The sequence below is a fragment of the Gastrolobium bilobum genome, unplaced genomic scaffold (assembly GCF_033153095.1).
Source record: "Gastrolobium bilobum isolate Gb01-03AN ecotype WA unplaced genomic scaffold, APGP_CSIRO_Gbil_v1 utg22866, whole genome shotgun sequence".
NCBI lineage: Eukaryota > Viridiplantae > Streptophyta > Magnoliopsida > Fabales > Fabaceae > Gastrolobium > Gastrolobium bilobum.
The window spans coordinates 20,429-82,710 of NW_026895434.1; the positions used below are offsets into that span (position 1 = coordinate 20,429).

Genomic DNA, 62,282 nt, shown 5'->3' on the forward strand with positions numbered 1-62,282 from the left:
CATTACAAAGACTCAAAAAAGGTTCAAAGGTTACGTTGCGTTGCATTTTGAGTTCTAACTTTTAGATTCGTTAGATTACGATTACGATTTTATTGAGTTTAATATAAATATTTGGGATATATTATTTTTTTTTGCAAAATTGATGGGTATTACAAGTTTAGCTTTATTTTTTTTGTTAAATTATGAATACTAAATATAATATACACTACATAAATTAAAAATATTATATAATATCAAAACGTGTCCTGATGTGTCGAAATTTAACATTTTTTAGAATTAACGTGTCGGAATGTCGTGTCGTATCCCGTGTCTCGTGTCAGTATCAGTGCAACATAGCCAGGGTCAATACCTTAGCCTTTTTAGTTAAATGGTCGGAGAGACCTTAACTCAGAAACCACACATCAACTGCTGCATACCAGTCCAGATGATTTTTGCCATTTAGTTTCTCAGAAGTTATGGAACGGGATCCTGAAAAACCAAATGAGGTAAGACCCTTTTAGGAAGGACCAGATGATACTTTGGAAGCCATGAGGATGAATTTAGAGGTTGTTGAAAGTTCAGAGTCCTATTCAAGCAAAAACAGAGGCTAGACGAGCATAACAGACAAAGAAACAAGGGCTGAAAACACAACCACTTTCCAAACAAGGAGATATGGAGCGGATGACCACTCAAACAGAACCATGATGAGCTGACAAATTGAAACCAGGTTGCAGCGACTTGTTCCGGGGACAACAAGGCGGTGTGTGAACTCTATGCTGATGGGGATGGTTGGTGGAAGTTTGGACTGAAGTCCAGCCTTGACAGTGGCTGAACTATGTGACAGAACTGGATATTTCAGACCTAGAAGCAGAAGTGGGTTTAAACCCACTCTGATATCATCTTTAAAATATTAAGAGACTTGGAGGATTTGTGAAATTGCATTAGTGAATTGCAATAAGCATACTTCAGATTACATACACATCAAAGAATCAATTCCAATGTGATTTTTTCAAGAATAATAAATAGGAAGAAAACATTTCGTTAGAATAATAAGGTTCCAATGCTACTTGAAGCTAGTTATAACTAATTCAGTACTACGCAAATTCCAACAGTAACCAACAAACCAATGGAAGCTATAGCAGAAGCAATGCAAATATTTTTCTTCTTGCTTTTGCTGAAAGCTAAACCAACTCATTTACTTGACCAAACCCAAGTAGAGTACTTTTTGCCATAAATATATATTTTTATATAAAAAAATTTAGCCACAATTTTAACCATGCTTCTATGTTTGTTGAATTTCATTACACTGTATTCCTTTCTTTCCTTTTTTTATTAGGGTTCTAAAGTGTATATGGAACCAGTTTTAATGCTTAAGTTTACCTTTCACCTGTCAATGGTGTAGACAATATGTCCAAAGGGAAATGATTTTTATCCCATTTTATCGAAGCAAGTCTGTGATATGGGGTCTCAAAGTCAAGTTTATTACTTGATAGTTGATACTACTTTAGAATTATATATTGTACGTTACGCCACCATATTTTGTTTTAACTACGATGTGTTTGACTTCTTACAGCAATATATGGCGCACCTCCTTTCTCTTGGACAACTTGATGGGAGTGGTTAACCTGGCTTATGACAAAGTGGAAATTTTTTTGCAGTATATGAAGACGTATAAAGCCAAATAAGAAAACTTGAGGTTTGAGTACTTGTCGAGTTTTGAACTGCTTTGTATTCTATTCTATGACCTTAATTTTTATGAGATAGGAACACAGTATATGGAGCATTTTCTTTTTCTTGTAGGGTGACAACAAATGTTTAGCTTTATCCCTATCCTCTTTGATATACAAATGTCCCATCAGTGTCAAGTGCTTCAGATTATGTGTTAAACATGCCACAGTACTCCTTGTCTTCTTAAAGACGATTCTAAGAAATGTTGGCGACTGAACTGATACTAGTAAGAATTCCACATGACCAAAATCCGTAGATGGTAAAGGTACAAGAATACGTATATGTATTCTTTTGATAGTGGCGACACATATAATTTTATTTTGTAAAATGTTAGCAAAATAATATATTTTTGCTCTTATATCACACTAGCTATCTCATGGGTTTGGTGCTTTGACTACCTATTTTTGAAGTATTAACGTAAGAATGCTTTGTTTCGCGCTCGGGTTATTTAGAGTTCTTTTAGATGACTTTTTTTTTATAAAAAAAAAAAAAAAACTCTTATAAAAAAGAGTCTGTTTGAATGTTTGTTTCTAAAAAATGTAAAAGTCGTAAAAAAAAGTCAAAAATTTATTTTTTTTGAAAGCTAAAAATTATAAATTTTAAAAAAGCAAAAGTTAAGTCAAATATATTTTTTAAATTAAATATTTTTTAAAAAATTTAAATACCTTTAGTTTTTGTAAAAAGGACGCTTAAAATAAGCAAGGTATAAAAAAAAAAATTGGGAAGATAATTCAAACGGGCTTTTAGTGCCCACTACGATGGAAAAAACTGAATTTGTAATAATACAATGATTTCATTTTTTATTGTCGAAGTACTCAATTAATTTTAATTTTTTTGCTTTGTAAGATTAAATTGATGTTAATTCCAATGAGTGAAAGACAAGTTAATGACAACTTTCTTTAGAAGACTAAATTTATGATATTAATATTGTTGGAAAATTAACGGGACAGAGCAAGAAAACAAACTCGCCGAATATTGAAAAAAGTTAAGATCTATTTCCCATCAGGAGTTGATCATAGTGTGTTGAAATTTGTTACATGGACATAGATTGTCTTGCCCCTGAGGGCTATTTTACATAAACTATTATGAACTTTCTGCGCGTGTTATTTGCAATCGTAAGTTATGATGCACCGCTATTTTAAAAATTCTAACGTGTCGTATCCAATATTTTTTGTCATTCCTCGACACTTTAATATGTATTACAGAGATTCAAAATGGTTTAAAGTTTGTGTTGCATTGCGTTTTTAGTTTCAACTATTATATTTGTTATATTACGATTATCATTTTATTGAGTTTAATATAAATATTTGAAATATTTTATGTTTCTTTGCAAAATTGATGAGTATTATAAGTTTAGTTTCTTTTTTTTTGTAAATTATTGAATATTAAATATAATATACACTATATAAATTAAAAATATTATTTAATATCAAAATGTGTCCTAATATATTAAAATCTAACATTTTTTAAAATTAACATACCGGAATGTCGTGTCCCGTATCGACGTAATACAGGTGGTTAGTGTCTCTAACAAATAGATCGTTATTCGACTACATTTTTTTTTTCCTGTACATATTTCTACAAGAGGCTTAAAGAATCTGTTCCCTACAAAGAAAGTGAAGGTGGAAGGGTGTATATATGAGCTCTGTAAAAGTACGAAACTGATGAAAAATAAGAATGAAAATGCAGAAAACTAGAGAGAAGTTATTGGTGTTTGGTTACCAAGAGCGGAGCCAAGTTGGGTGGAAGGGGTGTCTTGGCCCTAGCTTATTTTGAAAAATTAGTCACATTTTAACTGTGGCTAAATAACCTTTCACGTTTTAATATTTAGCACCAGCTAAATTCTCATCGGCCCTGACTGAGTTGGAAGGCTGGCTCTGCTGCTGACCGAGAGAGACACAGAAAATTTCTGCATTGAATCTTAGTTGTGATGATTGAATAAAGAATGAGGGAAAAGAGCTTTAATTTGATTTGACTTTGGGAGAAAGAATCTAATAGAAAGTGCATATGTAACAAAATGAAAGAAATTTTGCGGGAGAGATGCGGCGGAAGTAGAGAGAAATCCATAGCCCAGACCTCTTTTCAGAACTCTAATACCATCTTACTATATCTAAATTTCATTTCTATCAAAAGTGAGTCAAACTGAAGCTTTGCTATATATTTAATCAGCCATACTGTTGGTGTTTCAAGGCTGCTGTTGATGTCCTATTTTTTAGGAGTTAATTAGTTGTTTTTTAAATTGATTAGTCTTTTGTTTAGGAGTTTGTTTACTGCATTTTACTGTTATTGCTTTGTTAGTTTGTTGCTGATTTTGTGGACCAACAAAATCAGCTGGTTAGTAGCAACCACATGAGCTCAGTTTTGTATTTAAAAACAAGTTCATTAGTCAGAATAAAATAAGCTGTTGCACAATATTGTTTCTGATGTTTGTTTTTCTCATAAAAGATCAACATTGGTATCAGAGCCTTCTTGATCTTAAGGGGCTGTGAGTGACTTGAGAAATTAATGGAGGGAGGATCGAGTGGTTTTTCAGCAATGGCTCCACCAATATTCGATGGAGAAAATTATCAAGCATGGGCAGTGAGAATGCAAGCCTATCTAGAGGGTTGCGATTTTTGGGAAGCTGTAGAGCAAGATTATGAAGTTGCTCCCCTTCCTGATAATCCAACCATCAATCAGATCAAGTTTCATAAGGAGAGGATAACAAGAAAAGCAAAGGCAAAGTCTTGGTTATATGCTGCTGTCTCACCTGCCATTTTCAGCAGAATTATGGCTTGTGAATCAGCTCAAGCTATTTGGGACTTCCTCAAAGATGAGTATAAAGGAGATGAGAGGATTAGAAGCATGAAGGGGCTGAATCTAATCACATAATTTGAGAGATTGCAGATGAAGGAGTCTGAAACAATTAAAGAGTATTCTGATAAGTTGGTAAATATTGCAAATCAAGCAAGAGCTCTAGGCACTGACCTCTCTGATAATAGGCTAGTGCAAAAGGTTCTTGTCTCCTTGCCCGAAAGGTTTGAAGCAACCATTGCATCTTTGGAGAATACCAAGGATTTGTCTCAAATCAAGTTGGTAGAATTGCTAAGTGCTCTGCAAGCACAAGAGCAGAGAAGGTTAATGAGGCTTGAAGGAAGTACAGAAGGAGCTTTGCAGGCTAAAGAACAGCATAATGTAAGATGGAAGAAAAGAGATGACAGTAGTGGTTCAGAAGCTGCTGCAGGAGAGAACAATGCAATCAACTCTAAGAACAATTGGGGCGGGCATTCCTCATGTAAGCATTGTGGAAAGCAGAATCACCCACACTTCAGATGTTGGAAGAGGCCAGATGTGAAGTGCAGAAAGTGTCATAGGCTTGGACACATTGAAAGGTTCTGCAAAGAAAAAGGAGATCAGCAGCAAGGTGAGGCACATGTTGCAGACCAGCATGAGGCAGATCAATTATTTGTTGCCTCTTGTTTCTCCTCTAGTGCTCCATGTGATAGTTGGCTTGTTGATAGTGGTTGCGCAAACCACATGACAAGTGATGAAAAGCTATTTAGAGACCTTGACAAGTCATTGCAGTCAAGAGTGAGAATTGGAAATGGAGAGTATCTAGAAGTGAAAAGTAAAGGGACTGTAGCAATAGAGAGCTATGCTGGAACTAAGCTGGTTTCTGGTGTGATGTACGTGCCTGATATTGATCAGAACTTGCTGAGTGTGGGGCAGTTGGTAGAAAAGGGATTTAAAGTGATATTTGAAGAAGGGAAGTGTTTGATCTTTGACTCAAATGGTCAGGAGCTGTTCAGAATAAAGATGCAACAGAAGAGTTTTTCTCTAAATCCCCTTGAGAAGGAGCAAGCGGCATTCAAGTGTCAGGCTAGTGATTCAGAAATATGGCACAAAAGGTTGGGGCATTTTCATTACAAAGGCTTACTATTCATGCAGAAGAATGAAATGGCAACTGGGTTACCAATCCTGGAGGAGCAGATCACAAGGTGCAAAGCTTGTTTTTTGGGCAAACAGACAAGACTTCCTTTCAAAGAATCCACCTAGAGAGCTACAAAGAAGCTACAACTAATTCATACAGATCTTTGTGGTCCTCACGTGACTCCTTCACTAAATGGCAGCAGGTATTTTCTTATCTTCATTGATGATTATACTAGAATGTGCTGGATTTATTTTATGAAGCAAAAGTCAGAAGTTGCTGAGATATTTCTAAAGTTTAAGAGATGGGTTGAGACTCAAAGTGGCTGCAAAATTCAAGTCATCAGATCTGATAATGGAACAGAATACACTTCACAAAGGTTTAACACTTTCTGTGAGGAAGCTGGAATTGAGCATCAACTTACTGTTCCTTATTCTCCACAGCAAAATGGAGTTAGTGAAAGAAAGAATAGAACCATTATGGAAATGACTAGGTGTCTGCTGCATGAGAAGAATCTACCAAAAGAATTTTGGGCAGAAGCAGCAAACACAGCTATTTTTTTGTTAAATAGACTGTCTACAAGGGTACTGGAAAAGAAGACACCTTTCGAAGCTTGGTTTGGTTTCAAGCCGTTTCTAAAAAATTTGAAAGTGTTTGGTTGTCTGTGTTTTTCTCACATTCCACAGGTCAAGAGAGACAAGCTGGGAGAAAAAGCTGAACCTGGAATTTTCATTGGCTATAGTCTGGTGTCAAAAGCCTACAAGATCTATCAACCACAGACAAAGAAGGTGATCAATAGCAGGGACGTTCAGTTCCTAGAAGATGAGCAGTGGGACTGGACAGATGAGCCACAAGCAAAGCATAAGGAGGTCTCACTGGATTATGATGAGCTAGTAGATGATGATCCAATTAGAGGTACCAGATCTCTGACTGATATATATCAGAGGTGTAGTGTGGCTGTTTTGGAACCTTCAAGTTATGAGGAAGCTAAAAGTGATCAGAGGTGGATGAATGCTATGAAGGAAGAGTTGGCTATGATAGAAAAAAATCAGACATAGGAGCTAATAGAAAGACCTGAGGACAGGAAAGTGATTGGAGTAAAATGGGTTTTCAGGACCAAACTCAATCCTGATGGCTCAGTGAATAAGCATAAAGCCAGGTTAGTGGTGAAGGGATATGCACAGGTTTGGGGAGTTGATTTCTCAGAAACCTTTGCTCTGGTTGCAAGACTAGATACAATTAGAATGATTCTTGCCTTGGCAGCTCAACAAGGATGGAAAGTGTATCAGTTAGATGTGAAATCTACTTTTTTGAATGGAGAGTTGCAAGAGGAGATTTATGTTGAGCATCCAGAAGGCTTTGTCACACCAGATCAGGAGGAGAAGGTTTATTTGCTGAGAAAATCTCTCTATGGTTTGAAGCAAGCTCCTAGAGCATGGTACAGCAAGATGGATGAGCACTTGCTCTGTTTGGGTTTCATAAAAAGTCTTAGTGAATCCACTTTATATGTCAAGAAGTTAGCATCTGACTTAGTGGTGGTGTCTCTTTACGTGGATGATATGCTGGTAACAGGGAGTAATAATTCTCAGATTACTGCATTCAAAAGGGAAATGATGAAAACGTTTGAAATGACTGATCTTGGTGAGATGTCATATTTTTTGGGGATGGAGGTTAGACAAACTGAAAATGAAATTTTTATCTATCAAAAGAAGTACTTGAAGGAGATTCTGAAAAGATTCAACATGGAGGAGTGCAAGAGTGTAAGTACTCCAATGGGTCAAAAGGAAAAGTTTCAAAAGAAAGATGAATCGGAATCTGCAGATGAAAGAGTTTATAGGAGTTTAATTGGCTGCCTTATGTATCTCACTGCAACTAGGCCAGACATTATGTTTACCGTAAGTGTCTTGTCTAGGTTTCTTAATTGTCCAAGCGAACTGCATATGGTAGCTGCAAAAAGGGTGTTAAGGTACTTGAAAGGTACTCTTTTATATGGAATCAAATTCTGCAGAATTCAGAAGTTTAAGTTGCAAGGGTATTCTGACAGTGACTGGGCTGGATCAGTGGATGATATGAAAAGTACTTCGGGTTATTGTTTTACATTTGGGTCAGCTTGTTTTTCTTGGTGTTCAAAGAAGCAGGAAATAGTGGCCCAATCAACTGCAGAAGCTGAGTTCATTGCAGCTACTGCAGCTGTAAACCAAGCATTATGGTTGAAGAAGCTGATGGATGACCTGCATTTGGAGCAAAAAGAAGGCATAGAAGTATTTGTGGATAATCAAGCTGCTATAGCTATTTCACAGAATCCAGTATTTCATGGAAGAACAAAGCATTTTAAGATCAAGTATTATTTTTTGAGAGAAGTGCAGAAGGCTGGAGAAGTGAAGTTAATGTACTGCAGTTCAGAAAACCAAATTGCAGATATATTCACCAAGTCATTTCATGTTAGTCGATTTGAATTTCTCAGGGAGAAGCTAGGAGTGTGCAGCACTTGATCCAGGAGGAGAATGTTGGTGTTTCAAGGCTGCTGTTGATGTCCTATTTTTTAGGAGTTAATTAGTTGTTTTTTAAATTGATTAGTTTTTTGTTTAGGAGTTTGTTTACTGCATTTTACTGTTATTGCTTTGTTAGTTTGTTGCTGATTTTGTGGACCAACAAAATCAGCTGGTTAGTAGCAACCGCATGAGCTCAGTTTTGTATTTAAAAACAAGTTCATTAGTCAGAATAAAATAAACTGTTGCACAATATTGTTTCTGATGTTTGTTTTTCTCATAAAAGATCAACACATACAACTGAAGCTTTGCTATATATTTAATCAAAAGTAAACCTACCTAGCTAATTGCTTCTACAACAGAATAACCAAATAAACCGAAAACAAAATGGACGTAACTGCCATCTGATTTCCTAAAGATCATCAGCATAGCGTTTGGTATATGCAGAAGTCTGAATACTGAGTTTCTCAAATTTGTTGCTTCAGGTTCTCGGCTGCTTCTGTTGCAGATAATGTAAATCCTCTTTATGTTTCATTCATTATTTCATTATTTCAAGTCGGAAGGGTAAGGATGCTTAGATTTGAAGAGCAAAATATTTGAGCTAACTATTTCCACATATTAAGAGCAACGAAGAATTTTTGTCTGGCAACTTTGGGTTGGATTCTTGAGGCAAATAGTAAAATTAATAAGCAATGATAGAAAATTAGAAACTTAAAAAGAGTGTCAAAGCGCCACTTTTAGTGTTCGACTACTCGACCTAGCGTGGGGACAACCTTAAGATTTCAAAAGTTACACCTAGAAAGTTTGACCAATGAATATAATTCTAAAGTGATGGACAATGATGACGGAGAAGCCAAGCAATGAAAAAGAAAAACAAGGTGGTAGAAGATCAGGAACGACAGAGAAATCGGACGATTTGGTCTTCACATCACAAGACACATCTACTGGGGCTATTTAACAAAAAGCGGATGTGGGTTACACACCCTGCTTTTCTAAGATTCAACACGAATACTGTACTGGAGACCAAATGACACATTTATGGCTATTCGATGCAACCTTGTGGTTGGGATGGTGGGGAACATTTTACTACTTTTTTCTTTTCTTTTTTCTTTTTCCGTCGTTTGAAAATTTATTGCTCAAATTCCTCTTTAGCTAACATTTACCATTTCTTTAGGTCTAAGCAATGATGTTCTTGTTCCCTCTTCAACTTGCTAATTAACCTCAAAGCAAATTCAACATGTGCCACTGGGTAAAGAAAATTGCGTTAGACCCGTGAAACATGCACGTGAGGAGGCTGAGATTTTCATCCGTCATGTGATATATATCAGTAATGTCTTGTCTTTCTGTTCGGTTCTTTTGATTGTGGAAACATGCTCTTAGATAGGTGTTGTTTAATTTAAGCATGATTAATTATGAGAAATAATATTTATACTTTTTGAAAGTTTTATCAAGAAAATTAGAAAAATAAATAAATAAGTTAATCCAAATAAACAGTAATAAATATCTATAATTGCATTTCTTAAAAAGTATATATATTTTTTTTTGAATACATTAAAAAAAATATATTTCTAACGTCTTTGATATTGAATGGAACCTATCTAGAATTTTTTTTTTTGCCTATGTTATCAAATAGAGTTGGAAAAAAATTAAACTTTTGCGCTCGGGTCATATTATAATTTATAACTATATATTTTAAAAATATAAGAAAAAATAATTTTAATATTATAATTATCTACTCTCAAAATACACCGAAAATTAAATGAAACGGTTGTATTGAAAATGTTCTCAATATAGTTGATAGCCTGTCCCCAAGACCCGATCCAGTGTACTCATTTTGCGTTTTAATAGATCCACAGTTGTCACGTGGTTCGCGATGCGATTAAAACCTTTCGTTATTTATTTATTTTTTATCGTAAAATTGCTTTAGATATTTATTACCTTAAATTTACTCATGCATTACAAAAATAAAAAAGAAAATGAAACCATCATAACAGAAATAAATGCACACAGCAACACCTCGTAAATGAAAGAAAATGACGATGATGAACTTTGTCTAGTGTAGTTAATTCTTGAAAAGATATGATTTTTGTGGTTTTTCTACTGTTCATATTTCATAGCGGAGAAATCAAATATATTATGGTCGCGCTAAGTGTTCAGTACAACAGTCTATTATAAATATTAAAATTAATTTTTTGTCTAATCTAAAAAATTATCAACTGATACGGAGAGAGATAAAAAAAAAATTAATATTTTGGCTATATATTTTTGAAAATACATAGTATAAATATACGAAAATCATGCTCTCCTGTGACACGAGAGCAAAAATTTTTCTTGCATAAAGTTCATTTTTCGTGCCAATTAATTTTTCTCTACTTTTTTTCTCTCATGCTATCCTGAACTCATAAATATTAGGAAAATAATTATCTCATTTTACATTACATGAGATAATTATCTGATCATGCACTAGATACAAATTGGATGTGAGATCCACTTTAATTTTTTTTTTTCTTCTTTATTATCTCTCCTCTCTCTTTCGTACGTACGTGTAGAAGATTATTTTTCTCTCATAGAAAAACAATCCCCTAAATATAACCATCCCACTGAAAATGCTAACAAAAATGCTCTCCTTCGTAGCGTTTCAATGAACTATACATCAATTTGTTTTTCTTGGTACACAGCAGTATTAATTTGTAGCCTCACTTGTACCAATGTCTTTATACATTTGGTCTCTTCGACCAAGGTCCCTCATGCGCAACACGATGATTACATCCATTGAACATTGATTATATGTATATTACCCGTGAACATACAAGGTTTCAGATATCAATGAACTTTGTCCACCTGAATTTTGCCCATGAAATGTCTACATTAATCTAGGTTCATTCCATCATCCTCAAAACAGATTGAGTATATTACTGACCACACGCTTTGTCCAACTGTTGTCTGTATTGTAATTGCCAACACTATCTTCAAACTTCCATTAAATTGAAGTGTTTTAATCATAAAAATCTTCAACTCAAGTTCTATGCACCAACATAAGATTTCATTTAATCTTAAGTAATTTGAATATAAGAAGCCCTAAATTAAATTTTCCAATGAAATAAACGTTTAACATAGTATAGATACCAAGTTGATTTTCACTTATTGACACGTGTAGTTGTCGGCTACCATGACAACATTTCAGGTCTACCAATTACATAGGACTATAGGAGAAAGAAAAAAGATAAGAGGTGGCCAATGGAAGGGTGGCGCAGCAGTTGAAAAAGTCTTCTTCATATTACTGGTCATGTTCTCTTTCTTTGTTTATTTAAGGTCTTAAGGTGGCGGCTTAGTCTGTAATCCAGCTACTTCCACAATGGGAAAAGCCTCTAGTTCTTCCTCCTCATCCACCAACAGCAGCAGAAACCCTGTTATCTCAACTGCATCCTCTCTCGCAAACCCAAATACTCAACACCTTCATACAGATCTTAGGCTCGGACCAAGCATTTCCTCCACTCAACATGTTGGCTCTTCTATTTCAAGGTTTGTATATACAAAACATGACTTGTCAGTTTATGAACCTTTAAATTCTTTTTTTTTTTATGCCATAATACCAATTTGTAGTTAGCTTAACATTTGTCATCAAATATTTGTGTCATTCTCATATTAGGGAACAATGGCAACCAATTCAGCCCCATCTAAGAAGTTCACAAGCTGCCGAAGTATATGATTGTAGCGATCATAGCAGCTTCTTTGTGAAGGTGTACATGGAAGGCATTCCGATTGGTAGAAAACTCAATTTATTAGCTCATGATGGCTATCATGAGTTAGTACAAACTCTTGAACAAATGTTCGACACTACCATTTTGTGTAAAGTCTATTGCTATGCCCCTTATAATTATTTCTGCTTTGTGTTAGCATCTTTGTTTCATCATTAGTAAAATAACAAAAGAATAGATGTAACGTGTTATTATTAACAGGGGGAACTGAGATGGATGGAGTGCAACCAGAGAGATGCCATGTTCTAACTTATGAAGATGGAGAAGGAGACTTGATTATGGTTGGGGACGTCCCTTGGGAGTAAGTTAACTATGTGCTTTCACTCATGATCACATTTTCTTCCATTTTGAGCATTAATAATGTACTTGTTATTTTGGTCATGTAGGATGTTCTTATCATCTGTAAAAAGGTTGAAGATCACTAAGGTCGACACATTCGGGTATTAAATGCATATATATGACAGAAGCCTGCCTCTCCTCCTGTGATTTCAAATTTTGTCCTATGGAGCGAGACTCAATATTAGTGAGTTTGGATATTGACAAGGAGGGATGGCAAAATCAAAAGGAAAAAGGGGGGAAGGAAAGCGAAGAAAATATATGAGGGGTTAAATGATTTTGTCCTGGTTTATTTGCATATTTAAAATCTTCTCAAATATTTTAAAATTAGGAGAATTTTGAAATAAACTAAAATACTTTTTGTCCACGGTCCACGGTCCACGCCACTACCGGCTTTACTTTATTTATAGTTTCTAGAAGTCAACTTTTAGCTTCTCTAATTGCCGACATAATTTCCCCTGTTGTTAAGACTCAGTTTCCCCGCATTCCCACAAAGAAAATCAACAAACCAAAGGAAAACTGCACAAAAATATATGAGGACAGGAAAGCAAAGTTGAAACACGTGGTGTGCCAAGAATAAGGAACAAAGAATCGACAATCACGATAAAGTAAAGTTATGTTTTTTAGCATTGTTGCCCTTGATTAAATTAAAAAATATCACTCTTCTTTCGTTTTTAAACTACTTAAAAAATATAATTTTTTGCGAAAATATAATATTAATTTGTCTCTATTTGATTATTGACTGGCTTTCAGACTCGAATACGTGATCAATATACTTAAGTAAATCAAGTGTCATGACTTTATACTTAAGTACATACCCTGATACTCGAGTATATGGTCTTGTAAGTATATGGTGACCAAATCCCCTACAAGAATTTTTCAGCACATAACTCTCAAAAAATTATGTGAAATAAAAAAAGGGCACCTGATTCGAACACCAAGTCAAAAGTTGTGGCCTTCCCAAGTTTTACTATAAAATTTTCACAATTTTTTCATGCAAATAAGTTTTGTGATACCCACAAAGCTCCTCCTCATATCACCCTAGTCAAGTTAAATATTATGAGTATATGACTATAGAAACTTTTTTGATCCAAAAAATCTTGTGAAAAAAATTTAATGGTAAAACTTCAAAAGAACATAATTTTTGACTCATAACTTTTCAAGAGCTACTAGTTGAAAATTTTCCTGAAGATTATTTGTTAGTGTTGGAAAATAGAAATTTAAATAACATCACTTCGCAAAGTAAATATGCCAAATGGGGCATAACAAAGCATTTTTTGGACCAAATCCCTTACGATAAAATTTTCAAAATTTTGTAATACAAATAGATTTTGTGATACCCACAAAGCTCCTCTTCAGATCAAGTCTAATATTATAAGTATATGAACATAGAAACTTGTTTAATATAATAACTCTTACATGTAGTTATAGATTTAATTATGAATTAATGATTTTAATCATAATATTGAAGAATAATTATAAGAAAAGTAGAAGAAAAAGAAATAAAGTCACATTTGATGAAAAAAGAGTTAAAATGACACTTAAGGAGTAAAAATGCGGGTAAACAAAGTTACCCTAAAGTGAAAAGTAAAGTTAAAATATTACCACAAAAATATTATGGACCAGTGTGCAAAGTTGGAACGAGAGTCTAGTGAGCAGGATAGATAAGTTTATACACATTAAGTCAAACAATCTCACTTAAGTAAACATAACACTCTCTTTCTCCCTCATTTCTTCTTCCCCGTCGACAGAACCTCTTCTCCATGACATAAGAGCTTGAGATTTTTCAAAAAACCATAACTCTCTCATGTCTCAACGAAATGCATTCGTTCCAAAGCCAAGACTTCTTCAAATCTCCTCCTTTTTCTAACCCATAATTCATTTTCGGTTGGGTTTTATTGTGGAGAGAGATATCCTCATCCAAAGATTTCGTGGTTTCTGTGTTTGGGTTGTTTGAGAGGTTCCCACTCTATGGAAGCTTGAAAGGAGTTGCTTTCATCGTTTTAGGGTGTTATGCGGTGAGTTTCCAACTCTTAAACTCCACTTTCTTGAAATTTTTGAATTTAGGGTGATGATGAATAGTGACCATCCGAAAATTGATATTTTAGGAGATTAGTAGTGATTCGTTGTTATTGTTTTATGTTGTAGAGTTGATCCCAACGTTGTTTTGAGCAAATTCCACGGATTGGAATCCACATTCGCTTGAGTTGGAGATTTGTGGATTTTTCATATTGAGGAGAGTCATGGTATTAATAGTTGGAGGGTGATTTGTAAGTGAGTCCATTTGTTAAACATGCTTAGAATTGGTTCCCGTAAAAGGAAAAATTATGAAATCGTCATTTAGAACACTTTGATAAATTGGATTAAAAATCAAGTGTAGGTGTCTTGTATGTGTAGTCATGAAAATTGAATGTGGTAGACTATGTACTGATTGTCTTCACATATTTGGAATAGGTTTCGATATTGTGATAGATTGTGGTTGTGACCCCTTGGATACAAGGAGTGCATTGGAGGACAGTGCTTGACAGGTAAGCTTTCGGTCCTTGGGGTTAATCCCCCGTTTGTTCCACCAGACTCCGAGGGAGGATGGTACTTTTATATGGTATGTGGATATGATTTGTTATATGTTGCATGTATATGTATGTATGTTTGTGTGCCACACAAGACGGTGTTTCCTTGTGTGAGGCATAAGACGATATTTCCTTATACATAGTATGAGATAGTTTTTTCTCACACGGTATGTTGCAAGATGATGTTTCCTTACGTAATGCATACTTGTTATATTCTCTGGCCAATAGGATTACATTATTGCACACTGCATTGTCATACATATTCTGATTCATGCATGAATTTTTATACTGTGTTTATACCGAAAGTGAGTTTAGGGGTGAAGGAGCCCTCCAAGGGTCCCTAGCTTACTGAGATAATTATATTATCTCACCCCGCGTTATGGGGATCACCATTTCAGGTATAAGAACTGATGGTGCTGAGGCATCGCATGGCAAGAGACCAAAGGAGAGATACTACTTGACATGCTTGTCAGGGTCTTGTGGATATTTAGATTTATACCTTACATACTTTATTTTGAGTTGTATATGCCATGTATTTTTTTGAGAGCATAGGAGATGTCTATGCCAGGTCGATAATCTGTACATGTTATTAGTTATGCATGCTCAGGTCTATGTTACTTATTTAATTGCATCTTTTTTGTTTATTTGTTGTAATTATATAAGTAACATTATAAACATTATTTTGAGACAATATGATTATGAGATAGCCTAGGCCATGGATGGCTGGGCAATATGTGTTATCTATGTTGTGGTATGCCTGGATTATATTAAATTGTCAATTAGGTTGAAATTATCATGATGGAAATTATCCATAGTGATCCAAAATACAAACGAAATGATGAACGTTTAATTTTGGCCATGGAAGTGAAAAAGTTTGAAATACATAAAGAAAAAGAGAAAATTTATTCAATTAGCTTCCGCATTAAATTAAGTTGAGCATGTTGCACTTACTATCATATGAATGTTAATTAACTGGCTGCAGACAAGGCATTACATTTAATCCAAAAAATATCGTGGAAAAAAATTTAATTATAAAACTTCTGAAGGCCATAATATTTGACTCAAATGTCCGAATTAGGTACTTTTTTTATTCCACATAACTTTTCGAGAGTTACGCGTCGGCAAATTCCTGAGGGGAATTTGGTTACCATTTACTCGCGTACAAGACTATATACTCGAGTATATGGTGCCATACTCGAGTATCAGGGTCCTATACTCAAGTAAATGTTCATAAAATCCCATATGACAAACAATACTCGAGAATCAGAGTCCTATACTCGAGTATTGTTCCACTTAATATACTCGAGTATAATAGTTTTGTACATAGTTTGGTTAACTGTCAGATAGAGACAAATAAGTAAAACGTTTTGGAATGGAGTTAAAGTGATATTTTTTAATTTAATTAGGGTCAAATGTATACTTGCTTTATAGTTCCAAATCACAACTACAGAGATGTTTAATTTCGATTTGTATATTTACATGGCGCAACTAAAATCAAATCTAACGTACATTTCCAATTACATTTTAAGTGTAAAAAAAAAAAAATTTACTACCGTTTAATGATATATTATCAAATTATTTAATAAATTTACTATTTCATAAATTTTAAAAATTATTGACTGTAAAAAATTCTTTCGGTACAATATGTGTCCAAAATTTACTCGACCGGACATAGACATGGGTAGATTTGTAATAGAAATGAGGCTCCAAGTCCAAACCTGTGCCCATTATGACTAATAGTTATCAGTTAACACATTATTCTGAAATTTAGATGTTTTGGCCCAGCAAATTGTCAAGGTAGCCCAAAACAAATAAAAAAAGGTAAACTCTTAAGCAAAATAAGATTAGAAGAAGGGGGGAGGAGGAGGAGGGAGGGGGGAACAAATTGAAAAATCTAAAAAAAAAAAAAAAACTTAAGAAATGTTTTTTTTATTTTTTTAGAAAAAATGACCGCAAAGAGCATGGTATATAGGTATGCATATTATATTACTCTTAATTTTTTTTTGTACTGTAATTTCTTATTTAATTAAGGAGAATTGTTTTGTCATGTTACAAGACAAAAACATCTTTTTTTCGGTAGATACAATTCAGGTCTTGTTTGGTGTCATATATAAAGTCTTATAGTATAAGTTTATATTATACGATACAATATTTTTAATTGTTTAGTGTGACCATCGTATAGTATAAGCTTATATAGTAAGATTCTTTTATACATCAAAATGATGAATAACTTAATCTGACCTAAGATAGGGAGATTAGGCCCGATAAATGATTGATGTATTAACCAGTGTAATTCTCAATAATTAATATATTATTTTAATATTAATATATTAATATAAAAATAATTTTCAATATATAAAATTTTAAAATTTTGGAGATTTTTATTTTTATAAAAATTAATATATTTTTTTGGACACATTGAACAATAGATTTTTATAAAAATTAATATCATATATCATATTATTATTCATATCTAATATTATACATACCAAATACTAGATGATATTATCTTATACACTATCATGTCAAACACTAGATAGTATTAAAATTTAATCAAATATTATATAATTAGATCTTACACTATAAAATCTTATACTATCAAATCTTATCCTATATTATGTATTAAACATGTCCTATGCCCTGAATTCCATCTTGAATTTTTTTCTCACTCCACTGTTCAGTAGACCCTACATATATTATGAGTATGCCGAAAGATATTTTTTTGTCCAGCAACGTAACAAAACAATTCCCCTTTAATTAAACGAGACATCTTACATGTGAAAATTTCTTAAATGCTCCTGGAAGTTCCCTATTAGAATTCTCACCATAAGAATTTACTCTTAATTCCATTATGAGACCCAGTAATTCCGAGGGTAAACATGTTTCTCTTGGATCTGATAAAAGAATCTCTCCCCATCAGATAAAGCGAAAAAAAAGGATTTCGTGAAATGAGATCATCCCTGTCGTATTTCATTTTTATTTTTCTTATTTTTATTTTTTGTCATCTTGTGGATTAGCCTTTTGGCAATACTATTGGATATAAACACAGAAGATTCAGAAACTTGCCAGCTCAGCAAAGCAGTTAAGCAATGCCATGTCAACCCTTTAATCACGGAATCACCCACGTGATATAACTTTATGTTAGTTATGAAGTTATGATTAGTTGATTAGTTAGTTACACTTATATAAATATGTATCTGATACATTGTAAACAATTAATTCATTCATTTTTTCTATTTTCCAGTAATGAGTTCTTCTAGATTTCTTTCATTGATCTTTTGTAACATGGTATCATAGCCTCTGACAGTGATACTCCTAGCCTTTGTTCATCTATTTGGTTCTCGTTCATGGCACATATGTCAACTTCTTGTTGTGCTAAATTTACAGCATTATGCTGTTTAGAAGTTCCAGTTCTGTATCCAGGAGTTCTATATCCAGGGGGAAATCCATGGAGTTGATAGCAAGAATCAACTGTGTGGTTTTGTCTCCCACAATGAGTGTAGATTTTTGTGTTTCTTCCTTGGTTTCCACGTCCCTGACCTCCACTGTTAGGTCTAAATTTTCCTTTCTCAACAAAGGTTCTTCTGCCATTGTTAGTTTCATTAGACAAAGAATGAGATAATAAAGAAAATTCACCTTGAGGAACCGATTGGAATTGTGGTTCCTGCTGAACCACCAAAGAAAAGGCTCTACTGACATGAGGAAGTGGATCTATCATCATGACTTGGGATTTAACATGAGCATATTGCTCATTTAGTCCTTTGAGAAATCTCACAGTTTGATCTTGTTCCTTGTGTGTTCGTATGAGTCCAAGAAGGCCACAATTGCACGCAACAATGCATCGGCACACAGGTAATGGACGAAGATTGTCCAGTTCATCCCACAAAGTCTTCAGCTCTGTGAAGTAATCAGTGATTCTCATATCACCTTGTTGAATTTTATAAAGATCTTCTTGAATTTCAAACAAACGAAATATATATGATTGACTAAAGCGATTTTTCAAATCAAGCCAAACATCAAAGGCCTTGTCCATCCAAAGAATCGATTTTTCTATTGAAGGACTAATGGATCTATGAATCCATGCAAGGACCATAGTGTTACAACGCTGCCATGCCACAAACAAAGGATCAGCAGCAATCGGTGGAAGAATAGATCTGTCTATGAATCCAAGCTTGTTCTTGGATAACAATGCCATGCTCATATCTCGCGCCCAAGTGTGGTAATTCTTTCCACTCAGAGGGGGATTGACTAGAATAAGAGCAGGATTTTCATTTGGATGCATGTAGAATGGATGTCCAGGATTCGTGAGGAATTCTGGAATCAAATCAGCCATTGTTTCAAAGAAAATAAGAAAGAAAGAAAATCATAGATTGAAGAACAAGAATCAGCGGAATGTGGATACCAGAGCCTATGAAAGCTCTGATACCATATTATTAAGTCTTTATCAGAAATTGTTAAGTCTTCTGCAGAACACTTCTTCTGCAATTGAAAAAGAGGAATCATCTTTTCACTCCACCAATCTGGTTACAGCAGTGAACTCCACCAATGTATCTTCAGGTAATCACTCTATTTATTGGATTTTAGATTCAGGAGCTACAGACCATATATGCTCTATGATCTCAATGTTTAGCTCAATTCAGAAAATTCCCCCAATCTCAATAATGATACCAAATGGTACTCGAGTGACCACATCTATCTGTGGAACAGTATGCCTATCCGATTCACTAAAATTAGTAGATGTACTATATGTTCCAGACTTCAAGGTGAATTTAGTTTCTGTTTTGAAAATGATTAACTCAATGCCATGTTGTCTAACCTTCTCCAAGAATTCATGCCTCATTGAGCAGGTGGATACAAAGAGGATGATTGGTACAGCTAAAGTCAAGGGAGGCCTCTATGTCTTTGAAAGTCCACAGCAAGTCTCAAAGAGTTTTAATTCTTTTAATAAGAGTTCGATTCATGTAACTCAAAAGATAAATAATGCCAAACTTTGGCATTTTAGATTAGGTCATTTGTCTCTTGAATGTTTAAGACAAATGTCTAAGTCTTTTCCTTTCATTTGTTGTGATGATGTAAGGCCATGTGACACTTGCCACATCAGTAAACAATGTAGGTTACCCTTTACTGTTAGTAACACCCAAAGTAATAAAGTCTTTGATGTTTTACACGCAGATATATGGGGTCCCTTTGCAGTTCCTTCAATTCATGGACACAGATTTTTTCTCACACTAGTAGATGATTTTTTGAGGTACATGTGGATAATCCTACTAAAGAATGAAGCTGATGTACGCAAGAGACTACAGAATTTTATCTCATATGCAGAAACTCAGTTTGATGCTAGAATTAAAGTGGTTCGTAGCGATAATGGGTCTGAAATTCTCATGACCGATTATTATCTCCAAAAGGGAATTGTTCACCAAAGGAGCTGTGTCGAAACTCCCCAACAAAATGGGAGAGTAGAAAGAAAACATCAACATTTATTAAATGTGGCACGATCCTTAATTTTCCAAGCTCATTTACCAATCAAATTTTGGATTTTTTCCATTTCACTTGCTGCACATCTGATTAACCGCATTTCCACTCCCTTGCTTAACAACAGATCTCCATACATGGTACACTATGACACGACACCTACTCTTGATCACTTACGAGTATTTGGCTGTTTAAGCTATGCAAGTACTTTAGCTGCTCATAGAGGAAAATTTTCTCCCCGTGCAAGAAGATGTGTCTTTGTCGGTTATCAAGATGGGATTAAAGGCTATGTTGTCTATGACTTGAAATTTAGAGAGCTTTTCACATCACGTAATGTAGTCTTCTATGAAGATTGTTTCCATTCAATAATGGCACAAATACAGAAGATTCAGAAACTGATAGCTATGACCCACTTCACCCACGTGATACTGCATCTACTGTTGTACCTACTCTGGATGAATTTTTCAATCACCCACGTGATATTGCACCTTTCCCTAATGCATATCCCTTCCAATCTTATCAACTGCCCTCACCTATTCCCATACCTACACGTGATGTTGCTTCCTCACCTACTGTACGTCCCTCTCAATCCAATCACTTACCCACTACCATATCTCAGCCACCCATTGATTCAACCCAAAATATAGACTAACATTTAAGACGTTCTACTAGAGATAGAAATCCACCTCAGTATCTTCGTGACTTTCATTGTCATGTCTCTTTAAGCAAACCAAACCCCACCAGCCAAACCAAACCCAATCGTTTCCCATTATCTGATGTGCTATCCTATGCACGATGTTCTCCTTCTTTTACTCGTTTCTGTTGAACTTCCATTACCCATACAGAACCAAAGTCTTATTTTCAAGCCTCAAAAGAAGACTGTTGGAAGAAAGCTATGGAAGCAGAAATTTCTGCTCTTGAACAAAACCAGACTTGGGTTCTTGTTAACCGACCAGCAAATAAACACATTATAGGGTGTAAATGGGTTTACAAAATTAAACTCAAAGCTGATGGAAGTATCGAAAGACATAAGGCACGCCTGGTTGCTAAAGGGTACACATAAATGGAAGGGATTGACTACTTGGACACCTTCTCCCCGGTTGCTAAAATGACCACAGTGCGTGTTCTGCTCAATGTTGCAGCAGCTCGTGGATGGCATCTTATGCAGCTTGATGTTAACAATGCATTTCTGCATGGAGATCTTCATGAAGAAGTCTACATGGATTTTTCTGCTGGTTTTCCTATATCAGATCCTCCCAAGGTCTGTAAACATCAGAAGTCCTTATATGGCCTCAAACAAGCCAGTCGACAGTGGTATGAGAAACTGACTTCAGCATTGGTTAGTTTGGGATATTACCAATCTTATGCAGATCATTCCCTTTTCTTCAAGAAAGACCGTTCTTCCTTCACAGCACTTTTGATTTATGTCGATGACATTGTGCTCTCTGGGAATGATTTAGCTGAAATAACCAAGGTTAAACTCTTCCTGGATTCTTGTTTCAAAATAAAAGACTTGGGTGATCTTCGTTTCTTTTTGGGACTAGAGGTAGCTCGTTCTCAATCTGGAATCGTTGTTAATCAGAGAAAGTATGCTCTTGAACTTCTCTCTGATAGTGGCTTGTTGAGCTACAAACCAGCCACTACACCCATGGAAGCAACCACAAGACTTCATCGTGCAAAGGATTCATCTGAAGTTCTACCTGATCCTCAACCTTATCGTCTTTTGGCTGGTAGATTGCTCTATCTCACCAACACTCGACCTGACTTGTCTTTTGTAGTACATCAGTTAAGTCAATTTGTTTCTTCTCCCACTGCTCTTCACATGACAGCTGCCAATCGTATTCTTCGATATATCAAGGGTTCCCCTAGCAAAGGACTCTTCTTTTCATCTTCAAATTCTATGTTGCTGGCAGGCTTTGCAGATAGTGACTGGGCTTGTTGCCCAGATACCAGGAGATCTGTTTCGGGTCTCTGTGCCTTCTTAGGAGATTCATTAGTCTCTTGGAGATCGAAGAAGCAACACACAGTTTCCAGATCATCAGCCGAAGCTGAATATCGTGCACTTGCTTCTATATCGTGTGAAATCCAGTGGCTTCGTCTCTTACTTCAGGATTTACAAGTCTCTTGTTCCAAACCTGCTTCTGTTTTCTTTGACAACATTTCTGCCATATACCTTGCAAAGAACCCTGTTTTCCATGAGCGCTCGAAACACATCGAGATTGACTGTCATGTTATCAGGGAACATATTCATGATGGCACAATTCATCTCCTTCTAGTTTCGTCATCAGCACAGCTGGCTGACATCTTCACTAAGCCTCTTCATCCTCGTCCATTCACTTCTCTTGTTACCAAGCTTGGTCTCCGAGATATTCTACGTTCAGCTTGTGGGGGGGTATTGGATATAAACACAAAAGATTCAGAAACTTGCCAGCTCAGCAAAGCAGTTAAGCAATGTCATGTCAACCCTTTAATCACGGAATCACCCACGTGATATAACTTTATGTTAGTTATGAAGTTATGATTAGTTGATTAGTTAGTTACACTTATATAAATATGTATCTGATACATTGTGAACAATTAATTCATTCATTTTTTCTATTTTCCAGTAATGAGTTCTTCTAGATTTCTTTCACTGATCTTTTGTAACATGGTATCAGAGCCTCGCCGCCCCCCATTTTCTCTTGTGGCGTTTCTTAGCACAGGTAGGCTGGGCCTGTTACATTGTCCACTCTTCAAGCCCAATGGGCTCTCGTGTGAGGGAGCGTGTTGAGATATATAGTCCCACATTGGTTGTATGTGCAACTAATGTGGAGTTTATAAGGTCTTGGGCACTCCCACCCTTTGAGCTAGCTTTTGGGGTGGTGTATCCTAAGGTTCTTTACAAATACCCTCTAGTGAAGCTAGCAAATATCTAGAGCATCATATAACTTTGTATTCATCAACTTTTTTTTTTGAATACTATTCATCAACTTCTAATTAACTAAAAACAGAAAATGCCACGAACTAGGTATATCCTTTGAGTACATTGTTGAGTTTACTTCTTTTAAATCATTGTTTTACCTACCATTTAATACTTCCCTAACTTCACAATTGCTCTTGATAAATTTTGCATTACTTCATTTGATGATATTTTCTTTTCTTTTTTTAAGTTCTTTGTTGCTTATTTCACGTTATCCTTCTTTCAACGTATTTTAATTACTGTTGAATGAAGTCAAGAAGGACACATAGTACTAGCCTATTCAAATTTGTTAACTTTGTTTAACTAGCTGATAGACATTGTTCCTTGGTGAATTCTGACTTAGAATGATTGCTCTTTACTTTTAGTCTTTCTTACCTTTCTTTATTCACTTTCTTTTGAATGCAACTTTTACAATTATTTTCTGAAAATGATAATCTACGAATCACATGAAACCATATATTACATGATGTGTACCCTTGCGCAATTTGAGTAGATTTGCTCTTCATTTGATTAATTGCTCCTTGTACAGAATAATTGATCCACACTACTTTTGCTGCCACATTTTCTTGAGCACATCTCGATCCAACAGAGTACATTGTTGAATCCTTGCCAGAGAACAGAAAATAAAAGAAAAGAAAACATACACTTAAAATAAAGACGAGTTTAGAAGGATTTCTGATATGCACAATCCAAGTTAGGTCCAGTGTCTACGTTAAACAACTTTGCATATCTTTCAAAGTATCCAATCCGGTCATTCACCCTGGCATCATCAGGAATTCCACATTCAAGTCCTCCATTGATTATGTTAGTGACCAGGCCATACCCCGAAGTTCGATTAGCTGCTATGTCAGCTTCTGTTGGCACATATTTTCCAATCATCACATTGTGGCAAGAAGGTTTTGGCTTTTGCTCTGTCATCCAAAACCAAAGGCCTGTTTTAAATGCAATCAATGAATTGTTTGACACAATATCCGGATTTCTCAATCCATCAAATCCCAAGGCTTTCCCTGCTTGCCCATAGTTGTAGTTCCTGCACAAAATTTGATTTCAATTCATCAATAAGCCAATTTCATTACACATGAACAAAAATCATGATAATAATGTGTAAATAATATATGGCTTTGATGTATCTCCTACACATAAAAGTGTGTGGGGCTCATGTGAAAAGAAAAAAAATAAAAAAATAAATTTCACACAATTTTATATGTATGTGAGAGATAATTTTATCTAGGGAGATTAAACCCAATAATATATGTGTATACCAAGAAAGTTGAATTGGTCCTCTGCCTTTGTAACTTTTTCCCTGATAACAAGGCCATTCTTTGTTGGTGGAATCACAGTAGTTACTTTGAGGATTAACTTCTTCCTTGAAGCACAATCCCCAAGCATAAGGTCCATCAGGGGCAGTAGCCCACCCACCTGTGGTTTCATGGGAAATTTGGGCAAGAAAAGCAGCAATCTCACGCTGGCGCGTGGTTAAACTACCTGTAGTACCAAATCCAGGGAAGGCTTTTGATGCCTGAATGAAGGACTCGTAGCTGTAGAAGTTTTTGGCCGGGCATGCATTGTCATCTTTATGTAGGAAAATGGAATCAAAAAGCACTTTGCTAATTAGAGAACAAAGGGGTTTAATGGGTGGGCCACGAGCTTCAGCTCCCAAAGATGCAGAGTAGAGAAGAACAGTGAAGCAAATTGAGAAGCTAGAGAGGAAGACACCAATAGAGGAAAAAGAAAAAGCCATTTGCTGAAAATAGGGTCAGATTAAATGTTACTCACAATTGGCTTATTTTTTGGGAGTAAGTAAGAACATGCCAGAAGGTTTTTATAGACATTAGACACCATCTAAAGAGGGAAATGTCAGCACAGACGGTGGAGGCCTACATGGTCAAAGGTCACGGGAAGTTTCCCTATCATGTTAATAAAAATATGACATAATCATGTAAGAAATTATAATCATACAAAAGTGGATCAACGTGATAAAAAAAATAAATATTAAAATAGGTAGTACAAAAATTATGATTATTATATATGATTATGATTTTCTTATATGATCATATCATTATTTTTTTAACATGAAATGATTTATTTCTATATTAGAGGTTCGTGACGAGATGGAGTATATTAGCCCAATTATATTAAATGATTTCATATTATATCTTAATCCAAAATTTTAAGTATTGATTTATAAATTTTTTTACTTATATTTTTCATTTAGTCGATTACCCATTAATATAAAACTTCTTCATTCTTCAAACATCCCAAGATTCCACTTACCCGTGTATCTTTGTGATCCTTGGCATATGGAAATGACATAAATCATTGATTGTTGACTAATTCTTGGCAGTTGATGAAGCATTTGTGAAGGTGGAATGTTGACATAAGCCATATACAGGGCACTTGAGATTGATGAAAGTCAGCCTGCTTGCAGGGTTTGACCACGGTGATACTGATTGAATGACATTGCCAATAATTTCTTCTTATTTTATATTATATAGGTCGAGGTGAATTAATACAATAAAAAGAAGAGGTATTAAGTGAAAATTAAACAATTGTCGATGTTATTATATATATATATATATATATATTTGTCACTAACTAATACTGTTTGATATGAATGTTTGAATACCTTATAGTGAAAATTAACTATATAACCAATAATTATTGGTTCAATTAATTTTGTTAATTAAATGTTTCAAAATTGAGCTCTAAAAATGGATGAAATTATTTTGGAAGAATTATTTCTTACAATTAAACCGGTCGAGTAATTCAAAAACTGATAGAAAAAAATTCAACTATATATCAATAAATTCAAGTTTTTTTAACTCAAGTGATTTCTAATATCATAAAAAATAAAAAATAAAAAAAATTCCTTCTTAGCATTTCCTTAACCACGGTTTCCGATTCATCCTCTTTAATTCTATTTCAAAAAGTTGACGTGATCACTAATTAAGTTGAGGCACATAAATCATTTTATCACAAACGAATAAAAATTCTCTTGAGTTCTACCACAAACCTCAGCTCATGTCTTACAGTTATGTGTATTTGACAATATGAACTGTGATTTCAAATAGAGAATTGTGTCATATTTTCTAGATGTTCAACCTGAAATACCTATTTGACCCATATGCTTTACATATGACACGCAGAAAATCGCACTTTTTTTTTACCCACCTAATGGCGAACATGTCAAAATGATTGAATGAGATTTTGGAAGCAGTACGTAATGAACGTCCATCTAAAGTGACTTAATTCTTGCGTTGCATATGACATGTATGGACATGATCATATCACAAGGATTTGTTCGAGAAATATGATATGTAATATAAGACCATAAATGTGTTTTACTCACTAACTTAAATTTTTGAGTTGGAATAATTCATTATATGGTACGAGGGCTTCTCTAATCAAGCAATTACAAATTTAATCATCACTGTTCAAGCAGGTGGACATGTGCATGATTTACCATTTAAGCATAATAAATTTTCATGTGAGAGAACAGTTTAAGGTTTTATGTTAAAATAGTTGCATTGACTTTACTTTCAAAATTATGAAATAACTTATTTTCTTTAACGTGACTAAAACCTTCCATTTAATTTGAACTAAATTATAATCTTGACTTTAGTTTACTTTCTGCCTATTTAATTTTACTAGAAAATAAAGACGATGATGATTGAATCCATGATATCGTGGTTAATGAAGCTTTGATATTATATAAAAAATTAATTTAATCCAAAAATTTAAACTGTTGAGTAAGTATATTTTTAATGAATTATATTATTCTCTAATATACTTTAAAGACAAACTGAATTTATATTACAAATATATATTAGTACAATTTAAACAATTCAAGAGTAATAACCATTACTAATTTAAGTTAAGTAATCCATTTCTAAATTTGTATAGACAAAAGTTACACAACGCACCAAGGCGATACTAGTGCGTTTTGGGTCATTACTCATTAGCACCCTCCCCACCAAATAGGAAATGGGTTTACTTGACTTTATCAACGCACCGCGCACGATTTGTCAACAAACACCAACTTCGATATCTTGATTCAGCGTTTTGATGTACGCAATTCTGAAAGTGCGATCCGTTTGAGACATTGAGTTGTGGCTGAGTGCATGAGCACTCAAGTGTCCCATTTTAAAATTGGCCCAAATTTATCAGTCGTATAGAAATAGACTTTTGAACAATATTATAAAAAAGTGTGAAATACCTTATTCAAAATGTTTCCGAATTCCTAAGTTAAAAAAAAAAAAAAATGAAGTTCCGACATTTTACATAAGAAATGTGTATTAGAGAATAATAAATAATTAAAAAGATTTTCACCCAACAACTTAAGATTTTTGGTTAAAATGATTCTTTATATGATATCATAGGTTCAGTGACCATAAGATCAAAAGTTTGATCATCACTGCTCTCCATTTATAGAATTAAATAAATATAAGATAAAAAAAATTAAGATCTTATATGGAGAAGTGTGTTAAAAAATAATATAAATTATTAAAAAAATTCATCCAACACCTTAAAATTTTAGATTAAAGTGACTCTTTACAAAAGTGACCCTTCCTTATATTTATTATAACGAGATATTGATATCACTTACATTAACTTTGATTTCTTTCTGTATTAATTTTAAGGTTTTATTAATCTCATGTTAAAAGAGATATTTATCTCGTGTCATAGAGACAAACTAGTGAGCTCTACCACCTGAAAAAAAAAAAAAGATGACACAATTATCGAAATGTGTATAGGAGAAAAAACTTATGTCATGTGACATAAGAATAATTTTTCCCTTAATTTTATGTACCAAATAAAATTATAATTTATCATTACAGAAGCTGTCAAACGGAATTAGGAATGATTATTTCACTTTAAAGTATTTCATTGTAAGTCAAATTATTGTTTCCGTATACAAAACGTAACGTAATTGTGGAACAGTGACAATTTTGTCATGTTTGGACAAAAAAATTATCAGACTGTCACGTCAACAGTAAATTTTGTCAAAATGTCACGCGTCATAATTCGCTATACAGTGTAGCGAATTATGCATGCAAGTAATTCACTACACAGTATAGCGAAATATGCCACGTAAGAACCAAAAATGACACATGTCAAATTTTGAGAAATTCGCTACATAGGTAGCGAATTTCTCAAAATTTGACATGTGTCATTTTTAGTTCTGTGCATTCTGACGTGGCTTATTTCGCTACAATGTGTAGCAAATTACTTGTATACATAATTCGCTACACTGTGTACAAAAAATATATTTCATTTGATTTTAATTTCATTCTAAGTCAAATTATTGTTTTCGTATACAAAACGTAGTGTCCTCATGATTGTCCAATGATCCCGACCGATCCGGGAGAACGGGCCTCGAACGTGACTGAGTCAATCAATCGGTTCCAACAACTGCAACTCTCTTCCCCCAACAAAAGTATGATACTGATATTGAACATTCCACCTTAACAAATACTTCGTCAACCGTCCAGAATTAGTCAACAATCAATTATTCGTTGCATTGACGATCACAAGATGCGCACATCCAGTGATCTCGCTATAAATTCTCCTTTATTTTCTCATACATTTATGTCCCATGAAATCGTGGGGGATTTTTTAGTTTTTTATTATTTTTCGGTAGCACAGTCTTGTCAATGTTAAATTTTCTTTTTGAGTTATTTGAGAGTTACTCAATTTGAGTTATGAGATCTTAAATACGAGAATTTTTTAAAAAGAAAAATACTTAAACCAAAGTCTAATAATTTGATAATTTTATGGAAACAAAGTAAAAAACTATGTATTTCAAAAAAAAATATATATATTAAAAATAATAATTATTGTCAATTTACAAATGTGAAAACCTATTATTGATGTATATGAATTTGTTATTTGTTTTAATGTTTCTATAGGGAATATGGATAAGTTATCTACATTCGTTCCCAAAACGACATCGTTTTGGATTGAAAAATTAAAAAATTATAATGAAAAAGACTATTATAATCGTAAAATAAATTATAATTACAAAAATACTTTGATTTCTGTCTCAGAATGACGTCGTTTTGAGCTCAATGTAGATAAGATATATACATTGATGGTAGAAAAAGCGAACATTTTGTTATTATTATGACTTGTATTTTCAGATGAGGAGTTTGTTGTAGTTCTATCTTAATATATTTACAGTTAAATTTATATATTATTTGAGTTTTATGTTTGTCATTTTAAATGATATAAGTTATGTCATTTTAGGAGAGAGATAGACACAGAAAAATAGAAATCATGGGAGAGGGGAAGTGAGTGGTTTTTTTTAATTTAAAATTTAAATAAAAAAAATTATGTGTCTGTCTCTCTCGTAAAAAGACAGAGTGTTATGTCATTTAAAATGACAAACATTTTTCCCATATTATTTTGATAAAATATTAATTTGTTATATAGGTTTAGTGTGTGTCATTCAAAAGGTCACAAGTTATGTCCTTTTAGTGATTTACACAGGGTACGACCGGTCGTACTCTATGTAATTTTGAAAAATTACTTTTCTTTCACTATACACGATGTGACTGGGAAGAGAGAAAAAAAAGTAACTTTTCAGTTTTACACACAGTACGACCGGTCGTACTTTGTGTAAAACACCTAAAATGACACAAGCTTGTGTCATTCAAAAGGATACTTCTTTTTACCTTGTTTTATATATATATATATATATATATATATATATATATATATATATGTATATGTATATGTATATATATAATTTAGATTTGATAATTTATTTTTTATTTTTATCATTTGATATCCTTATTATTTTTATTTTATATGTTATCAAGAGCCACTTGTTATAGTTATCATTATTTACTTACTTAATTGTATTATAATTTATCTAAATGGTGTCTCTATATTTACAGAAAAGGACAATGAAATAATCTATGACTCCACCCATCAAATTTGGTTGAGCAAAATTTATTGATTCTTAATGGAAGATTGTGAGAAAATGTTATTTTTAAACTATTATTATAAACTTTTGAAATTTAATATTTTTCTAATCTAGAGTTAGACTATTTGTTTTTACAAACAGTTTTTGTTGAAAACTTAATAAATCTAATATGTTTTTTTGTTATGAAATGTCATATATTAATTAAATTATTTTATTAGATAAACTTGCCATACTAATTGTTGATAATGTAACAGCCAGAAATCCTGTAGCATGATATTGTCCGCTTTGCCCTTGGGCTCACGGTTTTGTTTCTTGGGACACCCCACAAAAGGCCTCACACTAGAAGAGGTATCCACACCCTTATAAGGCATGCTTTGTTCCCCTCTCCAACCGATATGGGACATTACATCCTCCCCCACTGGGAATACAGCGTCCTCGCTGTACACACCGGTCCAGGGCCAGGCTCTGATACCAAATGTAACAGCCCCAAACCCTGTAGCATGATATTGTCCGCTTTGCCCTCGGGCTCACGATTTTGTTTCTTGGGACACCCCACAAAAGGCCTCACACTAGAAGAGGTATCCACACCCTTATAAGGCATGCTTCGTTCCCCTCTCCAACCGATATGGGACATTACATCAAATGTAACAGCCCCAAACCCTGTAGCATGATATTGTCCGCTTTGCCCTCGGGCTCACGGTTTTGTTTCTTGGGACACCCCACAAAAGACCTCACACTAGAAGAGGTATCCACACCCTTATAAGGCATGCTTCGTTCCCCTCTCCAACCGATGTGGGACTTTACATCCTCCCCCACTGGGAATACAGCGTCCCCGCTGTACACACCGGTCCAGGGCCAGGCTCTGATACCAAATGTAACAGCCTCAAAACCCTGTAGCATGATATTGTCCGCTTTACCCCGCGCACAAGCACCGTCCTGCTCATGGTTTTGTTTCTTGGGACACCCCACAAAAGCGCACGCCCGAGGGCAAAGCGGACAATATCATGCTACAAGGTTTGGGGCTGTTACATTTGGTATCAGAGCCTGGCCCTGGACCGGTGTGTACAGCGGGGACGCTGTATTCCCAGTGGGGGAGGATGTAAAGTCCCATATCGGTTGGAGAGGGGGACGAAGCATGCCTTATAAGGGTGTGGATACCTCTTCTAGTGTAAGGCCTTTTGTGGGGTGTCCCAAGAAACAAAACCGTGAGCTCGACGGTGCTTGTGCGCGGGGCAAAGCGGACAATATCATGCTACAGGGTTTGGGGCTGTTACATTTGGTATCAGAGCCTGGCCCTGGACCGATGTGTACAGCGGGGACGCTGTATTCCCAGTGGGGGAGGATGTAAAGTCCCACATCGGTTGGAGAGGGGAACGAAGCATGCCTTATAAGGGTGTGGATACCTCTTTTAGTGTGAGGCTTTTTGTGGGGTGTCCCAAGAAACAAAACCGTGAGCTCGACGATGCTTGTGCGAGGGGCAAAGCGGACAATATCATGCTACAGGGTTTGGGGCTGTTACAGATAACATGTGCATCGATCACTGGAACGGTGATTATTTTGTCACGCCTGGCAAAAAAATTACCAGACTGTCACATCAATCGTAAATTTTTCCAGAATGTCACGTGAGATAATTCGCTACACTGTGTAGGGAAATATGCTTGCAAATAATTCGCTACAAAGTGTAGCGAATTATGCCACGTCAGAATACACAGTCAGCAAGAATGACACGTGTCAAGCAGGTAGTAATTCGCTACATTGTGTAGCAAATTATGTTCGCGAATGATTTTTTGACACGTGGCACACTTTCCAAAAAAAAAGCTGACATGTCATAATTCATTTTCACTTGTAGCGAATTTGGTCTGCAATATGACCACATGTCACGAAATTACAAAATTTGCTACGAGTGGTAGCGAATTATGTCACGTGACAGTCTTGTAAAAAATATTATTCGCGTGATATTTGAATAAAAAACTTGACAAAACGTGATATTTTAATAACTGTTCCTCGATCACTACGTCATTTGGTCCGAGACATACTTTTGCGTGAAAACATCAATATGAGAAGGGACGAAGGTAGTACGTTCGGGAGTGTTTGATGCGTACTTCTTGTAGTTACAACTTACAATGATTTGAGCGAGATATTTGAATATATGGCGGACAAAACAAGGAATGAAACTTGACCTGTTAACCATACTGCTAGTGGGCCTAAGTAATGGACAATCTCAATTGATTGGGCTGATATGGATATCTCGGGTAAGTTTGATTAGATGGGTTGAGGCCCACCACCCAAGACCCATTAACCAAAATAATAATAAAAATCAAATAAATTAAATTGCACTAATTTGACCAAAAAGGGTAAAGCCCAATCGCAGACCACTATAAGTAAGTGGTAGCCCACTACTCCTCGCAGTCACTCGCATTTTTCTCTTCAGTCCTTGTCCTGCGTATGAACCAACTTGCAGATTAAGTGGTAGTCTTTTTCTTTCTTTTTTTTTTTAAATATTTCATGTGTTCATCGCTTACAATTTGTCGGATTCAAGATTAAGTTTGTATACCCTCCTTGAAACAGACTCGGTGGTCACACATTTTATTGATTTCATAAAATAATTCATTTAGAATCTAAAGAATTTATTATGAGTTGAATCAGTAGCTTCTTTATTATTATTGCATTCAAGTAATAATTGCACTTAAAAATTAAATAATTATTTATACTTGTTTTATCATGTATGTCTGCATATATGGATGCTTTCCAATAGTTTTTTTCAAATAAAGAGTAATTTGAATATGATTATATTCAATTTTTTCCATAAATTTAGCGTGCAATTTTTTTTTTTCATAACTTCATATCACATAAGATTATTTTTTTCATATATTCATCAATTACTCGACAAATTTGATTCGAGTACCGTCGAATTTATTAGAAGAAGTGACTTTTATTTCCGGCGTTCAAATATGAAATCTCTAATTAAACCAAATAAATTTCTTACCACATAATAATAATTGATAATAAAATCACTTCTTAGAGCTCTTCTTATACGTGTCGGATTTATCGAAGAACAATGACTTCCTTCAACGATCCCTTTTCAGATAATAACCAAATTGTTTATTGTGTCTTGTGTGAGACCAGCACATTAAAACAAAATATTAAATAAATATATTTTCTATGTGATTAATTGCTTGAGTTTAAATAGTTGTAATTAGTTAGTTTAATTAAAAAAACTAGTCACATGACACTAGAGCTTCTCAATATAAGCTCATAATGTAACATAAAAATCAGAAAAATATTTCTGCAGTTACTGCAGATTAATTATTTGCATTTATTCTCAAAACAATATTATTTATTATTAAACAATTTCAGTTTCCTTTTCATTCTCTCAATTTTATCTGACTCTAGACATGTTTTTCAATGAGTAAAAGGCTAAAGGGTTCTGAAGGCAAAACATTATATTTAGAGATTAGTGTGGGAATTGAGAAAGAGAGAGAGACGGTTGTTGATTTATGTATAAACTTCTTTTTCTTCCAGTACCCGTATGCATTAAATCAAGCGGACAAAGGTGCATTAATTCAAAACGAAAGATGAAGACCCCACTTTTGATTTGAAGAAAAAAAAAGTCGTCTCTATGGTTGAAAATAGGCACTGCCCCCTCTTACAAATGAGGTCTCTCCCTTTTCCAAATTCTTTAGATCAGGTTCCCTCAATTAATGGGTGATGCCCACAACTTGTTCCACCGCAAACCGTGACTTTTAGGTTTAAAGTCTCCGCCCTATTGGTTATGCAAAGTAATACAATATACAAAATAAAATTGTAGGCATAAAATTATAAAATTAGATTAATTAATTAGCTAATTATATTGAAAAGCATTCCCTTGTCATTTTTTTTGACTATCAGAATATGGATTAAACACGAAACCAGATTGCAACACTACGATCTTACGTGTCTAGCTAATTTCTGTTAATCTTTACTATCGTGTTAGGTAAATTTCTTTATCTCGGTACATTAAAGATTATATATATCAAAATACAACACACAAAGATTAGAAAAAACAAGAACGTATTAATACAGGTTTATTCAACTTTGCTTTTCATTCAACTTTCTCTTGGTGAAGGTATATATGTGATAGCGCGAAATTTTATGCTTAATAATAGGAGTCTATTATCTATATATATAGGAGGTGTAGTGAGTAGTAGAAGCAAGCAACTAACACACACGTGAAGCTTTAGTTCTGATTTGCGATTTTGGTGCTTTTGGAACTGAACGTGCGGGCAAAAATTGTCAAAGTTATGATGAGGGATTGAGGGGGTCTACTTGAGTCCTTTATTCTATAATACCATGCATACTCCTGTAACCTATTACTTATCTGGCTCTTTGCGTTGGCTTCTACTCCGTGCGGCGGCTATTGCTCCTTTATGCATGGGTTACGTATGAGGAAAACATTTCTAATTTTAAGATTACACTTAAAAAATTGTTTTTTTTTTATATAAATCATAAATATCCTTCACGGAAAGCAATCTTGTTCTAGATGATTCCAGGATAAAGCTTTAAACCCCACAGTGGAGCCTGCATAGCAACCCAGCCAAGGCAAAAAAAAAATTAATTCATACCAAACCTAGCTACGATAATTTAGCTATGTCTAAAATTGGATTAATATTTGAAAATCAGCTTGCAAATTAGTTACGGTTATTTAAATATGGCTAATTTTCAAATTTTAGAATGGGTCAAGGTCCTCCCTGCCCCAACGTGGCTCTGCTTTTAAATTCTTTCCAAAGATGATACTGAGACTAATCGAACACATGTTCTAACCTCACATGCTTAACTCCTATGTGCCAACTGAATTATATTATCCGGTTAAAAAATTGTTTTTAAACAATAATGCGAGTACTTTCTAAAGTTTAATATTTAAATCTACGAATTTTAAATTTGATTTAGTTATCAAAAAGACTACTAAGAGTACCCGGCTGGCTCTAGTCACGATACTACAATTTTCTCATTCACGGGATTGACCGCACTCGTTTACTTGTATATATAGCTTTTATTTGTGCAATAATGTCGTAAGCTGTTGCTGTCTATATGAATATTGGACGGAAAAGCTGGCGTGCGTTTTTTGGCTTCAAATTTATAAATTAGAATTTAAAAGCTCCTAGAAAAAATAAGCCTACTGGTTGGGATCACGACTTGATGATCACTTGTACAATTCTAGCTCGTCTATTGAATGCCATTTATGTCAAAGTTATCGACAAAGAAAGAAGAATATATAAAAGAATTAACCTATATAACCTGGCATTGACTTGAAGTTGAAGAGACATGCACAATATGTTCATATATAAATCGTATTTCACATAGATGGTGGGATCTGGGTTTAGTTTCATAAATGAAAGGCCAATTGGTTGATCACTCTCTGCCATCATATAACACGTTTGCAGTATATATATTTACTACACTAAGTTTTATTTAAAAAATAATTTTCTCATACATTTGGTGTAACTCCATATCATAATCCACAAGTACCATAATAATGTTGAAAGAATCTTTCTTAGGGACTGGTTAAAAATGTCTAGTTATGATTCAATGGGTCTAACTTAATTGGCAACACAGACTAAGTAAGTAAGAAGAGAATTTGGATTCGATTCCCATTAAATATATCTTTGAAGAGGAGCAATAAGCTTTACTGTGATTAAGTCTCGACTCGAAATTAGTCTTATATCCGGTTCAAAAAGTTAAAACTTATACAAATATCAAATGACTAGTCAAAAAAGATAATTAGAGTCTGTATACCCAAAAAAAATAAAAATTGTTAGTCAATATTATCTTTCTAAATAAATACTTTTGCCACTTATCTGACCTTGCGTGAGTCAATTTTGGTCTTAAAACCTACTTGCAACTAACTTTCTTATAACTTTGTGATAACTAAATAATTTTTTAAATCTCATTTTGTTTCATAAATATCCATTCATCTTGAATGGCATCTAATAATTTATCAACATTAACACTATTTATGACTTTTGAAAATCATTTTATATTTCTTCGTCATCTAAATCTTTATTTAATTATTAAAGCATATATATGCACTTATCACACATACGATATTTCTTCCCTTCTTCATTAATTTTTTTTTTATAGATGAATATGGTTAATTGCTTGTTAAAATTTTTGGTTATTTTCTTTCTCCTTTTGACAGATTATAAGGTTTGTATGGACGGCAGCGAGGAACCGTAGTTGACGTGGAGGGATGATCACATCAACGTGGTCATAGCTTCATTGCTTCAAAGATGAAAGTCAGTGGGATTAGGTGTTTCTTTTAGAACCGCAGGACCCGCTCCTCCTTCTAGTTACTCACTAATGTTAGATAGCGCCGTGCCACTAAGACGATGTTCCCACGTGCAAGCCTTTGCTTAAAACCTATAAGTTAAAAGGAGCACAAATAGTTCAGTACTTTGTTTTTTTTTTTTTTTTTTGTATAAGAATAGTTCAGTACTTTAGAAAAAATTGTTTTTAATATCAACTGATTAGTGTGTGAATAAAAATAAAAAAAAAACTTTAAAAATTCACATAACTAAAAGTAGCATATTAACGAATAACTATTTTGCCATCAATTTTTTTTCTCAATAAGATAAAACATATATGATAATGGTCAAGTAGTGTTTTAAAATTTTCTTTTTGATGCATAGTAGTGTTTTCAATTAATTTTAACCTGTAGAGCAAGAAATTTGGTGATGAGTAATTGAAAGATGTATTTATATAATAATTAATATTTATCATTTAATTTAATTTCATATACTCTAGCTATAAATAATCATATTTACATTTAATAATTTATATTATCATATCATTTAATAAGTTTAACATATTATATAATTGCTAATATTGCTAAACTTATTAAAATAATATCAACCCCTAAGTAAATGATAGCGTGAAATTTTTTTACTCATAATATATGAAACAAAAATAAACTCTATGCAATTTTATCATATTATATATATAGATAGGGTAGAGATTTTCTCGGTCAATGGAAATAAGTTATCTCCAATGAGCCCATAACAACGTCGTTTTGAGGCAGAAATCAAGGTATTTTTGTAATTCTAATATATTGCAGGTTATATTAATCTTTATCATTATAACCTTTTAATCTTATAAATCAAAACGACGCATTTTGAGTTCGATAACTTTATCTCCAGTGACTGGAGAAATACTTTTCCTTTATATATATATATATATATATATATATATAGTTCGCTTTTTTTACGGTCAATGTAGATAACTTATCTACATTGAGCAAAAAACGACGTCGTTTTGATGCGGAAATCAAAGTATTTTTGTAATTATAATTTATTTCAGGGTTATAATAGTCTTTTTCATTATAATTTTTTAATTTTTCAACCTAAAACGACGTCGTTTTGGGAGCGAATATAGATAACTTATCTACATTCCCTTTAGAAACATTAAAGCCATATATATATATGGGGTAAATATTTCTACAGCCACTTTAGATAAGGTTATCTACAGCTATCCCTTTTTAACTAAGTCTGACTAGTCATACATAAAAATTGCATTTTTTCTCTCCGCCACGTCAGCCGACAATGTCTTAGGAGAGAGAAAAAAATAGCTTTATTGTTATAATTATGTATGATTGGTCAGACTTAATTAAAAAAAGATAATTGTAGATAATGTTATCTAAAGTAACCGTATAAATATTTTTATATATAAATATAGGGTTCAATTTTTCTGCAGTTACTGCAGATAAGTTATTTGCAATAAGCCCAATATAACATCGTTTTGAGGCGAAAATTATGATGTTTTTTAATTTTAATTTATTTCAGAGTTATAATAGTCTTTATATTTATAATTTTTAAGATTTCAATACCAAAACAACATCGTTTTGGGAATAAATACAGATAATTTATCTACAATAATTGCAGAAATATTTTTTCCATAAATATATTACTTTAACACTCTCACTGAAACAGTATTGCGACTAGGAGACTCTTTCAACTATGGGAAAAGTGTTTATCCTTTTAAATGACTCAACTTATATCCTTTCAGTGTCACAAAGAGATGGGACCCACACTTTTATATTTTTTTGTCCACTCTCTCTCCTTCTTTATCTATCTTTTTCTCACTTAAAATGACACAACTTTACATCATTTAAAATGACACACACTTTTCCCTTAACTATTGTGAGTTTGTGACTTTATATATGGGGTCTGCATTTGTCATTTAACATGACATAACAAAGTTTCCTATACACACAACATTTTGTGGGACCCACACTTTTTGAAGAAAAAAAAAATTACGGCACACAAAACGAATCTCTATAACATTACACCATCACTTTTCCTACAATATAACTCTTATAAAACTCCTTTTATATATTTGTGATTATATAAAATAAAAAAATAGCAAAATGGAAATACTTTATAATAGTAGAAATGACAAATGACAAATTGGATACCAAAAAAAAAAAAGAAATGACAAATTATCCGGATTTTATAATAATATAGTGTAAGCACACATAAATATCTCCTCTCACTCTTAAAATCTTTCACATCACTTTATTTAAAAAAAAATATTCATATATCTATTAATTCTGGTACACCTATCTCTGAAGTCTCAACTATGAAGCTCCAAGGGTCGAAGGAGGATGCAGGAGCAGTAGCAAAAGCCCCCATTTAAACCCTTTGCGTTGAAAGCCTAATTAGCAAAACCACCTCTTTGTTCCTACTCTCTTTCACTCTCTCTCTCTCTCTCTCTTTTTGTATCAGTAAATATGGAAAATCACCACCAAATGCAACAACACCGCCGTGAATTGACCTTCTTAAGCTCTGCCGGCTTCCTCCGCCAGAATTTAGATCCGACAACCGACAACACCGCCGAGGACAGCGATCCTTCCATCAAAGAAGTAGATTTCTTCTCAACGGGTTCACCGCCCAATAATGATAACACTAATAATACCAATAACAAAAATAGCCAGCGGCAGGTTCATCATGATCAAGAGGCTCAGCATCATCGTCATGGGTTCACTTCAGATGGATCAGCAACTCTTATCACTGATCCCCTCGTAAACGTGAGTTATCAAATTAAACAAAACATGGACTTAATTGTCCGCTAAATGTTTTGACTCCTTATTTATGCACTTTGAGTTTTGAATTTGTAAAAAATTATAAAAAAAAAAATAGATGATAACTTCCCTTGTTCTAAATATAATTTTTTTTCTCAATCTCTATTTTATGCTGTGTATACACAGACGGCGCTGAATTTAAAGTGTGCCAGTGCTGGAATTTCAAGGTCAACAAATAATGCAAATCCTAATACTGAGGTCTGTATGCACTTCATAAGAGATTCCCGTATTTAAGTTTTGATATCTTTTAAGAACTATCAATCTCTAAGTTTTGATATCTTTTTGATAATATAGAATGGAAATGTTTTTATTATTATTATTATTATTATTTCTTTCAGCTGAGTACACTTCAAAGGGAATTACATAGACAACAAAAAGAGAATCGCAAGTTGAGAACTATGCTGGATGAAACCACCAAAGACTATAACCAACTACAATTGTTCATGGCCTTGCAGAAACAAAAGTCTTGTCAGGTGGGTTTGTTAACAGTCACATTTTTTATTATGCTCTTTCAGAAAAAAAAAATTTATTAAAAGATTTACTAACTTTAAAATAATCTAATTCAGACACTATATTTATGCTTCAACACTATAATGCATATCTTATTAAAAGATCCTCAGTCCTCATCTTATTAAAAGATCCTCAGTCCTCGCAATGGAATAAAAAATTGATATTTTCATTAATTTTATCAATCCAAATAAAGATTGTTGTTTTAATTCATGTTATTATTGTTTCCTCCTTCCTCACTCCCCTTTTTAATAGGTAAAGAAATGGGAAAGTGTGCCTCAATTAAATCAGAATGCGTGATTTTTTTTTTTTTTTTTTTTTTTTTTTTTTTTTTTTTTTTTTTTTTTTTTTTTTACTCTACCAACATTTGAACCTTGACCGTAATGGCGTTGTCCTCCAACAACAGCCATATCCACCATGAATGCTAGTAAAGCGTGATCTCTTCATTCAATATATTTTTTCTGAATGATATTACAAAAATAGGGAGGGTTATATTTATCAATTTTTTATTTATAAATTTTTATAAATTATATTATGTATTTTCAAAAATATATTAGATTACACTATGTACTTTTGAGAGTATATAATGTAATTTACAAAAATTTATAAAAACAATTTATAAACGAATTCTTTCCCTACAAAAATATATAGTTTATAAGTAGAATTAGTGTTTGAAAATACCCACATTAACATTGTGATTTGTTTGAGATAATTAATACTATGGTGTTAAAGCACAGGCCACAGAATTGCCTTTCCACAGAATAAGTAATCCATGGCTCAGTGGATAAGATGCTAAGTCAAAATTTACATACATATATATGGGTCACGTTACATTTATAACTTTTTTGTATACAAGAAGTTAAAATTCAAAGTGCTGATGTGATATATATATATATATCGAACAGAAGGTGGTGACAAATAAGATGATGTCGCCGCAGCGATTTCTTGACCCGCTGCCATGCACCGAATTAGACGTCAATGTCGCATCGGTTTCTGATGATAAGACTGATCAAGAGACTTTGGTTTCTCCCTCAAACAATGCTGAGCCAATTATAACAAAGCATCGTGACCATCATTTGACTAAACTCAAAATTGGAAAGCAACTCAATGCTTGTCCTACTCCTGATGAAGGAGATGTTCTTGACGGGTCATCCTCAATGAGTTGGGGATCATCTAAGAGTCCCAAGTTAGAAGAATCCAAAACTGGCGAGCTTCCTTTAAGAAAAGCCAGGGTTTCCGTGCGTGCAAGATCAGAAGCTCCTCAGGTAATTTAATTTCATTTTATGCATAAAATTTATACTATTTCTGTATTTCATATTCTTCAATTCGATATATGGCTAGCTAATTAAGGCTAATTCAATTTCATTTCTCAATATTATCCAACTTTTATCTAATACATACACAATCCGTGCTTTCAGATTAGCGATGGGTGTCAATGGAGGAAATATGGACAAAAAATGGCCAAGGATAACCCTTGCCCTCGTGCCTATTATCGTTGCACTATGGCTCTAGGATGCCCAGTTCGTAAGCAGGTAAATAATTAGTTTTTATTAGAAAAATATAATATAAAATTATCAAAGCCCGCAACTTATTACTTTATATGGAATGAAAACTTATGTGACTAAGTTGTCGCGTTCCGCTTTCTAATGAAATTAATAGTCAAATATAAGCCAAATAAAACTAAAAAATGGGTCAATATCCACCCATTAGAGAGATAATGAAAAAACCAGAAGCAGTTGGGAGAGATGATTAGTTTTGTTTTCAATTTGATTTAATTTTAATTTGATGATTTTCCTTCAAGGTTTTCTTTTTGGTTAGTTTTTTTTTTCTTTCCATCTTGTAACATAATGGTATATATTTGGTTATACAGGTGCAAAGATGCGCAGATGACAAGACAGTGTTGATAACAACTTACGAAGGAAATCATAACCATCCTCTCCCACCAGCAGCGACTGCCATGGCGAATTCTACATCAGCAGCTGCAGCGATGCTCTTATGTGGTTCAGGTTCAACAACGAGCAAGGAAGCACTAATAAACTCAGCAGGATATTTCTCTTCAATACCTTATGTCTCAATGGCAACCCTGTCAGCTTCTGCACCATTCCCCACTATCACCCTCGACATGACCCAAATCTCCAACCCCATGCAGCTATTTCGAGAGCCTTCCTCTGGGGTTACATTCCCTCCACCATTGCCATTGCATGGAACTGCTTTTTCTGAGTTAATAGGGCACCCCGTTATGTTCCCCCAAAAGCTGCCACTTGGAGGTGTGCCTCTAGTTCAAAATGGGCAACGACAACCTTTGACTAGGTTGGAGACATTGAGTGCAGCCATTGCTTCGGATCCAAACTTCACTGCAGCGGTGACAGCTGCGATCTCATCAATTATTGGTGAACCAAGATCAGGCAGTGATGGAAATAATAATATTAGCAACAATGGGTCCACACAACTTCCGCAATCTTGTACTGCATACCAAGTCACCAACTAGCTAGAATCAGAATTTTGGGCAAGTATATTTCACTATATATATGTATTTCTATGTACAGAAAATGGTGTGAAAAAAAAAATATGATATGATCGTATAGGAAGATCATAACCATACAAAAATAAATAAATGGTAATGATTTTATAACTACTTATCTTAATATTTTTTTTCTCTCTTTTTTTATTACCTTTTATCCCACATTTATATAGTTATGATTCTCCATATGACCATGTCATGTTTTTTTTTCACATAAGAGGATCCAGATCTTTGTCTTGCAAACTGTCGGACTTGTTGTAATTTATGCTATTTATAATTGGTTATTTTTTATATTTTCCCTCCTCCATAAAATTAGAAAGAGAAAGAATATAAAAAATCACTAATTATGCACCAAAACGATATTGTTTCATTTAAAATAACACAAAGTTATATCCTTAAAAGTATAAACGTTTTTTTTTCCTTTATACTTATATTATGCCTATGATCATTTGACCCAAGTGTCAATCTTTTAATTTGACACCTCATCTGAGGTCGTTAAATCAAGGCATATCAACAATATTACATGCTTATAAACAGAGGCAGACCGACGGAGGGACTAGTACTGGCAGCCACCCCTCCTTGAATTTTAATTTTTTATTATTTTATGTATATTTAATAATAGCGATTATATTTTCTTATGCAACATGAGATAAGATATCTCATGTTACACCCACAGACTTATGTGGGTCCCATTGCACAGAAAAAGAGAAAAAAGAGTTTGAAGTGGGTCCCACATCTTTTTGAGTGTGTAGGAGAGACTTATTGTCTCCTATCACATGAGGCTAATATTTCCCTTAATAATAATAGGCTATTAATACTAATAGTTAGCTCCTCCCTCAAAAAAATTTATAATAGTTTGTATCTCATATTAGTCATAATAATACTTAATAAAATTTTATTTTTGCCCGCTATTATAAAAAATTCTGGGTTCGCCACTATTAAAAACCAGAGTCGTTAAATCAAGGCAAAATCAATCACTCTCATATGAGGTGTCAAATATTTTGTTTGATATCGGTGTCAAATGATCTTGTCTCTATATATATATATATATATATATATATATATATATATATATATAAGGTCTGGTGTTTGTCATTTTAAAGGATATAAGTTATGTCATTTTAAGAGAGAGATAGACACAAGGAATGAAAATCACGGGAGAGAAAGTGGGTGGTTTTTTTTTAATTTAAATTTTAAATAAAAAATATTTTCTTGTGTCTATCTCTCTCTTAAAATGACATAATTTATATCATTTCAATTGACAAACACCAGACTTTATATATATATATATATATATATGTATGTATATATATATATGTATGTATGTATATAAGGAAAGGATCATTTGACTCCAGAGTAAGACTTATAAGTCTTACTCTTCATCTCAGTCCTTGATTTCCGTTCATCCAACAGTTATAATTTAGGAAGTCATATTAATTAATTAATTATTAATTACTTTACAAATGACAACCATTGATTTCCGTCAATCAACGGCTAAGATGAGGAGTAAGACTTAAAAATCTTACTCTGGAGTCAAAAGAACCCTCCCTATATATATATATATATATATAAGAGTAGGCATATTCCAATTCTTTGACATGTTTGATTAGGCTTTTATTCTATATTTGTTAAATTTAGTAAATGGATGATTTACAATGGTGTACTTAAGCTTTTACATTAGTATAAATTACGCTTTCAATATTAGCAGTTGAATCTTTATATCGAATGATTCTAATTCATTAGATGTGTGAAACATTAGATGCAAGTAAATTAATTGCCAAGATCTAGTATAAGATTTCTTATTCTTATACTGATGTAAGAATAAACTTCCCCTATCAACATATATAAGACTATAAATGATGGATTGGGGTATTGTCACTCTAGTGAATAAGATGTCACATTTGGAGGTGGTTAATGTTGGGTTATTTAAGTGTGATGATTCTCACATTAGTTGGTAATGAACTAAGTGAAGTGGATATAAGTAGGAGGATTTGGATTGTAACATGGTGTCGGATCCACTTAGTGTAGTTGGTCTAGCATTAGTCCATTGGTGGTAGTCCCCCGCCACGGGCTCCCCTAGACCAGCTTGACAATGGTGTCAAAGTCGAGTTGAGCTTGGGCTAGCGTGTTGATTGGCTAGAGTCGGGTTGAGTACTTTGAGTCTGGGTACTAGATTGGAGAGAAGCATACCAATGGTGGACTTCACACTTGAGGGGGAGATTATTAAGTTATTCAAGTGTGATGAGTTTCACATCGGTTGGTAATGGGTTAAGTGAAGTTGATATATGTGAGAGGACCCATTAACCGAAAGCCTTAAGGTTTTGGGTTATAATGTGTTGGATCCACATGGCATAGTTGGTCTAGCCTTAGTTCATTGGTGGTAATCTCCTGACACTGGCTCCCTGAATCCGCGTGACAGTTAAGAGATCATTATCAGGCGTCTTAGTGAAAACCTGTCATAAATTATAATTTTCAACAAGTTTTTGGGCCAGATATAAGAAATCACAAAAGCCTTGTCGAAATTAGTTTTTTGCCGCAAATTGCCGGTTACTCAATACAAGGCCCTCATAAATTTCCGATGACATAGTAGTATTCACATGGCTCATTTTCTAGGGGAGTAACTAAAGAAAAATTACTTATTTTTAATTATTTTTTGATAACTAGTTTTAAATATTTTGTGTCTAAAATATAATGAAATATTTGGGCATGGAGCTTACTGTGATGGTGACACTTGACATAGTGGGAGATAAGACAAAGGAAAGTGAGTAAGCGATTAGAGAGTCAATTTGAATCTGTCCAGCCCATTAAGCCCATTTATGTTGGACTAATACGAACTGAACCCAATGTAGAATAGTTTGAGCCGGTAAAGTTTTGATTTAATCCGACTACACGAATTGTAGATTATTTGGACTGACCAATTCGCCCGTATTTATTTATATAATTAAAGTTTAAAAAATTTAATTTTAAATAATTTCTTTAATTAATTTGTATTAAAAAACTTAGGAAATCGTATATTATTAATAGAATAATAGTAATGTAAATTTATTCGCCACATCACCAAATATGAACGAGAAGAAATAAACCAAAGCACAAAACTACGAAGTATCTTAAACCAGAAAAACGAGAACAAATAATAAAAGAGAATAAAGAACTATTAGTACTAGGAACTAGTCATTTCCAAAGTACAGTTTATTAAAAACTAGTAACTTCATTCCTTCATCAAGAACATTGAAACTCGGAAAGAATTAAAGCCATGCTTATTTTGCTGAAAATGAAGTCAAGAGTCCAGCCCATGACGATGCAGCCTGCTTCCACCTGATCCTTCAATTGAATTTGAAGGGTCCCACAAACTTAGTCTTTTAAGCTACAATTGCTGGTATCCGTTGGATGAAGGAAAAAAAGGCAGATCTAACCCGTTGATTGGGATCGAGCGCCGCTCAGTTCAATTTTGAAAACTAAGACTAGACTCAGCCCCTCCCAGTAAGAGAGAATCGACCGTTGAGGAAGGAGCAATAGCAAAGCTTTGAAAAAAGAAGCTATTCTAAATTCTAATACCTCTAAGCTCAAAAACACATTTCATATACCATGAGACGCCATGGATGGCAACGTCCTCTTCACCCTTTACAGGTACCTACCCTTTTTTTTTCTTTTTCTTTTTAATTATTTATTTCCCCCATATTTCACTTTCATTCATTATTTTCCTAAAATAAAAATAAAAATTAAGCATATCTTATTGCATGTGTATTTTGACTGAATGTTTCGAATGGTGGACTTGAGTTCTTTTAACTTGTGATTGTGAAATCTGGCAGTTTGTGGGCATGGCAGTTTACAGTTTTCTGGTGGTGTGTTTCTACACTTTCCTGGGACTTTTCCTCGGAAACCGAATTGCCGAGATAACATTCACCCTCATGTTTTCCCTTGTGGTAATTTCTACTTTCCACATTCAATCTCAACTCAAATTTTGGTCTTTTTTTTTTTTAAAAAAAAAAAGTAAAAAAAAAAATCATAACTTTGTTTTGTTTATAACTTTCTGTTTTGCACAGGCAATCTCGGTTATATTTCTGTTCGTAAGGTGTACGGCGATTGACCCCACAGACAGAACCAGCTTCAGGAAGAAGAAAAGAGCCAAATCGAACGCGATTCCGAAGCTGAACTACGGTTTCATTCTTGGTCAGATTGTGATGAGGTTCTTTAGGAGGGTTGAAAGGAAGATGCTTAGGACTTTCATTAAGAGGAAGTACTTGGATCCGTGGAAGACAAGTGTCCAAATGGAGCCTTTGCTTCCATTCCCCCTTGTCATGAAAGATGATGATGATGCCATTGTCCCCGATCTCAAAGAGGATGACATCTCGTTTTGTGCACTTTGTGATTTTGAGGTTCTTTTATAACTTTGAGAGCTTCTCATGAGTTTAAGAGTGTGCTGTTAAATCATACTATTTTGCTCTTATTTGAATCAGGTGAAGAAGCACAGTAAGCACTGCAGGACCTGCAATCGCTGCGTTGAAGGGTTTGATCATCATTGCAGGGTTAGTATTTATTATTAGCCTAATCTTTTTTTGTTCTGGCATTTGTAAATTCTTTCTCCTCTTTGATTATTGAGATATAATTGCTTTCCTTTGTTTCCAGTGGTTGAATAACTGTATTGGGAAAAGAAACTACTCAACATTCTTTCTTCTGATGATTTCGGTCATGTTAATGGTTAGTCCTCTCCTCGGTATTATAGTCTCTTTCAATTTCTGACCACAATAAAAGAAAATGTTTCAATTGGGTTAGTTGAATCTTTTCCTACATTTTTGTCATGTGTACAGCTTATCATTGAAGGAGGGGCTGCAATTGCTATATTTATCAGGTGCTTTGCGGATAAAAGAGGAATAGAAAAAGAGCTTCAGAGGAAGCTTTATGTAGAGTTTCCAAGAGGAGTTCTTGCCACCATATGTGTAATAGTTTTTTGAATTGTTTTTGGGTATCGTTGTATTCTGTGCCAGACTTGAATTTTGGATTCATCATCACTTTTGATTTGGGTTGAACTTCCTGGAATGCTTCAGGTGTTGCTTCTCTTATTGACAGCTTATAGTTCAGCAGCACTGGGGCAGCTTTTCTTCTTTCATGTGGTCCTGATACGAAAGGTAGTTTTCTTTCCTGATTTTAAACTATCAACTATTATAATACTACTATGCTTTAATATTTAAGACTAGTACACGCGGTAATAATCAGTTTGCCAAAGTGTTAGAAGATAATTACATTGCTTGGTAATCATTTTACCACAGTGCTCTAGCCTTCAATTTCTGGCTATCATGTATATTGTTTGGTGTTATTCTTTTACTGGAACGTTCATTGCACTGAATTGTGTTTGTTATTGATGCAGGGGATGAGAACCTATGACTATATCCTGGCAATGAAAGAAGAGAACCAAGCCATGGAATTGGAATCATTTGATGATTCTGATTTTTCTTCTGATGATAGCATTGATTTTGACTCACCTGAAAAGCCAACACTAATGTCAAAGTTTCTGTGCAAAGGGCAGAGGGTAAACCAGGTATGAATTAGATGGACTGCATCTTTTTATGCCGTAATTCTGACTCGCACCTTACAGGGCATTTTGGTTTTGAGTTTCAGAGTTCACCTAGGTTGTCTATCAGGATTGAGGGGGAAACTGAGCCTTCCCCCTTGATCAAGACAAAGAAGTTCTACGTAAGCATTAACCCATGGAAACTCATAAAGCTGACCAGAGAGAAAGCCCTACTGGCAGCTGAGAAGGCCAGGGAAAGGCTTCTGAAAGAAAAGCCAACGGGGGAACATAATTCATTAAAACCTCTTCCCCTTGAGACGAAATGTGGACCATCGATGAATGCGGATAGCAATATGGACAATGAAGAATTTGGCTCAACAACTTTTATTGCAAAAGGGAGACATCCTGGATCACCGGGAAGGTTTTCAAGCCCAAGAAGGAGATTTTCTGCTGGCTCACCAACGGTGTTCTCTAGCAGCATATTGCCATCTCCACAACACAAGTATAGAAGCAGTTTTGACTTGAAGTTAACAGGTGTGTCCAGGGAGCTTGAAACACATATTTCAAGGCAGGTTCTATGTTCAGTTATCAGCAAAGATGGAAGTGAACCATCCCCAAGATAGGCATTGTACTTTGAAAGTTGAGATTCTCAACCTTAGAGAGAAATATTTGTTGATATGTTCCATTCTCCATATCCATTTTCTATGTAATATGATTCCTCATAATTTATACATGGGATGGTCAATTTCTATGTAACATGGATTTCTGTTTAACTTATACATGACACCTGTAAGTATGGCCCTTTCGATGTGTTAATTTTCATATAAAGGCAATACAATCATGCTATTTTTCCACCTATCCATTGTTATTATTATTAGTCAATTTCTATGTAACATGGATTTCTGTTTAACTTATACATGACACCTGTAAGTATGGCCCTTTCGATGTGTTAATTTTCATATAAAGGCAATACAATCATGCTATTTTTCCACCTATCCATTGTTATTATTATTATTGTTTTTCCACATGTGGTTATTATCATTATAAAGGCAAAGTTATTTTAAACTAAGCTTTTAATTTACTCATTTTTCTTCTCAGCAAGACAAGATCCTGAGATAATTTGACTCACTCAAATTAAAAATGAAAACAAACCAACAATAATTTTGCTGACATGCTTTCAGTGTAAAAGAGGCTTGAGATTGATTAATTCCTCCTTCCTGGAAGGTGAAGGTTAGGTTATTGAATTCATATTTCAATCAAGAGATGCTAATTCCAGGGGAAAGTCAAGAAGCTATTGCCTCAAGTTCTGCTGCATATCTAATATCCGTAAAAAGAAAGAAATTAGTTTTGAATCTATGGAAATAAAGTTTTCATTTTTCTTTCCCAAAACCAAATGTAGCAAGAAAAACAATACATGAAATCATTCAAATTCATTTATAATAAATCATTCAATTATTTGTTATTGCACACAAGTCATGAAAAACAATCATCTCTGAAAAATCTTACCAATCAAATTTCAGCTATTAGTAAACTCTGGTAGCATCCACAATTTACCAAGACTGCAACCAAGCATAGCTGTTTCGATTACTCGAACTCTTTAAGTGATTTGGTAAATAGTAACAATCTGAACAATGCTCTGGGAATATTCTCTCTCTGAGAGGCTCACAAGCTTCCGGTGAAACCAAGTCAGAGTATCCTTTAACGTAAGAGCAGTTCCATGGAAATTTTGAGCTGACATTAAGAGTAATGTTTGATAGGCAGATATTGACAAAGTTGTCACCTTTTATACCCTGTATAAGGCCCGCACGTTTGACTTTTTCCCCTATCACATCCTTAATAGTGATCTTTTCTATTACAGGTAGAGCATCTGGGTCATAAGTGTCATCTGGATGTTCCCCATATAAACCAGTGAACCTAATAGCAATATCTACATTAGCCAAGGTCATGTTAGAGATATAGACATTTCTAACATAACCACCCCTGCCAGGAGAAGTCTTAATTCTGATAGCGCTATGTGAATCAAAAATGTAAATATCTTCTGCATGAACTTCTGATACACCTCCAGACATCTCACTTCCAATAGCAATCCCCGCACTCGTCGTTTTTCCGATGAGTCTGTGGATGATTATGTTTGTACTGGGTCGACCAAATGAAATGCCATATCCGTCCCACCCACTTTTGATGGAAATCAGATCATCACCAGTGCTTATATAACAGTCTTCAATGCATACATTGTTTGAAGAATCTGAACACAATTAAAAGGTATATATGAGAATCTGATGAGTCTTTTGAAAGAAAGTTGGTAAGACATTCGCACAGTTTTAAGTGTCAACTGGAAGGCAGAGAAGTTAATCCGGACATGTAAAATCTAACTACTCTAGGAGATACATTGCTTTTAACTAAGACAATATTATGAATATACTGCACCAGATATATAGAAAAGGTATATATGAGAATCTGATAAGTCTTTTGAAAGAAAATTGGTAAGACATTCCCACAGTTTTAAGTGTCAACTGGAAGGCAGAGAAGTTAATCCGGACATGTAAAATCTAACTACTCTAGGAGATACATTGCTTTTAACTAAGACAATATTATGAATATACTGCACCACATATAGAAAATCTGTCTTCTTTGGGTCCAAATAAAAAATTCCCTTTCAAACAATTTATTACAAGAACTTGATATTGCACCAAAACTGGATTAAACTTTGGGCTTTTGGAAATCAATATAGAATACTTGTGCATTGTCAATAATACAGGGTATGATTTTCCGGCCAAGGAGAGAAAACTCACCTGGATCAATCCCATCTGTATTTGGTGAACTAAGAGGAGCAAGGATTGTGACATTCTGAACTGTAACATGGCTGTTCATCCAGAAAAACAGTCTCAAATCTCCCCCTAATCATGAAAGCTTCACTATTGCACAGTTTTAAAATGGTAATGAAAGTGCATGAAGTTCAGAAAATAAGGAAGAAAATATAAATTCAATCCTTCTGAAGGGAACAAACCTGCAATATACAGGGTGAATGGTCCAAAATGGTGAATTCAAGAAGGTTAAATTTGAAATCAGAACCTCGGTTGAATTCATCAACTCAACCAAATGGGGGCGTGTATAATCCAGTGTTTTGTTCTGAAACTTGTTCCACCAGATACTCCCTTGACCATCTATAGTTCCATTATTACCTTCATTGGGACACCAAAGACATCAATAAATCCAAATATATGTATAGAAGATAATTCTTTGTTGAATACTACCAACCTGTTATGATGACATCAGTCAAATTGCGCCCATAAATGAGGCTTTTATGCCTTCCCCCTGGCAACTCCCTTCCTCGACCATATGATGGTAGAGGATCCACAACTGGCCAATCTTCAGAGTTCTGTAACAAGCATGATATGTCATTGTTTCACATGCTACATATCATAATTGAGACCACAAGGTCTGAACAAATTAAACTACCAAGTTTATTGGACTTCAGCCAGTGTATAAAATACAAACATAACTTATGTAGATTGCTTAAGCCCAACAAAAAATAATCATTGCACAGTAAATTAACACACATATATGTAGCTCCGAAAGTACCTATTAATTATTAATTAACTATAATAAAACACTGCCACAAATTTAATATGCATAAGAAACATATATAGTTTAGGAACATCATATCTATGCTGAAAGTGAGCTTCTACCTAGTATGTAATAACCACATTGCAGACAAGCCAGCAAAGCAAACACATTTAGCAACTGTACTATACATCCTTTTCCTTGCATTTAACCATATTGTTTACAATGAGTTGCTTACCAATGATCCAAGAATTACTGCATCCTTGTCCAACCATAAAGTTAGATGGCTGATAAGATCAAAACTTCCAGTTAACCACTGGCCAGCTGGGACAAACAGCTTGGCTCCACCTTTGTCTGCAAATGAATTTAGGTAGAAGATGGCATTCTGAAATGCCTTTGTATTGAGAGTGATTCCATCGCCTACTGCTCCAAATTCGGTAATACTGACACTATGAGGTCGAACTACCTCCAAGTTTATCTGTTTGCAGCGTGAGCTGCTCCATACTGTCCATGGCCTACAACTGAACAATGCAAGTACCAGAAACACATTCACCAGCTGCAAGAGAAACATGTCAACATCAGTTAGAAGCTTCCTCATTGTGGAACTATTATCAATTTTTATAAAACCATGAACTGCAGTTCACATGCTTCTTCAACTCCAACAAGAGCAGGACCTTAAGGTAAAAGGAAGATATGTTGATCAAATTAACAACCATTAATGTATGAAATTACAGAGCTATAGACGATTGATTGAAGTATTTCAAATGACGAGTTAAAAATCCATAAAAATCCACTCAGATCAGCAACATTTCGGCAAACAGTTAATAAAACAAGAAGAGGTTTTAAACCAATCACCAATCAGTTCTCCTTTACCACTTCTTTAAGCATGAGTGCTAACAAGTAAAACAAATTAAATTATACTATATAAGGTAGACATGGTGTTCTTGATCTGTTTAAAAAATCTTGCTTTTAGATCTTACTCCGCCCACTACTAAGCTTAACAGTGGAAACAAAAAGTAACAGTGGATTGGGACCTCTGAGGGGAGAAGGTTGGGAATCAAAAGCAATAATCAAACAAACTCACAGTTGAGAGTCTCTTCATATGACTGAGATCCACTTTTGAGCCACCTCCTATGAATCAATTCGAAATCCTCCTTGTGATGAAAAAGGCCCAGAGACAAAGGATAGAGAAGGGGTAAAAGAAACAAAGGAGGAGAGGGAGAGTTTTGGTTTATTGATCAAATTCCCCAACAAGAAGCAAGTGTGATACTGATACTGATTGGATGGGTCATTGAGAGTGAGAGAGGCACAAACACCACCCAAGTAAAAATCATTGACAGGGACTGTTGATGCCCCTCAAAAATTAAGCAGAGTAGGACCCCCTTTCAGTATGTCTCTGCCTCCCTCTCTCTCTCTCTTCCTCCAAACTCTCTCTTTGTCTCTCTGTCTCTCTCTATACCATTATGGAAGGAACCCAGAAAGTCACCAACAGCAAGGGTAACGAACAAAGCAAAAAGCAATGATTTTGAATGTGGAATTGACTATGTTATGTTATGAAGGAACTAATCAGCATCACCAGAGGATCACGGTGTCTGGTTTTGTGCTTGTCACCGATTCCATTGCGGAATCAATGACATTGACACCCAATATAGGGAGAAAGAGACAGACAGAGACAATTTCAGTTTGTTAAGGGAAGAGGTTTGCATGGAACACCGCTTCTTGTGTGTTTCTCGGGACAGTCTATGATTTTGATCCTAATCCAATTTCTAGTTCGTAACTCGTATCTATCTATAGAGCAATCTATCTTTACAAACACTTTACTCCATAATATATTACATTATTACTAATTAACTACTCTCTCTTTTTTTCAACTACGATTTGTAAGTGTGCTTTATTACTCTCCTTTTAATAAAAATACTAATAGTTATAAATGGAGGTGCGAAAATCGTAGCGAAAGAATATGAAAAAATTATGTTACGTGAAAGGAGAGTAATATTTTCCTTTGTAAATATGCAAATTGTATTCGTAAAGAATTAATTCAACCCAAAAGCTTAAGTTATTTTGTCGTTGAATAAGGTTACAGCAATAGTTTTTAACCTTAATGATTTTTATATATCTCTAACGCGTCTCTTTACAAAGAAATTTATTGGGCTTAAAAGATGTAGACCAACCTATATGTGACAACGAGAATCGAACCCGATACACCGAGTCTATAATAATATGTAAATAATTAATTCAATTCAAAATTTATTTGAATTAAATTATGGGTTTTATAAGAGTTATGTTGTAGAAAAAATGATTGTGTTATGTTATAGAGATTCGTTTTGCGTGCCAAATTTTTTTTTTTGCTGCGGACCCCACAGAATGTTGTGTGTGTAGGAAATTTTTTGTGATCGTGTTAAATAATAGATGATAAACCTTTAAATTATATTAATAAATTGTATACATCTCTAACAATACCATGAAAAAGAGATATAACAAATCGTAACTCAATAGGCGCACGATAATATTATCATGCAGGGACAGAGGAAAGAAAGTCACAATAGGACAGATTAGCAAAAAAAAAACAAAGTCAGTTTGTGGCAGTGACCTCTGATTATGAGGAAGTACTGCCGTTGTCTATGTCAAAGAAGGGAACCCACTCTGAAACGTCGTCGTCCCAAGGGTTTTTTAATATTAGCTCCGTTAATTAAGAGATTTTAAATCCTAATTATAATATGACCCGAAGTCAAAACTTGTGAGGAACTCAAAAGAGGAAATTAGAATATGTTTAAAAAAATTAATTATGATAGTAAGATAAAAACTGACATGTTCGAAGTGATTTTTTTTTATTTTTTTTGGGTTAATTAGTTCAAGAAGCTACCTAAAATTCGGGTTGGACCGAAGTGAGGTTGGTCATTTATTGGCGAACCTGAAAATAAGAAAATTAGGTTTGTCGTTTATTCAGTGTCCCCATTCCAAGTTGATAATATTAATAATTGATAATAAATGAATCTGCAATCTGAAGTTCATGAATCATGAGGATTAGGGGTGAAAGTAGGTTGGGCTGGACCAAGTTTTTTCCCGAAAAGCTCAAGCCTACGTCAAAAGATTTCAATTTGACATGACCCAAGTCTATTACGAGTTTAACTGTTAGCCTGATTTGGTCCGTTTATAAAAAAAAAAAATAGCCTGGCCTAGCCCGTTAGCCTGTTAATTTTTAACATTCAAACAAAACCATGAATCAACTTTACAAAATACTCAAATTCTGTTGCTAAACCAAAAATCATAATTTCAACGTCCTAACAAAATCATGAATCACAACAAAACTCATACAATATGCATTTAAGTCACTTTCAAAAGCAAAATGCATACTATGTAAATTAAAATAATTACATGAATTCAACAACACATCATAATGCTTGTAGTAAGTATAACCTCTCCTACAAACCTTTTAATATATTTATATACACAATTTAACATGTTGAGATGTTGGTTCCTCCTATATAAGAAATAAAGTTAGATTTCTATAAAAATATAATCGAATATAATTAAGTTATAATAATTACAACTGATTAAATTTATATCTTTTATTTTTTCTTCAAGGCATACTTATTCTATTTTATTTTATTTAAAATAAATAGTACAATATAGGCCGACATGTAGGCTTATAGGCCAGGCCTTGTGAAAGTAGGCCTTTTTAGTAAACAAGTTTTTTCAAGATCCAAGTTCGACCTATTTTACGAAATATACTAGGTCAGGATGTAGGCCGAACCGTAAGCCCCTGTGAGCCGACCCAACCCAGTTACACCCTTAACTACGACCCTCCTTCGTCTTACTGTTACAGCTTTGAGCTTCATAGAACATCGTGATACAAACTTAACCCCATCCCACGACAAAAACTCTTTTTTTTTTCTGCTAGCAGAGATTTGAGTAAGAGGGAATATATACAAATAATTAATTATTAATAATTACATAGTTTGATTAATTATTTGGTACTGACCATTTCTTTTTCCGTTTAAAAATGTATCAGCGTATTTCCATTTTTGAAAATTCTTTATTTGTATACAAGTAAATTATATTCGTTAATGAATAAGATATCGAATTACACAACAATTCTTAACATAAATCTTTCACGGCTAATCCAAAATACCCTAATTTAGAATTGAAATAAAAAGCTAACGGTTCTAATTGACCTGCCGCGCATGACACTTGAATTTAAATTTACAAAATGATATGTAATACCATTATAAATTATTTTTAAAATTTTTAAATTCATTTTGATTTTAGAATGAAGAGAGTCTCCCCTAAGAGAGAAAATGTAGAGCCCCTGACCCATTAGTCTCTCAAGAGAGAAAAAAGTAGAGAGAGAAAAAAGTAGAGAGAGAAAGAGGAGAGAGGAAAGAGAAGAGAGAGGGGGAGAAGATAAAAACAAGGACTGAGAAATAAAATTCCCTCCTGTAACTCTAAACTTGTAGGTATAAAAAATTGATTAAAATAAGAAATTTGTTAAAATAAAATTATCAATAATCTTCTATAAATTAAATAAAAATAAGGACAACTAAAAAAATTTACTAATCAACACGGGGATGACAAAACGAGCCAACTCAGCTCAACTCATTTACAACCCGAAAAAAATGAGTCAGATTGGGGTTGGCTCGAAAAAAAGAGAGCCAAAAAACCCAACTCTACCCGATCAGAGCTGGGTTAGGGTTGGCTCAAAAGAATGAGAAACAAAAATAGTCTTTATTACACTCATCCAGTACATGTGGTCGGGAAGCTAAGGAAATGATTTTAATTTGATATAAGATATTTACTATAAAAAAAATACTTAATATAATCCCTACTTACTAGCCACTAAATACGTTAAATCCTATGCATACTTAAGTGTTTGCTCTTTTTCATCAAATAGAAACTACAAGGTCTAATTAAACTAAAGCATGATTCACATTACAAGGATACCCTTGATTAACATTACATATAAAGTATCTATCTTTGAACAGATCTGGCCCCCTTATTATTTTTTTGTATATTTTTAATAAATAAAAAAGGATAACCCGCAAGCTGACCCGTTTGATTCGCAGGTTACCTTGGTTTTTTTTTTGAGAGAATACCCTTGATTAACATTACATATAAAGTATCTATCTAGTATTTATCTTTGAATAGATCTGACCCCTTATTATTCTTTTGTGTATTTTTAATAAATAAAAAAGAATAACTCGCGAGCTAACCCGTTTGACTCGCGGGTTGGCTCGATTTTTTTCGAGCTGACTCGGGTTGTCAGTTCATCTTTGCCGACCCAACTCGACTCATTTTTTGCGGGTTACGAGCCAACTCGACGGGTTAACTCATTTTTGTCATCCCTAAATCAACCTAGAGCTCATCGGGAGTCCTTGTATGTGTTGGGTAAGGGGAAAACTCATGATATGAGAGAATTATCATCAATGGGTTAGGCGATAATTAATTATAATAAGTGGTGCCACATCATAACCTTGAAGCGTTAGATTTATAAGATTTACTCATATTTTGATTAATTATGTGGTTATCACTTACATATTTTTAAGCAATGTGGAATTTTATTACTCATATTTTGATTCTCAACATGGAAGCTTCTTCAAGTATTCTTGGGGGTTCAGCATATCCAAATACATTACAATAAGTGGGTTTGATATCACATCTCAACAAAAAATCTTAAGGTGAGACATTACATTTCAATTAAAAACCTTAAGGTGTTAAGTGTATAGATCTTTTCATTTATATGATCTTTATTAATTTATTTCTAACCAATGTGAGATTTTAGTGCTAATACTTTTATTCCCAATAATATGGACTAGAGTTCCAACCCTACGAAAGACAATTTTAGTATCTCGAAAAAAAATTGATAATAAAAAAAAAAGGAAAATTATACTTACAACTTATTTTTATTTACAACTTTTTACAACTATAATTTTAACTGTTGATTTTCGCCAATCAACGGTTATTATTTTTGTAAATTAAATTTATTAATTAATTATTAATTCACAATAAATGATAACCGTTGATTGACGGAAATCAACGATTAAGATTATGGTTGTAAAAGGTTGTAAACATAAATAGGTTGTAAGTATAACCTTCCTCTAAAAATGGAGAAACCTCTATAACTGAACACATAGAAAAACAAGCTCACCAAAAAAAAAAAAAAAGAACAAATAGAAAAACAAGAGGAAAAAAAAAACTATTTAGCATAGAATAAAATCACAAAGTGTAATAAATTAAAAAATATAAATGAATGAATTCTTGATAATATTTTTTGTTATCATGAATAGTATCTAAATACATTAAATGTTTATAAATCCTATTTAAGAAAGATACCACATAATTGAATAAATCTAAAATAAGACATACACTATAATTGAAATAAATTGAAACATAAACAGTTACTAGCTAAATTCTGAAAATCGTTCCCAACAATATTTTCCAATCTTAAAATAGGGTCAAATAATAACATGCCTGAACAAATCTTTATCGATCATTTAAAAGTCAAGTTAATTCGAGTAGCAAGTTATATAAAATTAGTCCGATCCTAATTAACTTAAACAGATCCGCATGCTTGATTATATTACTTTGGTGAAAGAGGAAAATACAAAGTTAATTGGTATAAGCCTGTGAATATCAACGGAATCAGAAAAGCGAAAAAGGAAAAAGCTCAAAGACATGGTCCTAGTTAAAACTCTGCTTTGACCATTGGAATGCAGTCTTGATGAATAACAAAAACAAAGGCAGTCAATTGCTTTAACGTTTGAAAACTACAATGTTTCATTGTGTTTGATTTTGCAGTGAAAGATGTCATCAAATTGTCTGCGAGTCTAGGAGGAGCCCACGGCAAGAGATTATTATCAACGGATTAAAGCTATACTAAACATATTAATTAGGTCTGACATCATGTCATAACTTAAAATCTTAAAGCATTGAGTTCATGGGTCCTCTCCACTTTGTTAGGTCAAGTCGGACCCTCAAGTCGATTGCAAAAGCGAAGCAATAAAATGCAAGAAGAAAGAGATGGAGAATAACACGGACAATTTGTTTAACGTGAAAAAACATTCTCTAGTGTGAAGAAGTAAAAACTCACGGGACACTAATCTATAATTAAACTTCCACTATAAGAATAATGGATTACAAGAGTCAAGCTTCTCTAGTCTTTCACTAGAGGTACAGTCAAGTTTCACCAAGTATGGTGGTAATATCAAACGTCCCAAAAGAGGTCTAACACTAAAACATCTCTTTAGAGGTACTCTCAAATAATCAAGCATCACCTATAATGGTGGTATTCTCAAACTTCTTAGAGATGTCTCACTCAAACTTCTCCCTAGAGGTATTCAGTCGGGTTCTTTCTCTCATGGAGGATTTCTTCACCTCATTTTATTGATTTCATCTCTTCCTCTATTTATAGATGGCTATGAGGGATATTTTCAATGTTCTAGATTCTTCTTCATTTAATGTGGAGGATTTCAATATAACTCTCCGTTCTCCCATGAAGTCCTTTCATTTTTCCATGAATCCTTTTCATTCTTCCATGCATTGGAACTTGTATCTAATTAAGGAGAAATAATCCAACACACTTTACTTAACACATTACCAATCAATGTGAAGCTCATGGCGGGTCTAGGGAGAGCCCATAACGAGGGATTACCACCAAGGGATTAAGGCTACATCAATCATAGTAAGTAGGTCCGACATCATGTCACAATCCAAAACTTTAAGGCATTAGGTTCATGGGTCCTTTTATTTATATTCATTTTACTTAACCCATTATCAACCAATGTAAAACTCCACCACACTTGAAAATCCCAACACAAATGATGTTACTAAATTAACATCAATTTGAACCAATTTATCAAGCAAAAATGTGTCTAGAAAGAGGAGGACAGGGTCCAAGAGCAGACAAAGACAAGATACACAAAGCTAAATCCTAAATATCATTATCTGGCATGCGAAAAGTTAATGTTTTCAAAGTCAGGTATTCAATCTTTGTGAGGTGTTTAAAGCCTTAATCCTGAACCTACCCCGAATCGGATTAGTTGCGAAGCAATGAACCTATTGAAATATTTCCAAAAAGAAAGTCAGGTATCCAATGTCCGAATGACAATCTGTAGTAACTATAACTATATATAATACTGAACACAGCAAAGCATGCAGTGTGTATGCATGAATGAATTGTCTAACATTCATTTGTATACTTGAAAATATCATTTTCATGCAGACGTATGAATGGCATTCCTCCTCCTTCCTGGGCAATTAAGAAGGTTAGATCTTAATTTCAGTGATTTGATTGCAGTTTTCTTTTTATTGTTTTGTTAAGTTGTTTTTTTAACATATTTTTTCAACATGGTTGACTAAAATGGTTGCTTTTGTCACGTTTTTAGGAGGAAATGATTTCAGAGCAATCATAATACCAACTTGTTTGTAAGGTGTTATTTAATTATTATTTTTTGGCAGTGAAATCTCTTCTAACTGTATAATATGTTTGACAGAATGCAACGATTTATAATGATTATATTTACAATAAAACACAAATAGTATGTCATTATCATAAATGACGAGAAGGCCTTATTTACAAGATTTCTACTTCTTGACAAAACGAAGCACAATACCTAACCCAATTTCATTCTGTCTCTTTCGACAAGATCTTGCTCTGTACGTGATTAAGTTTATGCAAAGCGAAATGACACTCAGGCGCGCAACAAACCAATTATATCATGAAACATCAATTTATTAGTGCTTTGGGTGCGTTATGACGTATTAGTATGTGGGTTTTTGCAACATATGTATCTTGAAATTATAAGAGAATGTGAATTATGCTAAGTTCATACACTAAGTATGAGATCTTCATTGCTCCCACTTTTAGCGGTAGAACGAGCACCAGCGGAAATTACCGGGTTTGGTTTGCGTTGAACCACTTAAAATGTTGTAAATTCTGGATGGAATACGGTAAATAAAACAAGTTTAAAGTCAAACTTAATTCTAATAATTAAAACTTAAAATAATATTTTTATTTTTATTTTTATGAAATGAAGTTATATTTTTTATAATTATATATCTAAAAGTAATTTTCATTAATGTTATCTGAATAACACTTACTATGACAAAATCATTTTTTAAATAAAAATTTGCAAACATAAAATTAATTTACTCGAACTCATTTTTTTTATCCATAAATTAACTCTAATATATGAGACAGTTTGTCTGATTGAGATTTAACTTTGTACTATATAATTTTGAGCAACCTTCAGCCAGAAAGTCTGAAAGTGACCCCCGTTCGATTTCTAACACGTCACAATGCATTTGGTATTTGAATTTATTAACCAGAAATTGCTTTGACTTTTTTCTTTTAATGGTCATAAGTCATAACCAAATCTTGCTTTTACATATCAAAGTGTACATCATCCCACTTGGACCGTTTCCTGACTGATACAATCTCGGTAAATAGTTGTACAGTTTTGACAATGACAGAAGAAGGGCCATGTCTGGTTCAACTTTGTATGCTACGGATGAGCACTATTTATTAATTGGCTAAATTACAATATATATACCACATGTACTTAGCTTACGTTTCAAATAACCACTACTCTCTACTTTCGATTGCAGCAATTCAACTCTTTCTACTTTAACATTACAATAATGTAACATGCCTGTTAAATTTATGTTAAGTATCCGTTAAGTCATCACGTGCCAAGCCAGATCCCAACCCTTTGGCCTTATGATTTTTGCAAAAGCAAAGTACTTTTAAAATTCACAGTATTCATTTTAAAGTCTTTATAAAAAAAAAAAATCGACTTGTGATTCTTTTGAAATTCAAAATAGATTCAGTTAATTGAAATCGTGGTCCCTTTGAAATAATATATAACTAACATAGGCCTATTTTGAATTTAAAACGAACGACAAGTCAATTTTTTTTTCCTACACAATTAAATTAAATCCTGTACTAATTGTTGATGACTCAAAAGATACTTTATTATTTTATTTTATTTTTTGCAAAAACTCCGACTGGTTTAGGTGAAGAAGACTCTTGTTTGAGGAGCTTTTTTGCCTCTGAGCAAGAGACAATTGAAACGTATTTTAGGGTTCACGTGATTTTTTGTAGGATTTAACGGGATCGAATGTGTACTTAACAAATATGTGCATTTGTTGAAATCTTAAAGTATAACTCATAAGGAGGCGGCTATCAAAAAAAAAAAAAAAAACTATAAGGAGGCTAATTGCTTAAATTGAAAAAGTAAGAGGTGATTTTTTAAAAAGAATAAAATGTTGTGTGCTAATATTTAATTATTAATAAGGAGATTAATCTTACAAGCTATATATAAATTAACATTTCAAATGTGTTCTAAATATTTGTTAGGTTTTTTTTTTTTTTTTTTTTGTATCCTGGATGGGGACACTATCCCAACAGGCTAAGAAGAAAGGATACTACAAGTTTTATCAAAACCACCTACATCAACTAAGTATAATAAGAGGGGAGGACAAGAAAGAACAAAAGTATTCTTGAGTTGGATTTTCGAAAGGAAGGTTCGATATACTGGCTAATTTAGAAAATTTTATTTATGTTTGCATATTTAGGAATGGAGGTTCGAGAGCAACACCTTCGAATTTTTTTTTAAATTTTTTTTTTAATGTATTAAAAAACAAAAGAAAATAAACAAGAAAAGAAAAGAAAACTTCAACTTAACAAAAAAATTAATAATCAAAAGTCAATTAAACTGTTATAATAGAACGATTAAAAAAGTATTTTTTAATTCTTCATTCCTTAAAAATTGAGAGCGCATACCATGTGTTGTCATCGCCAGTGGCTGAGAGTTGCTCCGAATTTTAACCTAAATTTTCTATTTCTCTTTATGTGTCAATATGCCTTTAGAACAACGTGACTTTGAACGCAGCTTCTTTTCTCTTATTATTTATAGAGTAAAGTATTTTTTGGGTACTCAACAAAT

The 62,282-nt window shown here is 33.8% G+C and overlaps 6 protein-coding genes across 7 annotated transcripts in view; 4 read left to right on the forward strand and 2 right to left on the reverse strand.

Annotated features, from left to right (window-relative positions):
• LOC133311045 (uncharacterized) overlaps window positions 1–2,015 on the forward strand; it is a 6,181-nt gene extending 4,166 nt beyond the window's left edge. The window contains exon 5 of the mRNA XM_061512061.1: window positions 1,553–2,015. Coding sequence (XP_061368045.1) covers window positions 1,553–1,603 — 51 coding nt within the window. The 3' untranslated portion in view covers window positions 1,604–2,015. The remainder of the gene's footprint in view (window positions 1–1,552) is intronic.
• Window positions 2,016–11,458: 9,443 nt separating this feature from the next.
• LOC133310938 (auxin-responsive protein IAA30-like) lies at window positions 11,459–14,403 on the forward strand. Its single transcript, XM_061511934.1, has 5 exons — window positions 11,459–11,625; window positions 11,753–11,952; window positions 12,063–12,162; window positions 12,248–12,301; window positions 14,346–14,403. Exons 1-5 carry the CDS (start codon window positions 11,459–11,461, stop codon window positions 14,401–14,403), a joined length of 579 nt encoding a protein of 192 aa, XP_061367918.1.
• Window positions 14,404–23,694: 9,291 nt separating this feature from the next.
• On the reverse strand, window positions 23,695–24,959 carry LOC133311009 (chitinase 10). Its single transcript, XM_061512012.1, has 2 exons — window positions 24,461–24,959; window positions 23,695–24,228 (listed from the first exon to the last, which is right to left on the reverse strand). Exons 1-2 carry the CDS (start codon window positions 24,937–24,939, stop codon window positions 23,862–23,864), a joined length of 846 nt encoding a protein of 281 aa, XP_061367996.1. The 5' UTR covers window positions 24,940–24,959; the 3' UTR covers window positions 23,695–23,861.
• Window positions 24,960–38,761: 13,802 nt separating this feature from the next.
• On the forward strand, window positions 38,762–42,398 carry LOC133311032 (probable WRKY transcription factor 47). Of its 2 annotated transcripts, none has more exons than XM_061512045.1 (6): window positions 38,762–39,184; window positions 39,365–39,436; window positions 39,577–39,711; window positions 40,651–41,010; window positions 41,164–41,277; window positions 41,616–42,398. In XM_061512045.1, the coding sequence occupies exons 1-6, from the start codon at window positions 38,888–38,890 to the stop codon at window positions 42,231–42,233; spliced, it is 1,596 nt and encodes a 531-aa protein (XP_061368029.1). In that variant the 5' UTR covers window positions 38,762–38,887; the 3' UTR covers window positions 42,234–42,398. The 2 variants fall into 2 exon arrangements, with proteins under 2 accessions (XP_061368029.1, XP_061368037.1); XM_061512053.1 differs by having other exon boundaries at window positions 40,654–41,010.
• Window positions 42,399–45,851: 3,453 nt separating this feature from the next.
• On the forward strand, window positions 45,852–48,398 carry LOC133311054 (protein S-acyltransferase 18). The gene is made up of 9 exons (XM_061512072.1): window positions 45,852–45,893; window positions 46,076–46,189; window positions 46,310–46,642; window positions 46,724–46,792; window positions 46,893–46,964; window positions 47,075–47,203; window positions 47,312–47,392; window positions 47,632–47,802; window positions 47,883–48,398. The coding sequence occupies exons 1-9, from the start codon at window positions 45,852–45,854 to the stop codon at window positions 48,396–48,398; spliced, it is 1,527 nt and encodes a 508-aa protein (XP_061368056.1).
• A 927-nt stretch (window positions 48,399–49,325) lies between these two features.
• LOC133311016 (probable polygalacturonase) lies at window positions 49,326–52,555 on the reverse strand. The gene is made up of 6 exons (XM_061512023.1): window positions 52,424–52,555; window positions 51,578–51,895; window positions 51,034–51,154; window positions 50,783–50,957; window positions 50,568–50,638; window positions 49,326–50,020 (listed from the first exon to the last, which is right to left on the reverse strand). Exons 1-6 carry the CDS (start codon window positions 52,439–52,441, stop codon window positions 49,326–49,328), a joined length of 1,398 nt encoding a protein of 465 aa, XP_061368007.1. The 5' UTR covers window positions 52,442–52,555.
• Between the last annotated feature and the right edge of the window lie 9,727 nt (window positions 52,556–62,282).

Bases quoted from the DNA above. Each gene is read 5' to 3' on its own strand.
- LOC133310938 (XM_061511934.1), top strand. From the start codon at position 11,459: ATGGGAAAAGCCTCTAGTTCTTCCTCCTCATCCACCAACAGCAGCAGA. The intron at 11,626-11,752 runs GTTTGTATATAC...TTCTCATATTAG, and splicing joins GTTGGCTCTTCTATTTCAAG to GGAACAATGGCAACCAATTC. The intron at 11,953-12,062 runs GTAAAGTCTATT...TATTATTAACAG, and splicing joins GTTCGACACTACCATTTTGT to GGGGAACTGAGATGGATGGA.
- LOC133311009 (XM_061512012.1), bottom strand. From the start codon at position 24,939: ATGGCTTTTTCTTTTTCCTCTATTGGTGTCTTCCTCTCTAGCTTCTCA. The intron at 24,229-24,460 runs GTATACACATAT...AATTTTGTGCAG, and splicing joins GGACCAATTCAACTTTCTTG to GAACTACAACTATGGGCAAG.
- LOC133311032 (XM_061512045.1), top strand. From the start codon at position 38,888: ATGGAAAATCACCACCAAATGCAACAACACCGCCGTGAATTGACCTTC. The intron at 39,185-39,364 runs GTGAGTTATCAA...GTGTATACACAG, and splicing joins TCACTGATCCCCTCGTAAAC to ACGGCGCTGAATTTAAAGTG. The intron at 41,011-41,163 runs GTAATTTAATTT...CCGTGCTTTCAG, and splicing joins CAAGATCAGAAGCTCCTCAG to ATTAGCGATGGGTGTCAATG.
- LOC133311054 (XM_061512072.1), top strand. From the start codon at position 45,852: ATGAGACGCCATGGATGGCAACGTCCTCTTCACCCTTTACAG. The intron at 47,204-47,311 runs GTAATAGTTTTT...GGAATGCTTCAG, and splicing joins GAGTTCTTGCCACCATATGT to GTGTTGCTTCTCTTATTGAC. The intron at 47,803-47,882 runs GTATGAATTAGA...TTTGAGTTTCAG, and splicing joins AAGGGCAGAGGGTAAACCAG to AGTTCACCTAGGTTGTCTAT.
- LOC133311016 (XM_061512023.1), bottom strand. The intron at 51,155-51,577 runs GTAAGCAACTCA...TGCTTGTTACAG, and splicing joins CAGTAATTCTTGGATCATTG to AACTCTGAAGATTGGCCAGT. The intron at 50,639-50,782 runs GTTTGTTCCCTT...CTGGATGAACAG, and splicing joins ATTCACCCTGTATATTGCAG to CCATGTTACAGTTCAGAATG.